Source organism: Sebastes umbrosus, chromosome 8 (assembly GCF_015220745.1).
Source record: "Sebastes umbrosus isolate fSebUmb1 chromosome 8, fSebUmb1.pri, whole genome shotgun sequence".
Taxonomy (NCBI): domain Eukaryota; kingdom Metazoa; phylum Chordata; class Actinopteri; order Perciformes; family Sebastidae; genus Sebastes; species Sebastes umbrosus.
The window spans coordinates 25858985-25931073 of record NC_051276.1 but is presented as its reverse complement, the minus strand read 5'-3'; the positions used below and the strand labels follow the sequence as shown (position 1 = coordinate 25931073).

At 39.4% G+C, this 72089-nt stretch overlaps 3 protein-coding genes and 2 long non-coding RNA genes across 13 annotated transcripts in view; 1 reads left to right on the top strand and 4 right to left on the bottom strand.

Annotated features, from left to right (window-relative positions):
- The first annotated feature begins 22777 nt into the window (after positions 1–22777).
- LOC119492433 lies at positions 22778–26499 on the top strand. The gene is made up of 5 exons (XR_005207777.1): positions 22778–23020; positions 23719–23829; positions 24547–24659; positions 25420–25611; positions 25906–26499. It is a non-coding gene; the product is annotated as an uncharacterized LOC119492433 (long non-coding RNA).
- A 2386-nt stretch (positions 26500–28885) lies between these two features.
- Positions 28886–35784, bottom strand: LOC119492432. Its single transcript, XR_005207776.1, has 5 exons — positions 35567–35784; positions 33479–33595; positions 30968–31086; positions 29986–30177; positions 28886–29690 (listed from the first exon to the last, which is right to left on the bottom strand). It is a non-coding gene; the product is annotated as an uncharacterized LOC119492432 (long non-coding RNA).
- Positions 35785–36853: 1069 nt separating this feature from the next.
- On the bottom strand, positions 36854–50146 carry ckap2l (cytoskeleton associated protein 2-like). 5 transcript variants are annotated; one of them, XM_037776864.1, is made up of 9 exons: positions 49951–50146; positions 48110–48176; positions 47951–48005; positions 46484–47721; positions 44161–44356; positions 43181–43339; positions 41784–41844; positions 40180–40342; positions 36854–37511 (listed from the first exon to the last, which is right to left on the bottom strand). In XM_037776864.1, the coding sequence occupies exons 1-9, from the start codon at positions 49988–49990 to the stop codon at positions 37202–37204; spliced, it is 2289 nt and encodes a 762-aa protein (XP_037632792.1). In that variant the 5' UTR covers positions 49991–50146; the 3' UTR covers positions 36854–37201. The 5 variants fall into 5 exon arrangements, 4 of the variants coding, with proteins under 4 accessions (XP_037632792.1, XP_037632795.1, XP_037632794.1 ...); XM_037776867.1 differs by lacking the exon at positions 36854–37511 and adding an exon at positions 39005–39904; XM_037776866.1 differs by lacking the exon at positions 36854–37511 and adding an exon at positions 39817–39956.
- A 1752-nt stretch (positions 50147–51898) lies between these two features.
- On the bottom strand, positions 51899–54649 carry LOC119492431 (interleukin-1 beta-like). Its single transcript, XM_037776882.1, has 5 exons — positions 54280–54649; positions 53723–53964; positions 53104–53268; positions 52704–52843; positions 51899–52486 (listed from the first exon to the last, which is right to left on the bottom strand). Exons 2-5 carry the CDS (start codon positions 53940–53942, stop codon positions 52253–52255), a joined length of 759 nt encoding a protein of 252 aa, XP_037632810.1. The 5' UTR covers positions 53943–53964; positions 54280–54649; the 3' UTR covers positions 51899–52252.
- Positions 54650–67524: 12875 nt separating this feature from the next.
- LOC119492420 (metal transporter CNNM4) overlaps positions 67525–72089 on the bottom strand; it is a 51192-nt gene continuing 46627 nt past the window's right edge. For all 5 annotated transcript variants that reach the window (XM_037776860.1, XM_037776862.1, XM_037776858.1 and 2 more), the window contains 2 exons: positions 70955–71133; positions 67525–68490 (listed from right to left, as the gene is read on the bottom strand). In XM_037776860.1, the coding sequence (XP_037632788.1) occupies positions 68227–68490; positions 70955–71133 (443 nt within the window). In that variant the 3' untranslated portion in view covers positions 67525–68226. The remainder of the gene's footprint in view (positions 68491–70954; positions 71134–72089) is intronic.

Here is a 72089-nt window from a genome sequence, read left to right as displayed (position 1 = left end):
TTTCCTTACTTTTTCTCGTAAAATTTCTGCTACCTATGAGGTGTAAAATCTCCGATGAGAAGCTACTTCTTGAACACCATTCGTCAACAAGCGTCAGAGTGGTAACGGTCAATCGAATTGTGATTCTACACTCTCCAGTTATTAAACTGACCATAAGATGTTGTTTCAGGTTTTAATCGGCCCGTACTACAATGCTCCTACACTTGAGGGCTCTATTTCCTATCCGATTTGCGGCTGTCATATGATCATTTCCTTTATTTCCTTATTTCCTTTATTTCCTTATTTCCTTATTTCCTTTATTTCCTTATTTCCTTTATTTCCTTTATTTCCTTTATTTCCTTATTTCCTTATTTCCTTTTCTGTCTCTTAACACTCTTTACATTTATTTATTCAAATTACCTGGATCCAGGTTTCCCAATTTTGTCTTTCTAACTTAATTCCAGACTATGTCAGAGCTTATCGTTACGCAGTGTCTAATATGCATTTATGCATGTGTCTTAGCGTTAATCTTGCACAATACTTATTTAACCCACTTTAGCGTTACCATGAAGCTATTCTAAACTATTCCTTGTATTTCTCATACTTCTTTTCTTCACTTTATATCTTTTCTCTATCCTTTTTCATTAAATTTAGCACGGAGCCTCACTTTAAACATCAAATCAACAGCACACGTCTATAACAAGAAGGTTCTTAATTTACGGTGTGGCCAAACAACTCCACATAACAGCCCCAATTAATGATCAACATTCAATTGAGTGCGCGCTCACCGTTCTGTGAAGTAGCAGTAAACTGCTGCGGCCACCTCCGATCCTGTTCGTGACGCCAAGGTTTGTAGTATCTAGCCTGCGACAGTGCTGTTGAAGTGATGAGAAAGGATGCTCCGCGGACACTGTTCTTGCTGGTATAATAGAGTTTATTACAAACAAGCAACACATGTCATAACGAACGTCTAGAGCGTCCGGAGGTCTCAAGTCAAATCTGAAAGTCCTGCACTTCGGGGCTCTTACACACCCTTATATCGGGTTCATTTCAGGCAACATCTGAGCTGAGCGTATGACTAGGTATGTGACCTTGGTCCTACATGTTTATCTTTCAGCCCCTGGACATATCGTATGACCCTATGACTCCACGTCTGCTTCTTACACATATGTTTACAATTAGGGGCCTCGCTATCTTATGTTTACAATGAGGGGCCTCGCTGTCTTGTGCAAGACTTGAAAATATACCACATACACATGGTTGGTACCAATGGATTCATTTGTTTTTTAGTTTCATATGATACCAGTAGCGTCACTCTAACTTTAAAACTGAGCCCGTTACAACCTAAAAATCGCAAGTTGTGTTAATGTGTTAAAGAAATTGTGGCGTTAAAATTCATTTGTGTTAACGCGTTATTATCAGCCCTACTTTGGAAAACCCTCCTCCCTACACCTTTCCATCATCGGATGAGGGGAGAGTCTTTCTTAAATTCTCTTTTCTTTATTCTTTAATCTATTTCACGATGAATGTCTGAAAATGTGCTCTGTTATCGCCATATTTCAACAATATCATGTTGTAAGAGTAGCGTAGGTTATTTGGAGAATAGCAGAGTCAGAGCGTAGAGTATGTGTACGTGGTAAGTGAGTGGTGAAGCAAGAGAGAGAGAGAGCGGCAGCAAATGTGTGCAGTGGAGCAGAAGACAGAGTTAGTTTAGCTTTGAGAATATCAAGTGAAACAGTAGAAGTTGCAGTTTGTGCAGAAATAAATGCTGCAGCTCCTCAAGACCAACAGAGGTTTCCTGTGTTTCCCAGCGGCTGAGTGGTGTGACAGGGGTTAACTCCAGAGTGAGTTATGTCGGCTCCGGCCCAAGCAGGAAAAGTATGTAGTGTATTATCTATATGTAGTGTATCTACCCCTTACTGTTTTCTTCTATATAAAAGTTCCTCTCTATAGAGTGGCCGGCTCCGTGAAGAGGACCCGCTTCCTATATAAAGCTGAGTTTCCACCAAAAGTTCCCAGGACTTTTAGTCCCTGGAACTACTTTTCCAGGAACTAAAAGGTTCTTTCAGCCCATCGTTCCTGTGGTGGAAACAGGGCTTAAATATGAATGGCTCATTCTAAGATAACGAAATACGATTCTTACTGTCCGGTGTTCATACACTAATGAAAAATACTTTTTAATATTATATTCCATTTCTGCCAATAGATTCCCCTAAATGATACACACTGTGCCTTTAAATAAAAGTGCACTTAAGTAAAAGTATTAGTATCAAAATATACTTAAAGTACCAAAAGTAGGAGTACTCATTATGCAGAATGTCTCATTTCAGAATAATATATATTATATTATTGGATTATAGTTATTGGTTTATGTGTTCATCACTTTAATGTTGATAAATTTGTTTCTGTTAATGCCATGTTAAAGCTTCGGCAAAAGCCTAGGAAAAAGCCTGAATGTTGCTCATCATTCCACATAAGTATGATGTATCAGCTTTCCAGTCAGTTCCCACGCAGCTCTGCCGTCATATTGGTAAAGATAGAGCTGATTCTAATCACTTTAATTAGAGATGCTGATCTTGTGTTGCAATGAAAATATTTAAATGCAATCATGCATTATGACACAGTTTCACATGGCGTCTGCTGAGGAATTCCTCTGAACTGGTTTCAAAACATCTGTATTTGTCATGAACTTATAGTGACCCAGATTGGGAGGATCATGGCCAACATGACGGCAGAGCTGCGTGGCACATCCTGGAGAAGTGATACCTACGTTAACGTTGCAATTAATCTACAATATGAATCTCTGAGCGCGTAGCTCCAGGCTAGCTGATAACATGATGACTGCCTCTGTGAAACTGTTTTTTCAAACAGCTGTATGACGTCTCATCACATCATAGCCTTCTGTGTTCCTCTATTTAGCCTTGTGATTCACCCGTACAATCGCTGTTAATTTCACATGCACACACATTTTCATTCACATAAACAAGCACCAACCCCTCCTCCCTGCGTTCCACATGGCCTCTGTGACCTCCCAGAGTGCTGAGTGATAAAGAGTGTGTGTAGGCAGGACAGCTCAAGGGCACGTAATACCATGCTGAGCCGGGTGCCAGTGAAAGAGGGGATTATTTCACATGGCCCTGGTGTCCCGATGGCCACGCTAAGCTGCCCATCCATCATTCTGAGCAGGCGAGGAGTGAGAGGTAGCGAAGGCTATGAGGTGGCGGTGGGGTGTTGAATACACCTGGTGCCCAATGCCACACACTCAGCTAAATGCATCTATGCTGCCCATTAGTAATGCACGATGATGCAAGACATTAGTGGGTACAGTAAATGGAGAAAGAAACGCAAAAAGGCTCATTGTTTTCGGTTTAAACCCATTTCACATTCCAACACATGGTGGCTTCATCCGAAATTGCATACTATGCACTGTAAGCATCTTTCGTTTTTAACTCCGATGTTTATGAGCTGCTTGGTTTTTGTAACAGTCCCTGTAAATATACAACACTTTGCAATCAAATGAACGTGTCTGCCATTTTCTAGACTAGACAAGGGTATATTTGAATGTAACCTTTAAGTTGTTAACGTCTATATGACAATATTAAATATCTTAGTTTGAGCAGTTTACGTTTGTATGGGTAGTTGCACAGAACTTACATTTGTACGGAGCGTGTTCCATGACGAACACAAAACGCCATTGCACGTGGCCAGTAAGTCGGCACTGATGCAGGCCTGCTGTTGGAGGATTTTATAACCCACTTCCACTCCCCACTAATTGGTTTGGGATGGAACTTAATAGGACGGACCCTCCACACGAACGGATTGGAAGTGGGTAGGGAGAGGTTGTAGGGGCTGGTTTGAGAAAGGCTTTGGGCCTGAAGGGAAAGGGGTTACTGCACTGCAGATGGGGGAAAGTGGAAACAGGTGAGCACGTGGATGAGGGAGTCATGTGACTACAGCAGGTGGAAAAGTCTGAGAGCAGCCGGTGGATAGGTAGAGGATGGCAATGAATGGGTTTGGGGAAGCGGGAATGTGGCTGAAAGGAGAAACAGAGAGGCAGAATGCGACAGAAAATCAGTTTCAATGATTCACTGCTTACTAAGCAAAGAAGCAACATGACACACAACCAACACCAAATGCTGATTTTGATACGACCTTTGCGATTAGTTTCATGACCAATCATGCACTGAACTGTATAAGAGCTGTGACATCTCGCACGTAGCACTCCATATCTCTCAGAAATAGCTATTGCAACAGGATGCTGCAGCTTGTTCCCAACCATAGATTGTATATAAGAAGTGGACGTAGTCACCGTGATGTCACCCATTGAATTGTGGACTGCTGTTTTGAAGCCTTGAGTTCGTCATTTTGGCTGTCACCATCTCTGTATTTGGCTGTCGCCATCTTGATTTTTTTGCAACCAGAAGTGACGCGAGAGGGTGGAGCGAAGTACAACCGAACGCTGAATAAGACAAATTAGGCGACCGAAAAGGTTATTATTAGCTGTGACAAACTGAAAACACACTGTGAAAGGGTTTAAGTTGTAAGACGAAAACACCTGTCAATCACAAGGTAGCCACGCCCTAAAGCATCCCCTGCTTTATGGTCTATTTGACTCTAAATAGGACCATAATTTATTAAATAAACATCATGCTGTATTGAAGAAGACTTGAAACTAGCAATTGAGACCATAAACTCATGTTTACGATGTTTACTGAGGTAATAAATCAGAATATTAGAAAGAATGCAAGTTTAAGGCACTTCTGTATTGGCTTCAATTTTCAGACCCCAGAGGTAACCCACTGTTCCCAACAGATTCAACTTTAGTCCCAGCAGACATTTTGACTTGTTACAGTATGGGAAAAGTGCTGTATTGTAGTATTTTTAACCCCCACACGACCGACTCTATCTTCATATGAAACTTCGTAAACGCGAAAATCGTTCCCATTTCATACATCCCATATGACACGAACGTGGCATTAATCTATTGTGATCTTTGGCATTGCAGGTTGTTGTTATAAGGTTCAGAACCCAAGATGCATTATGTGATCTAGTGCTTGATTAATGCAGAATCGCTATTCATCAGAATGTCATATAAGAGATTATCCAGTACAAAATGATGACATGCATCGGTATGTAAAGCAAAGTGAAATACTAAATAGTAGAGTGATTTCAAAATTTCGCTCAAACCAATCAGCAAAATAACCATGGGATACACTACGTAGTGAACTGAGAAAGACTCATATGTTTATGTAGAGTGTGTAAGCATAAGGAGGAGTGAGAGTGGTGACTCTGGGTTAGTGGAAGTGTTCTCTGTCCTGCTTCGCCTGCCTGGTAGAATCCACCAGCAGCTGGTTTGCAAAACCCAAAAAGGGAAGCAAAAAAGACATTGGAGATGAAAGTGAGAGGTATATACAGTACATCAAATCTGGCCATAGCCAGCCGGGGATCCCACGCCTGCCGAGCAAATATCCCATAGTGGTGAATGAGGGGCTTCTGAGCTATTTTTAGTCCGTGTTGCCATGTGTGAGGAATGCTCTCTGCTGCACGCTCAGGCAAACTACATTTTCTACGCGCATGACACAGCGCCATCCAAATCCTGTGCATGAATGGAGAAAATGATCAGCTTGATTCCACGGAACTGAAGTGCTTAGAGATGCACCACAGTGTGTGATGTGCACACAATCGCATGTTTGTCGCCTCTTTCTGTCTCTGTATCACTTCTCCCTGTATCTGAATGTTTCTTCCTCCCTCTGTTTCTTGCTCTCAATGAGAAAATGATCTTGTTATTCTGTGTTAAGACGATAATTAAGTTGTGGTCTCGAGATAACAGGATAGGGACGACTGCCTTTGGTTTCCATAGAATCAGGAAACATACGAAAAAATAAACAAATAAAAAAACTGGAATTATCGCCTTGCGGTTGTTTGCCTCAAATTGCAGTTTACATCCATGTCTGTCCAAAATGTCATCTCTTCATCATTTTATCCTGTCAGACATTTTTGTGAAATGGTCATAATTTGCATATGAATTCTTGAGTTATGGCCAAAGACCACCAAAATCGAATCAGTTCATCCCAGAGTCCAGCTGGACGTTTGTGCCAAATTTGAAGAAATTCCCTCCAGGCGTTGAGCGCTGAGATATCGTCCTCACAAGAATGGGAGGGACGTGAGATCACAGTGACCTTTGACCACCAAAATCTAATCAGTTCATCCCAGAGTCCAAGTGGACATTTTTTGCCAAATTTGAAGAAAATCCCTCCAAGCTTTCCTGAGATATCACATTCACAAGAATTGGTCAGATGGACGGACGGACAATCTGAAAATATAATGCCTCCGGCCACAGCTGTCGTCCATGTGGAGGCATAAAAACAAGGAAACAATAGCTTTCAGTTTTGAGAAACAAATAAGCCGACATACTGCACATTTACCCAACCTTGCCATAAATTTCCTGAGAAGTCCAGCAACACTCAGATCCTTCTTATGCAACATATTAGAGCCCAGTCATTTACTGTAAACTCAACAAATTCTGCCTAATTGTTCAGTATCCCCTTCACATTACGGTCCAAATTTAACTTGTATTTGCAGTATAGTATGATGGACCTGGACATCCGTTCTCCAGGAGATTTAGCCTCTCTATCAATTTAATTCAGTCCAAAGGGGCTTATTGGCACGGGAAAAGTTTACATTATCAAGCAACTGTGACCTAATAAACTAAAATCTGGTCCTCTCTCTAGGTTCCATGGTGGAGAGGAGGTTGTGTTGCTCTGGCTCTATCTGTTTGGCGTGGAGAAGAGGTCGTGTTGCTCTGGCCCTACCTCTCTGTTTGGCGACACCGGGAAGCCTTCTATTCTCATTATGTTGATACTCTGTACATACAACATCTATTGCACTTCTGTCTATCCTGGAAAGGGGATCCCTCCTCTGTTGCTCTTACTGAGGTTTCTTCCATTTTTTATATTTTCCCTGTTAAAAGAGCTTTTTTTGGGGGGGGGGGGGTTCCTCATCCGATGAGAGGGTCGCACTGTAAAGGACTGAGGGTGTCGTATCCTGTACAGGTTGTAAAGCCCCCTGAGGCAAATTTGTGATTTTGGGCTATACAAATAAAATTGACTTGACTTGACCTGACTATAGTCAGAAATAACTGGTAATTCATTACAAAACCCAAGCAGGTAGCCTCCTTTTTAGTTGCATCCACTTTACATTCTTTATCAAACATTAGCCAGAGTGGCAATGCCACAGGACTGCCACATGACAGCAGCAGAGATGAAGTGACTGCAGAGCTGCATTGTGTTTTCTCCTTTAAGGGCACCCTTATCCCGTATATCTTGCACATTGGGCCACCGTAGGGCACTTTATCCTATTTAATCTACCATAGGGACATGCCTATGAGGGCACTTTTTTTTTTTTCAAACATGGGGACATGGGGGGGGGGGGGGTGAGTATTGCATTCTTCAGTTTAATCCTCTATTGCACAAGATGCACCACAGTTTATCCTGCTTTGAAGGCAAAAGAGCTTCCCTTCCACAGAATTGCTTTTTTAGGCAAAAACACTGCTTATCATTCTGCTTTCATTATGTCTCAGAATAGTGCTTCACCAGATCTACAGTTTAGCTAAAATAATGCTTTTTCTGATTAATTTGAAGAATTATGCTGCACCCATATCCTTAGAAATGCTGCTTTCTTGCCTTCACTACTCCCTCGCTTCCCTCTCTGCACTTTGTGACCCAGAAACTAAGGTTTGCTCCATCTTCGCATAGACTCTGCCAATTATCAGCTTCTCTTTGCGCAGAAGTTTTGTCACAAGATCCACAAGAATGTTTCCCATTAAGATATCTTCCTACACAATGTAGCATTGAGTAAGAGTAATTGTTCAATTGAAAGGTCTCATCACTTGTGCTGAAGGGTTGGGTCCTGGGAACATTAATGCATGGGAGCAAATGCTTGGACCAACACATAGAACAATGTTATCCCGACCAAAATCTCTGCCAAATCTCAAGGAGAAATTTAAGTTAAAGTGAGTTAGTTGAAACCTTATTGAGGGTTATTTTATTTTATATTGATATCTACGCCCAGAAGTTTTCATGTTTTGTTGAGTTTAGCTTCTAGTTTAGTAGTTTCCCCAATACAAGCACATAGTGTGGATATTGTTACTTTGGGAAGAAGGTTCAACCCAGCTAGGATGGGTGAGAAGGGAAGGGAAATGAGGGACTTAAAGGGTTTTTTGTACTTGGGTTTATTTTTTCATTTGGCTTACATCATATGTCATATTATTTATTTATTTTTTTATTTGAGCAACGATAGGGGCATAACATGCAAATTATTATTTGTCACTACATATACTCATTATCTCTGGCCATGGTACACAATGTGACTTTAGGAATGATGGCTACGTGCCCAATTTCTTTTGTGAGCTGGAATGTTAAGGGGATGAACCATCATGTGAAACGCAAGAGAGTCCTGACACATTTGCATCAGTTAAAGGTGGATATTGCTTTCCTTCAGGAAACTCATCTGAATATATCTGACCACTCACGTTTGCATACTAGATGGGTTGGTGAAGTTTATCATTCAAAATCTCAGTGTAAGTCAAGAGGAGCAGCAGTCCTTATTAGTAAGTATGTGCCTTTTATTTCCTCTCAGATTTGTGCAGACCCATGGGCCGATATGTGATTGTTACAGGCAAATTATATAACATCCCAGTTATCTTAGCTAGTGTCTATGCCCCTAATTGGGACGACGCTGCTTTCTTCACTAATTTTTTCTCCCGATTACCTGATTTAAACGAACATCATTTGTTGATAGGTGGAGACATGAACTGCGTGATATCCCCTAGTCTAGACCGTAGCGCTGCCAAAACTACACCAACTTCTAAAGCTGCCCTTTCAATTCAGCTGTTTCTTGATACCTATGGGATGGTTGATGTTTGGCGTGCTCTCAATCCTACTGTTCGCAAGTATTCCTTCTTTTCAGCTGTTCATAAAACATTTTCACGCATTGATCATATCATAATGGATAAGAATCTTCTCCCTTTGGTGCAGGAATGTGACTACCATACGATTGTAATCTCTGATCATGCTCCCCTTAAACTGAAGCTTAATCTACCAACCTCAAAAAACGCTTACAGACCATGGCGACTCAACCCACTTTTACTTTCAGATAAAACATTTTCAGATTTTTATCTCATCACAGATTGATTTTTTTCTAGAAATTAATCAAACACCAATGATGTCATCATCAACAGTATGGGAAGCACTTAAGGCATATTTGAGGGGCCAAATTATTTCTTATAACGCACATCTACGGAAAACCAGAAATTTCCGTGTTAATGAATTGATGACTCAGATTGGTAATCTTGACTCACAATTGGCAACATCCCCATCAGCCGATGGCATTAAAGAACGTTTACTCCTCCAAAAAGAATTTGATTTATTAACCACACAAAAAGCTGAGAACCTCCTGATTAGATCTCATCATACATACTGCGAGCTTGTCATGGGTGGAGGTGGGGGGTGGGTGGGTTATATACCAGTCCAAACATGTTTGTGCAATGGATTGTAAGAGTTGTATTAGCAAAATGTATAAATAAACTCTGTTTAAAAAAAAAAAAAAAAGAATATATTTTAGATTTTAGTATCATGTCATCCCAACACTTGAATATTATCATTTATTTTTATATTAGTAACAGCAAACACATTCAGACTTCATATGACGTTTGTTTTTCTTTATTCTGCAGGTGGTACGGTTTGTGTTGTCCAAGCAGAACTGGTGTGTAATTTAACTGGGGTGAACACCTTGTTTGTTGTTATATCTTTTATCTGGAAACCGCCTCCATAGTAAAATACTTTATGGAGGGAATTTCCTTGTCAATCTCCCTTCTCCACACAGTGGTGCAACATCGAGGTGATTCACTACGCCTCCATGTTGACTATTCAAAGCAGGTGTGACAGTGTTACAGGTTTATCAGGTAGAAACAGAAAAATAATCAAACAACTCTGAAGATTATTCTAATATCTGTAAACTATATAAATATATGGTGCACAGAAATGGTAGCAATTGTTGCAAAAATCCTTCAGTATAAAAGACCGGAAATAATCAAGCGTTGGCATGTACTTTCTGAAATTATTGCTGTTCCTCTTTATGTTTTACTTTCTATGCATTTAGACACTATTCACCGCATACCTGTCTTGTAAGAACATAGGTTTAAAGTCCTTTTGTAAAATGATGTTTTCATATATAGTGCAGTTTAGGCCCATAGTATGTTGCAAAGCTCTGTCTTTGTAAGACGTCCAAATTAAACAACAAGACACGTCGTCCATAGCGTCTAGATTGACACATATAAATGTTTTCTGATCTGACGCTCTCATTGGCAGGACGACGTCATGTGTCTGTGTGGTTAAAGTTTGGTTAGGTTTAGGCACCTATGACTGTTGTTTATCTCGGGAGGACAGTTAAAGCTGCAATAATCAATATTTTTAAGCAGTGTGGTCCAAACTAAAGTATCTCAGTTTTGATTATTGAATAGATTGCAATGATTTATTTTGCAATGAACATTCATGGTCCCCAGAGGATGAATCCTACTGACTTTGGTGATCCCCTGACTTTTCCTCTAGTGCCACCAATAGGTAAAAAAGATAATTTGTCAAGTACTTTGGGTATGACCAAATACCTGCAAAACTAATGACATCCCCATCTGCCTCAGCTTGTCACGTCTGCCACAGTTGTTTTTAGTTTTCTCTGTCCGCCCCTACTGTATCATCCAACACGTTCTCATCCCAATACGTCACATATCGCTGCTTTGCGACGCCCCTTGGCATCACTTTATTTTCAGCATCAAAACCACTGTAGTTAGCCTTGGCGTTATTTAAGGATTAGGCACCAAAACCACTATAGTTACCCTTGGCGTCACTTAAAGGGACTGTTTGTAAGAATCAGAAATGCTTGTTAACAGCGACACTTGTGGCAGTTAAGTCAACGAAAGTCAGCGCCGGGCTCGCGCTTGTGCTCGCTCTACATAGACATGAACGAGCATCGCTCAAAACAGTGAGGCGACACACGTCAGCTAAAACCACAATATCACTCTGTATTTCAGCTGCTTAGCAGTAATGTTAGCTGACCAGACAAAGGTCTCTCCATGAATCACTGCTGATCCTAGTGTTGGCTTTTCCTGCCTCAGGTCAGAAGGAACAGGGGAGACACCGGAGTTTTGGTCGGGGGACGTCAACGTTTCTCTCTGCGGAGCCCCGTCACTTCACAAGACACGGGAAACCTCTGTTGGTCTGGAGGAGCTGCAGCATTCATTTCTGCACAAACGCCCATTGTACATTCACTAGATATTCTCAGAGCTACTAACTCTTCTGCAGTGTGTTGTGTGCGCACATGAACGGGAGAGTGGAGCGAAATAGCGAGAACGAGCGAGGCATGTGAGTGAAGGCAAGTAGAGGAGCAGAGTACAGCAGAGACTCCGGCCCTGGAGACCAAAGCTACGGTCTCCCCCACGTCCTCCGACCGCGACTGTTTAACAGACGGGCTTCACTAGATATAACTTTGCGGTTTTGGTGCTTCCGTGTACTTTGTGTTGGAGACTTGTCTGAACAGCATAGCCACACACAAGCGCGCATGGGAGCTTTCTCTGAGCATTCACTGTTACCACTGTGCTCTCATTTCTCAATCACCCTGTAAATACTTACGGGAAACCAGCCCCGTTCCCCCCTAACCTCCCCTGTCAATGCCAGATCATCAATGTTGCTTCATGTCTTTGCCTTCTGGCCTCGGGGACCTGAATACGGGGACAAGCAGATACAGATACAAAATCTGTATCTGCTTGTCTGTCCCATTACTGTTAACTATAGACTCAGTGACTCCCATCAGAACTTGCTACCCATGCCAATAAGCTTGTGGCAATAAATCACCGAACTGCTCATGTCAGTCTGGATTGTCTGAAGTTGGGTTCTTTCCCTGCTACCTCGTACACACCCTCTTGACACAGCTGTACTTTGTGTTTAGTGCTAATCAATTCTACAATTTCATTTAGCAGACGCTTTTGTCCAAAGCGACGTACATCTGAGAATTCGTACAACACAAGGAAGGATCTAGATAGGAGGGAACAACGTGAGTAAGTGCCAACAACAGCTTCAAGTCCGATCGGACATAGGTGCCGACAGGCAGTGCACAGAGGCAATGCACAGGGTGTAAAGAAGCAGATAATGTATTTTTTGTCATCATCATCATTAACAACATCAACAACATCATCAGTGTTGTAGGGATTCTACTTTAGTAGGTTTTGGTTATTAGCAAATTAATTAATAAATAATAATAGAATTATTAATATCAATAAAGATTATCAATAAACATCAATAATAAACGGGGCACCACCCTGGAATCAGGGACCAATGACCAAAACGTTAATATAGTCTCATTATATATGCTAAACTGTCAATTTGGAACGTTGATTAATAATTAAAATAATAACTATAACCAAAATAGATAGTAAAGGTTGAAGGATATCGGAGTTCTTGACATAGCAGAGGTTGGCATTATTCACTCTTGTGCAACATTAAACAGACCAGCATGTATATTCCACAAACATTTATTTACAAGATAATAAAGGTTCAAAACACAATATTAATCTAACTAAATAACTAAACTAAACAACCAAACACAGTGTGTAAGCATGTGTGTGTGTGTGTGTGTGTGTGAGAGAGAGAGGGGGGGGGGGGGGGGGGGGGGGGGGGAACAAGATGGGTTCTTGTCTCAAAATGTCTGTATGGCCTACAAACAAAATGGCGAGCACTGTAAAACTACAAAGATGGCGGAATCAAAGATGGCCGCCAGCATGTCATCACGTGACCTCTTTGTTCTTCTGAGAAGAAGGACAGAGAGGGGGGTGATGTGGGGTTAAGATTATCTGAAGCTGTATGTTTATGTTTAACTAATTCACAGTTTCTGTATGTGATCTTAATGTGTGTTAGATATGCAGTGGGTTAGAAAAGATGGTTAGTTGCATGCAAGACCTTGTCTATGTGAAGCATAAACTAAACACATCAGATGTGGTGAAGCCAGTTACCCAAAAATCAAATACAGATAAATCACCACCGTCAAACTCAATGAATAACATTAAACATATTAATACAGGTACATTCTAGAAATCAAAGTTTAACTGTCTTGCTCAGCCCTGTGCGATTGCTAATGCTAAGGCCCAGTACGTTACCCCATGGAAGAACAGGGTTTGTAATTCCATGTGTTGAAGTTGTGGTTCCAAATCAAAGATGTCGTCTTTGCTGTGCAGATTGGAGGAAGCTGATCGCTCCAATACTTCTTCCCAGCAGCTTGATAGCTTGGTGCTAACTTCCTTGCGGTTGTTGCTTGAAGTTAGTTGGTAAAAAGGCAGGCTTTCGCATCTTCTGCCGTTTGGTTCCTTGTGGCTATGTCTGTTTCCTAACAGGACATAGAATCAGAGAGCAGAGCTGTTTCCGGTCTGGAGCGCAGCAGCTCACCTCTCGCATGCCAGGAGAGATGAGCAGATGAGTAGGAAGAGTCGAAAGAGAAGGAATAAAGAAATTCCTCTGGTTTTGTTCTGTGTGATTTTCACACCTAGGTGCGAATGTTAGAGTGGCCAATGGAGATTGAGCTGAGCTTGGTCCACTGACCAATGGTAAGGATCCTGAGACAGTTCACTGTGTCTGCCACCCGAAATGGCAGGTCCCTACAGTGTCATCATCATCATGAATATCCTAATCAACATCAACAACATCCTCAATATCATCATCATCAATAGCATCAATGTCATTAGGTGCAGAGGTGTTCATGAAAGAGCTGGGTCTTTAAGCCTAATCAGCAAATCATGTAAGGGATAATGTACAGCGAGCCGGTCATTGTTGTGTGGACTCTCATCGCCCTGAAGTGGTTTCTTTCACAACAATGACCTGCTAGCTGTACATTATCCTGCTTATTACACGTCTACTTACTTAAGAAATCAATAATTTGACACAAAATGGTCCGCCAGAGTCCGACATCAGAACTGCGCCCACAGCAATGGTCTGCTATACATAGCAACGGTCTGCTATATAGAAATAACAGACCGTAGAACGCCGTGATTGACCAAACAGAATCGAGTATTCAACACTGACGTGTAATAAAGCATGCTAACACACTTAAATAGTATGGTAAACATTATACCTGCTTAACATCACACGTGACAATTAACTAAGGATAAAATGACAATATGTGATGTAAAAGAGGTCACCCATTGTTACAAACCTTCAAAGAGAGACAATTATCACACAACTGAGTCAAGGCTCAATGATAGAGATCTAAGCTTCCGAAACCAAATCGAAACTATTTACGGATAACCCCAGGGCTAAGGGGAAAATCATCTAGTCTCAGCTACCTGTCAGGTCATAATTAATAATAATGGGCATGTTGAGATTGATTCAGGAAAAAATGTGGCTGTCGGCAATTTAAGCAAGAGCCCATCAATCAGTCCTCTGTCTGCTGTTACATCGCTGTTGCAGACACCTCATTCAAGTTTGTGCTGTTAAAAGTTATAAAACCCAAGTGATACAACAAGGTCGATATTATTCATCATTACACTAAATTATTAGTTAGATGCATTTCTAGGGGGTTCAGTGAGCCCCCTGAACCAACGTGAACTGTGTCTGTGCCCTTAATAAATGAGATTGAGAACAGTTGACACCTTGTTTACTCCCCTAGTCTTGCATCTCCTTAAAAGGAGCAGTTTCCGGCTAAGTGGAAACTTGGCTCACTCTTTTCTGCCCCGGTACTGCTGCTGAGGGAGATGAACATCAGACCAAGGTATGCCCCTAACTGGTTTCCCTTTTTAAAGATGTTACCCGTGTTAATGTTAATTTTTTCCGTGGCATCTTTGCAGGTGCCGTTTGCAGTCTTAGCTTCCCCCCTGCGACGCAGCTTCCCCCCTCGTGCAGCTTTACATGAAGAGTATAGGGTATGGTATGTGTGCGTTTGCGTGCTGGAGGGTCACACGTGGGCCAATTGTTTGGTCACCGTAACTCGCGGTTCGAGGTATGTTGTTTGGAAAGGTCCCCAATCATACAGTATTATAAGTCAATGCTCCTACATTAGTACTGTTATGATATAACTTTCATCTATCAATGGCAGCATTACGCTCAATGCTGCTGAACACATCTCCTGTCAATGAGCAAGGAAAAAAATCCTGCACCAGCTTTGATTTAACATTGGTGTTACGTCATGTTTTTGTTTCTTACAGTATATCTGACTGAAAAAGATTTCTCACTACTTTTTAAAATCTTAATCCATGAAACCATTAAAAATGCCCAGCCCATCTGGGGCATACCATCCTTCATTAAATATCACACAATGCTAGAAATGTCTGCCTAACTGCTTTAAAAACACCCACACACCAGCCACAGGATGTAAGAACTGTGGGGCACTGTTTGCTCAGCAATCAAGATTTACTGTTTGACTCATAATTGTCGCCATAGTATTCCCCAACAAGTGCAAATTACACAAAATAAAGTACATCATTTGTCTATGCCTTCCAGAAGGACACATAAAGTGTATTCTGATCCGACACCACTATCAACGTGGCGATACCTGTCTCTTTAGCTTCTAAATGCTCCACTATGTTCACCAACTAGTCTGCACTTGTGTGTGCACACTTTCTCTCTGCAAACACGCACACTCCGTTATCGTTGACTGAGAAAATCCATGACCCCACAAGGTAATCACATCACCCATGCCATAGAACAAAGTCATCGGTTACCTTGTGTTGTAACTATGGTCACTACAAGGGGCCCTGGACTACCTAACAAATACTCCTTAAACTCTGCCAGTCAAGCTATTTGTTTTCAGTCTAATTTCATCCCAGTTAACATTGACAACAGGCAACATGTGAGATCCACTAACGAAAAAGCAATGTGTAGACTGATACAAAAATAATCCCTCTCAATCATCACTTATGCCTCAATAGAAGTGTGTGGTGGTGTCTGTTTCTGCAGAGACCCTGCAGCCCTCCGTCTGGATTTTCTCTTTCCTTATTATTTTGCTGTGTTTGGGACATTTCTGGGCGTCTGCAAACAGCCTTTGTGCCCCACGTGGGGGTGTAACCCCCAGCCAATAACAGCGCGCAGGGTGTGCGTCACCATTTTTCTCAATAAATATATTTCCAAAGGTGCTACTGACATGACATTTTCACCAGATGTTGGTACCAACCCAAGTAATCTATACATACAAAGAAACCAAAACAAATAAGTTCTGTGTAATAATGTGAAGTGACACAGGGGAAAAGTATTGAACACATGAAGAAAGGGAGGTGCAAAAAGGCATGGAAAGCCAAGACAACAGCTGAAATCTATCAGTAATTAGAAAGCAATCCGACCCCTTGTCAGTGCAAATTAATATCAGCTGGTTCAGTCCCAACTGATGGCCTATAAAAAGGTGTCTCAATACCAAGGTGTCACACAAGAAACATCTCATGATGGGTAAAAGCAAAGAGCTCTCTCAAGACCTTTGCAACCTTATTGTTGCAAAACATACTGATGACATTGGATACAGGCACATTTCTAAACTTCTGAATGTTCCAGTAAGCACTGTTGGAGTCATAATCCAGATGTGGAAAGAACATCATTTCACCATAAACTGGCCACGACCAGGTGCTCCTCGCAAGATTTCAGACAGAGGAGTGAAAATAATTATCAGAAGAGTTGTCCAAGAGCCAAGGACCACTTGTGGAGAGCTTCAGAAAGACCTGGAATTAGCAGGTACAATTGTTTCAAAGAAATCAATAAGTAATGCACTCAACCGCCATGGCCTGTATGCACGCTCACCACGCAAGACTCCATTGCTGAAGAAAAAGCATGTTGAAGCTCGTTTAAAGTTTGCTGCACAACATTTGGACAAGCCTGTGAAATGCTGGGAGAATATAGTCTGGTCAGATGAGAGCAAAGTTTAACTCTTTGGATGCCATAATACACACCATGTTTGGAGGACAAATGGCACTGCACATCACCCTAAAAACACCATACCAACAGTGAAGTTTGGAGGTGGGAACATCATGGTGTGGGGCTGCTTTTCAGCATACGGTACTGGCAAACTTCACATAATTGAAGGAAGAATGAATGGAAAAATGTACCGAGACATTCTTGATAAAAATCTGCTGCCATCTACCAGGATGATGAAGATGAAACGAGGGTGGACATTTCAGCAAGACAATGATCCCAAACACACAGCCAAGGAAACTCTCAATTGGTTTCAGAGAAAGGAAATAAAGCTGCTAGAATGGCCCAGCCAATCACCTGACTTGAATCCAATTGAAAATCTATGGAAAGAACTGAAGATCAGAGTTCATAGAAGAGGCCCACGGAACCTTCAAGATTTAAAGACTGTTTGTGTGGAAGAATGGGCCAAAATCAGCCCTGAGCAATGCATACGACTAGTTTCTCCATACAGGAGGCGTCTTGAAGCTGTCATTACCAACAAAGGCTTTTGTACAAAGTATTAAATAAATATCAGTAAGCGTGTTCAATACTTTTTCCCTTTGTCATTTCACATTATTACACGTAACTTAATTTCTGAACTTATTTGTTTTGGTTTCTTTGTATGTATGGATTACTTGGGTTGTTACCAACATCTGGTGAAAATGTCATGTCAGTAGCACCTTTGGAAATATATTTACTGACGTGTTCAATACTTATTTTACCCGCTGTATATATATATATACATATATATATACGTATATATATATATATATATATACGTATATATATATATAAAACGCAAACTACTAACTAACAGCAGGGCAAGAATACTCAAAATTCAACCAAACTGCTGAAACTCTGAATGCCGGTCAAAATAACACTGCTAGCTTATAATCTTCACATATGGCGTCGGCCTATATTGTGATTACTGTGCCACTAACTGGAGGCTGTGCGGTCCGTGTACGCTTTGATAGTTATTAAATTGGATTTAAAACCACTCTGACAGCACTGGGCAGCTCCTTCAGTGACAGGCTGCTTCACCCGCAGTGTGTGAAGGAGAGATACCGTAGGTCCTTCCTTCTTGTTGCTGTCAGACTGTATAATCAACACTGCTTCCAGCAGACAGCACATACCAAAAAACTGACAATAGAGTACTACAGGAATGAGATCTAAAACACGGAAATGAGTTAGCATTTTAGCACTTCCACTTCCCTCATCTCGAAGTCAATGGGTTTTAACATAGGGGGTTTAATTTCATTGTGTCTTCACTGTATTGTTAAGCACCTTGTATTGCAATTTTGCATGAAAGGCGCAATATAAATAGATAAAGCCTGCTGTTTGGTGCTGAGCAGGTAGTGTACAGTGGATATTTTAAAGCTTTTAAGCTGAAATAGCTTAAGAGCCATGAGACTGAACCAAAACAATAAAATTGTTGGCCAGACAGCTGAACTATGAGCTGAAACTATAAAGCTCTGTAAAGCCGAGGAGAGCTGCAGATTCATGTGCACTGTTTACACTTCACAGCAGTGTATTGTGCCAGCCCTTACATTATGTGGCATGTGGAAGTGACAAGAAAAAAAATATGAAACATGCACAAGAAAGATAACGTGGAAAAAACTTCTGTGTATGTCCTCACAGCATGAACTTTGCATGACTTCCAATGGTTATATAACATGTCTACTGGTTTCCTGTGTCTGTTAAATTTCCATTTAAGGAGGGTTATCTGGTTTGATATTAACAAAATGAAGGTGAGGCGAGGGGAGGTGTAGGTTGAGGTAGGGTTGAGGTGGGGAGCTCTGGCATTTCCGACAGCTGTCAACTCGGACTGATATTTAAGCAATATTACTGTAATCTAATGAGTAAAAGCAACGATGTACTAAACTAGTGATTCATTAAGCTGTTAACTGGGAGGATCTGAGCACAAAAGAATTTATTGTGTTTGGATTTTTATTGTTGTAAGGGTGGAATTTGGACACTAAAACTTCAGGTCTGCAGATAGATCCACCACACCTATTCATTTCACATTACAACCACCAAATAACAAATAAAGCTGGGCCTGAGTTTTATATGCGATTAGCAGTGTCGGGAAGTAGTGAAATGCATGTAATTAACATTTTGTGGCATTTTTTGCTGGCATGTGACTTTTTTTGTATCATACCTTGTTTAGGGCTGTCAAAGTTAAAGCGATAACGCATTAATGCAACTTGCGATTTTTAATGAATCTCTTAAAAATCGCTTAGAAGCCGCCGTAAGGCCCAGCCGCTATTCAAAATTTCGGAGGTTGTAGCGGGCTCAGTTTTAAAGCTAGAGTGAATATACTGGCATCAAAACTAGAAAACCGAAAGAATTTATTGGTACCAACCACGTCATACGATCTTGTCGGGAAGGAGGCTAATTAACGCTCCAAACTTAAGCTACCTGTTGGCGAGGAAAACTTAGTGTTAACGTGTTATTATCACTTTGACAGCCCTAATCATCAGTGACAGATAGATCGACCAATCCATCCACTCTGACCTCCTCCCTACATGGACTTACGTGACTTTGATTACACATATTTGTGATACATCAAAAACAAATGTAATCCAGGGGAAAACATGAGACATAATGTGTTAATTAATGAGCTCTAGAGGTGAAGGTGGATTTCTGCTCTCAGTCTTTGTGCTAAGCTAAGCTAAGTGCCAGCTGCAGCCTCATATTTAACAGACAAATTCCAGATTGCACGGCCGTTTGATTCTGCGGCGAAGTGCGGCCAAATAAAAGTTGGGAAAAGTTTAACTTTTAGTGCCGAAGTGCAGCCAGAGAGGACCCGCAACCAATCAGTAAACACATCCTGTGACTCCTGTGACGTGTTGACCTGTGTTACAAAGTAATTCTTCCCACCTGAAACACATGAACACGTCTCCTGACCTCAGAAAAACGTACTTATTACGGGCAATTTAGAGTCAACAATTAACCTGCATGTCTTTGGACTGTGGGAGGAAGCCGGAGAACCCGGAGAAAGTCAACGCTAACACGAGGAGAACATGCAAACTCCACTCAGAAGAGCCGGATTTGAACCTCTGAACCTCTTGCTGAGAGGCAACAGTGCAAACCACTACACCATCGTTTTGCGGTTCTTTTGATGTAAAAAAAAACCCACGAGTCTCCCCTTTACAGAAGAGCACACTTTATGATAATCACATGCAGTTTGGGGTAAGACATAGTCAAGTCAGCACACTGACACGCTGACAGCTGTTGTTGCCTGTTGGGCTTGAGTTTGCCATGTTATGATTTGAGCATATGTTTTATGCTAAATGCAGTACCTGTGAGGGTTTCTGGACAATATTTGTCATTGTTTTGTGTTGTTAATTGATTTCCAATAATAAATATATACATACATTTGCATAAAGCAGCATATTTGCCCACTCCCAAGTTGATAAGAGTATTAAATACTTCTCCCTTTAAGGTACATTTTGAACAGATACAAAATTGTGTGATGAATTTCGTATCACATGTACTAGGGTAGCTTTGCTTAGTTCAGCTTTTACCAGTGTAAAGTAATTGGTAGCTTCCAAAGCTATGCCTTTAAAGTAGCTTCCCCAACACTGGTGTTGGGGAAGCTACTTTTAAAGGCTGACTGATTTTCCTGCAGCTGTTATCAGGGAGGAACCAGCGCTGATAAAGAGTTGGAGAACACCCCCAGCTGATATTTCATCACTAAATATACTTACTGTAATGTATGAGTCCGGTTGGTAAAGCCTCAGTTGATAACGTTTTAGAAATAAAAAAACTCATCTGCATTAGTCTGTCCTCCCACCATGTTTATGAAAGCACTCCCTGTTCCTCCCTCCTACAGTACAGTATGTGTTTAACCTTCAAGTTTAATCATTTACCATACCACACTGCAGCCTGATACTGATACGTTTGTTTAAAACAATGGCTGAAGAAATGAATGATATAATGTGCAATGTGTTACAGTGCCAAACAGTGTATGTATTTATGCAGCACAACATACTTTTTTTTTGCAGAATTATAAATAAGGTGTTAATACTGGACTGGACAAAATGACAGAGATAACTGACAATACAACACAGTGGCCCTACACTATAAATACATGTTCGGTGACATTCTTAAGGTCTCAGTATGATTCAAAAGAAGCGTGTCAGCATTGAAGGATGGGGGGGATATAAAAATATGTTATCCCTGGAGCACTCTATAGGGTAGAGTAGGTGAGAGATACAGTATGAAGTGTGTTATATGACGTCATTCACTCGAGGCAACTCCGAGCTCCCTTCTTGCCTGTGCTCCTCACACGTCTGTGTGTATGGTTGTGCTCAAAAAGTAGTTTTTGTACTAGTAGTCATGGAAGTAGTCATGTGAATGATGAAACATAACTAAGACTGTACAGCCATGCTAGCAAGTCATTACGATATTGTTTGGAAGCCATGAATCTCTTTAGGGACGTTGAGTATCTTTAATAAATTTCACAGCAATCCACTATTGTCAATATATTTCACTGTGTTCATGGTGGTGCTAGAGGAAAAGTTACCTAAAGCCCTGTTGCCATCGCAGGAACTTTAACTAAGAACTTTTGAGGAACTCATTGTATTTCGACTGCAGAGACCAGGGTCTAAATTAAGTTCTGGGGACATTTTACGTGGCCTTTTTACCTCCAAAAAGGCCCTGGTCGTGGGGTAGTACTTTCTAAAAGTACTGGAACTTTCGTGGGGGGGAGTTAGCAGGGATGACCGTCGCTGATTGGTGAAACACACACACAGCGCCGCTTCACTCATAAAACAAGGAAGTACTCTAGTGTCAATTTAGAACCATTTTAGGTCGAGGGGAGAACATTTCTCTTGTTTGAGAACATTAAAAGTAAAGTTAGGCTCTGCTGTCGGCCAGAAAGATCGTGAGGGCGAGCGGTAACGTTAGAAGAGGGAGACAGCGGTGCTGTGAACGAGAGAAAGAAAAGTTATTTTCTGATTGTTTGATGGCTTAACGTTCTAAAGCACAATTACATAACCATCAAACGCAGATGATTTACTGTGGAGGCAGACGCTCTTAGTTTCATTTTACTCCGCTGTATTTTATTCATTACATCCAACATGCATCAGTAAATATATGCAGCAGTAAATATCATCGCAGTGAGACAAAACCTAATGTTTTTTTACACCATGTTTTTTAGATGAAATAGGCAGACGCACTGAACTGCAGGCTGCAGAGTGTGTTTACTGCTGTGACCACCACACTTTTGCAGATCTTGAGACCGCGGAGGAAACGCAGACAACAGTGGGCTGAAGGAACCTTTTAGTTCCTTGAAAAGTAGTTCCAGGGACTAAAGTCCTACGAACTTTTGTCACAAATGAAACATGTAATTTAACATCGCAAAAGCCCAAATTTACATTAACTCGCAGAAGTTTTGCAAAAACAAAATCTGTATTTTTACAAGAAATATTTTTAGAATTCCATGAAATCCTTTTCTTCTAACATAAATTAATTGTTAAAATAGAGTCATAAACATCTAAAAAAACAGAATAATTATATTTAAAATTGATCAAGAAAAGCTTAAATACAGAAAATTACGATTGTGATTACAAAAAATACTGTAAATCTAAGACCATTTACATATGAATAAAAAATTAAACATGTCATTTTTAACATTTTTTTTCTCTCATTTTGAAATACAGACAAAAAAAAAAAATTTCTTGAAAAAAAATGTTTTAAAAAATGTTTTTTTTACAGTGTGGGACATAACTAGTTTGTGGATCCTAGTTTCTGAACAATATCACATGTAGTTTAACATTTGTAAGTCATTTAATTCGTTGAACAGAATATATGTTGGCTCCTGAACAGTGTCTCTAGCTCAGGAATTGTGAGTTTTCTTTCCATCCTATCATCTCATCGTCTCGTGGTGCTGGCACTGGCTCAAAATACGCCCGGAATGCTTTGCCTTAGTCAACATGAGTCCGACTATTTAAAAGGATCCTCGGAGTCAACCACACCACTGCACACAGCTGCATCCTGTCAACCACAGACTCCAGACTCCACAAGACTCCACAAACTTCTTTCTCAACACTTTATCATCTCTCAAGGTAAGTTGCATTATTTCAAACATGCACATTATGTTTGCATTCCTCTTCCCTGTAGTAGTCGAATATATCCAGGCTTTAACATTGCTTGGTCCTATAATGTCTGGACTGTAATAAAGTGCACGACTTCCTGCCAAGTTGCATCCACCTCACATTTGATTCTGCAGCATAATTATATTTCTGCAGGAGGTGTTTTTAATGTCCTCATTAAAACGCCTCCTGCAGAAATATAACTATGCTTTGTTAATGCAAAAATAGAAAGAACCTGTTGATCTAGTTTCTCCATGTTCCTATAAGGCTGTTCTTACACTGAAATATAAACTAAAAGTTCAACTAAATGTAGTGTTACGCAATCCAGGTACTGTAATAGGAGGGTTGTAATTAAGACAGTAGATATGCTCATATTGTTCCTGCTGCTATGTGATGAATGCAATTATTTAAATCAACTGACAGAGAAGGAATTTATAATCCTACAAACTGCTACAGATGGTATTATTGGCAAGCAATTTCCCATTATTCTAACCCAGTCAAGACTGATGAGAGTCAGACTGAGCAGGTGGAAGCAGAAGCACATTCTCATGCCAAAATTAGTATCAAAACTTCACTGAGCCACCTGATCTGCTTAAACAAAGCTCTCACCTTTCAGATGCAAGCAGATTGGCACTTTATTAAAGTTTTTTCTATCTTTCCCCTCAACGAAGAACACCACTGAAGAGACAGCATGGTCGGATTACAGATTAAAGACGGACAATTTGTGACAGTCCAGAAGAAAAGGGGTGGACTGAAGCTGTGTGCTGTTGAGAGTCAAAGAGGTACTAAAGTATTCTAATGACCATGATTATTTCAAAATAACAAATGAACTGTTTTACAAAGGTACCAATTTGATGCCCCCATTGATGTATGTATCACACTCCAGCCTGATTGTGGAATAAAATGTTGCATAAATCAGGCTAAACCTTGAGAATATAGATAGGAATGAAACTGGGAAGTTTGGTGAATGTAAGTGTTGCTTAAGTGGACATTTCTTGCTCAGAGTCTGAGAAACAACTCATTTTGAGAAAATGGCCTTTAAAAAATATGGATTGTAAAATTCCATACATTTTGTAAGACACTACAAGTGAATAGGGTCATATTTTTAACTAATAGATATCAGCATGAAACCTCCCCAGTTGATTACTTACATTAACACATTTATTTGTTGTATTACAAGTTTTCAGAAATGTTATGTTTAAATATGTAAATGAGTCATTAACTAATTATAACTTTTGGTGAATTTAGGAGAAATCTACAGACGCAAATAGACAAAGTAGTAAAATAAACACCTAAATGTGTACTTTTGGATGTTTTCTTTCCACTAGTCTGAAAGAAGACATGTTATTGAAGCAAAACCGCCCAAAATCTCACAATTGACCAGTGCATGAAAAATACGTGCCTAGGGGTGTCTCCCCTTAATTTAATATGATTTTGAATGATTATGGATTATTATACTCAGATACAAAGTTAATATGTTGTCTTGCTTCTGTCCTTAGCACCTTCGGTTGACATAGTGGAACGGACAAAACAAGACACAAAACAGGTGGCTTTCCGTTTCCAGTGTGGAAGTGTTAACTATTACCCAATGGTGGATGGAAAAAGCCTGAAGGTAAATATAAATCTTTAACTATATAAATGTATATATATATATATATATATATATATGTACTGTATATATATATTAGGGCTGTCAATTGATTAAAATAGTTAATCGTGATTAATTGCAAATTAATCACACATTTTTTATCTGTTCAAAATGTACCTTAAAGGAAGATTTGTCAAGTATTTAATACTCTAATCAACATGGGAGTGGACAAATATACTGCTTTATGCAAATGTATGTATATATTTATTATTGGAAATCAATAAACAACAAAACAATGAAAAATATTGTCCAGAAACCCTCACAGGTACTGCATTTAGCATAAAAAAATATGCTCAAATCATAACATGGCAAACTGCAGCCCAACAGGCAACAACAGCTGTCAGTGTGTCAGTGTGCTGATTTGACTATGACTTGCCCCTAACTGCATGTGATTATCATAATGTGGGCATGTCTGTAAAGGGGAGACTCGTGGGTACCTATAGAACCCATTTTCATTCACATATCTTGAGGTCAGAGGTCAAGGGACCCCTTTAAAAAAATGGACATGCCAGGTTTTCCTTGTCAAAATTTAGTGTCAATTTGGAGCGTTCAAAATAATTTGCATTTTGACAGCCCTAATATGTGTGGATATATATATAAATTTATATATACATATAATAATAATAATAATGATAATAATACCAGTGTAATACCAGTAAAATCCATGTGACACTAGTGGTGAATCAAAGCATATGCTTATACATTGTGTTTTGTGTGTTCACAGATGGACAGACCTGAGAATTTGACTGACAGGCATTGGTTTGAGAAGATTAACATACAAGACGGTTCACATTACGGCCTGCAATCTGTGTGCGAACCCAGGAAATACCTCTGTATGTCATCAGCCACCTCTTTCTGCCTCAGCGAAACCATTGAGGACTGTACTGAGCTCACAGATGTTAAATAGAGAGTATAGGTATGTTTTCATTATTCTGACTAAAATTATTTTATATGGCACCTATTTTTTATTTTGTACATTACATCTACTTTTACATGTACTGAACATTTTTCCCGTATCACTTCTCTTCTTTTTAACTTTTGGCAGTCTGTAAGAACATCTGCCTGATTTATTTCTGAACACATTATCTGTGAATCTTTATCTTAGCAGTATATAGTACTATCTGAATTTCTGATTCACTGTCACTGTCATGCCTCTATTTATTCATAAAACTGTCCCTTACCCTCCTTCTCTGTTTTGTTTGTTCCGCAGGCATCCACCGCCAGCTCAGCTTCACCTTCTACCACATAACTCAAAATGTCCCTGCTGGGGTCGATGTCTTCCTCTGGACCAAGCAGACAGTGGAGTTACTTAGATAATTTGTCATTCTTGGGTGGCTTCTTCTCACACTCCTCCTGCGCTTTAGAAGACATTATATAACTGTTGTCAAAGGCCGACTAGTTCTCCGCATGACTCGAAAACAGATCTATATGTGTAAAATTGGTAGCGTTTCCCTTTAATGTGAAAATGTTTCTCAAATGCTTTTGATGTGTTGGTATTTAAATGGGTAAGGAGGTATTGACTACTGTATGTAGGCTATGTGAAGCAGATTGATGATTCTTTTTGTTTTTTCCACCAAAAGTTTTTGGGTTAACTGGAGCTCCACACCAAATCTCTACTGAAACTTACACAACAATATTCTTGATCCAGTACACTGATTGACTTTTTAGTTTACAAGCCTGATTTGGACCATTATTTAGTAGTTAAAAGGGGGAATAGGTAGCAGTTATGGAGTTTCATCACATCAAAAAGTTAAATAGTTGAAACATTCATGCTTTACCAGCATTTATATAACACCTGCAACTGCTAAATCCATCCTAATGTATGATAATTGTTGATTATTAATGTTGAATGCATGTCAACGGTCGTCAAATGCCTTTTCATGTCTTGTCTTGCTGGTGTTGGAAAAGAAAAGTTTATATTTATATATGTTATTTTGTTTTGTAAGTTTTTATACTAACTAATGTAAACACATATTTTAATAAACAATTGTATATCTTGAATGGTGTCCTGATGTCTTTGAAAGAGTAGTCATGTAAGAAACGTTTAGAGAAGTGGTTAGTGCGTAAGGCAGTGGTGGAAGAAATATTTAGAAACTTTACTCAAGTACAGTTCCGAGCTCATCCAGAAGAAATTCTTGAGGTCAGTTAGTACTGGGCTGTTAAGTGACCATATCAAGTTTCAGTTTAAGCCTTATCTCGATGATCAGAGGGTGACAGATGAAATACTCATCGACAGCATGAATGAAGCTGCTAGTGTTGAATCAGAAATACAATCCAAGCAAAGGAAGAACACAAGCAGCAAAGTCCCAAAAGTAAATGAACTACAGACAGAACGGATCGACGAACCGTGCCCGTGTACGGTACGGAGCGTTCACACTAATCAATCGAACTGGATTTTGGGGACAAGTGGACTCGGATCAGGGTCCAGTTCCCTGGATCCATGTTGGATGTAATGAATAAAATACAGCGGAGGAAAATGAAACTAAGAGCGTCTGCCTCCACAGTAAATCATCTGCGTTTGATGGTTATGTAATTGTGCTTTAGAACGTTAAGCCATCAAACAATCAGAAAATAACTTTTCTTTCTGTCGTTCACAGCACCGCTGTCTCCCTCTTCTAACGTTACCGCTCGCCCTCACGATCTTTCTGGCCGACAGCAGAGCCCAACTTTACTTTTGATGTTCTCAAACAAGAGAAATGTTCTCCCCTAGACCTAAAATGGTTCTAAATTGACACTAGAGTACTTCCTTGTTTTATGAGTGAAGCGGTACAGTAGAAGCAGCCGGGCTGTCTGTGTTTCACCAATCAGCGACGGTCATCCCTGCTAACTCCCCCCCAAAAGTTCTGGTACTTTTAGAAAGTACTACCCCTCGACCAGGGCCTTTTTGGGGGTAAAAAGGCCACGTAAAATGTCCCCAGAACTTAATTTAGACCCTGGTCTCTGCAGTCGAAATACAATGAGTTCCTCAAAAAGTTCTTAGTTCTGGGGGAAAGTTCCTGCGATGGCAACGGGGCTTTAGGTAACTTTTCCTCTAGCACCACCATGAACACAGTGAAATATATTGACAATAGTGGATTGCTGTGAAATTTATTAAAGATACTCAACGTCCCTAAAGAGATTCATGGCTTCCAAACAATATCGTAATGACTTGCTAGCATGGCTGTAGAATCTTAGTCATGTTTCATCATTCACATGACTACTTCCATGACTACTAGTACAAAAACTACTTTTTGAGCACAACCATACACACAGACGTGTGAGGAGCACAGGCAAGAAGGGAGCTCAGAGTTGCCTCGAGTCACCTACTCTACCCTATAGAGTGCTCCAGGGATAACATATTTTTATAGGCCAACCAGGAAGTTAGCATCGCCCTGGATCCTTTGACAAAAAAACGATGGGATTTTTCCATTGGATTTTGGATTATTGCATAAAATAAGCGCTGTGGCAAACAAGCGTTTATGATACTTTTGTTCAGCAAGATAATCTCCACAAATGAACACCACTTTTATGAATTTTGAAGTGTGAATGCAATTGCCAGAAGTAAAACTAGCTCACGTTAGGCTATAAACAAACTACACCACGGTCACATGAGCGCGAGTATACACAACGAGGTTGTAAAGGCGAACAAGTTGCCGTGATGACGTTTAGTAGTCTGATTTAGCTATTTGTTAGCAACCTCCTTTTTTAAGACCAGAAAAGTTTAAAACGTCATGAGTGGGATATTTCAAAAGTTTACTTTTTAGAGATACGTGGTTCTCACAAGACAACAACGCTACAAACACCTGATGATCTGATAGACCATGATGCATTTCTGTAGATTAAACTAGCCAACAGTATATAAAGGAGGTCAAAACATCTACAGCAGTAAAATGCAGCATACACATTAATGCAGCTGTAATATTAATCCAGAAACATCAGATATAATAGTAAAACACTGACAGGGAACATTTTACTGCACAATGAGTACTTTTAATTTTGATACTTTAAGGTACATTTAGCTGATACATACTTTTACTGAGTACGGTTTTAAATCCAGAGCTTTTACTTTGTGGCTTTTACTTTCACTTTGTGGTAATAGTACTTTTACTTGAGTAAAGTTTCTAAATATTTCTTCCACCGCTGCCTTACTCACTAACCACTTCTCTAAACGTTTCTTACATGACTACTCTTTCAAAGACATCAGGACACCATTCAAGATATACAATTGTTTATTAAAATATGTGTTTACATTAGTTAGTATAGTTAGTATAAAAACTTACAAAACAAAATAACATATATACAGTAAATATAAACTTTTCTTTTCCAACACCAGCAAGACAAGACATGAAAAGGCATTTGACGACCGTTGACATGCATTCAACATTAATAATCAACAATTATCATACATTAGGATGGATTTAGCAGTTGCAGGTGTTATATAAATGCTGGTAAAGCATGAATGTTTCAACTATTTAACTTTTTGATGTGATGAAACTCCATAACTGCTACCTATTCCCCCTTTTAACTATTAAATAATGGTCCAAATCAGGCTTGTAAACTAAAAAGTCAATCAGTGTACTGGATCAAGAATATTGTTGTGTAAGTTTCAGTAGAGATTTGGTGTGGAGCTCCAGTTAACCCAAAAACTTTTGGTGGAAAAAACAAAAAGAATCATCAATCTGCTTCACATAGCCTACATACAGTAGTCAATACCTCCTTACCCATTTAAATACCAACACATCAAAAGCATTTGAGAAACATTTTCACATTAAAGGGAAACGCTACCAATTTTACACATATAGATCTGTTTTCGAGTCATGCGGAGAACTAGTCGGCCTTTGACAACAGTTATATAATGTCTTCTAAAGCGCAGGAGGAGTGTGAGAAGAAGCCACCCAAGAATGACAAATTATCTAAGTAACTCCACTGTCTGCTTGGTCCAGAGGAAGACATCGACCCCAGCAGGGACATTTTGAGTTATGTGGTAGAAGGTGAAGCTGAGCTGGCGGTGGATGCCTGCGGAACAAACAAAACAGAGAAGGAGGGTAAGGGACAGTTTTATGAATAAATAGAGGCATGACAGTGACAGTGAATCAGAAATTCAGATAGTACTATATACTGCTAAGATAAAGATTCACAGATAATGTGTTCAGAAATAAATCAGGCAGATGTTCTTACAGACTGCCAAAAATTAAAAAGAAGAGAAGTGATACGGGAAAAATGTTCAGTACATGTAAAAGTAGATGTAATGTACAAAATAAAAAATAGGTGCCATATAAAATAACTTTAGTCAGAATAATTAAAAACATACCTATACTCTCTTTTCAACATCTGTGAGAACAGCACAGTCCTCAATGGTTTCGCTGAGGCAGAAAGAGGTGGCTGATGACATACAGAGGTATTTCCTGGGTTCGCACACAGATTGCAGGCCGTAATGTGAACCGTCTTGTATGTTAATCTTCTCAAACCAATGCCTGTCAGTTAAATTATCAGTTCTGTCAATCTGTGAACACACAAAACACAATGTATAAGCATATACTTTGATTCACCACTAGTGTCACATGGATTTTACTGGTATTACACTGGTATTATTATTATTATTATTATTATATGTATATATAAATATATACATATATATATATATATGTATATATCCACACATATTAGGGCTGTCAAAATGCAAATTATTTTGAACGCTCCAAATTGACACAAAATTTTGACAAGGAAAACCTGGCATGTCCATTTTTTTAAAGGTGTCCCTTGACCACTGACCTCAAGATATGTGAATGAAAATGGGTTCTATAGGTACCCACGAGTCTCCCCTTTACAGACATGCCCACATTATGATAATCACATGCAGTTAGGGGCAAGTCATAGTCAAATCAGCACACTGACACACTGACAGCTGTTGTTGCCTGTTGGGCTGCAGTTTGCCATGTTATGATTTGAGCATATTTTTTTATGCTAAATGCAGTACCTGTGAGGGTTTCTGGACAATATTTTTCATTGTTTTGTTGTTTATTGATTTCCAATAATAAATATATACATCCATTTGCATAAAGCAGTATATTTGTCCACTCCCATGTTGATTAGAGTATTAAATACTTGACAAATCTTCCTTTAAGGTACATTTTGAACAGATACAAAATGTGTGATTTATTTGCAGTTAATCACGATTAACTATTTTAATCAATTGACAGCCCTAATATATATATATATATATACGTATATATATGTATATACACTGTATATACTGTATATATACATTTATATAGTTAAAAGTTTATATTTACCTTCAGGTTTTGTCCATCCTTTCCCACCATTGGGTAATATTTACCACTTCCACGCTGGAAACAGAAAGCCACCTGTTTTGTGTCTTGTTTTGTCCGTTTCTTTATGTGAACCAAAGGTGCTAAGGACAGAAGCAAGACAAAATATTAACTTTGTATCTGAGTATAATAATACAACATCTAAAATCCTCCTCATGCTGCCTTAACATTCTGCCAACAGGCCTTTTCAAAATCAGATTGTATGGTCTCAGAGCTTTTACAGATTGTTAATGCATCTCTTGTTTCAGGAGTCTTCCCACAGGCCCTGAAAACTGCCGTCATCAAACCACTCCTCAAAAAGAACAATCTGGACTCATCAATAGTAAATAATTACAGACCGATATCAAATCTTCCATTCTTGTCTAAAATAATTGAAAAAACAGTTTTTCAACAATTAAATAGCTTTCTGGCACTAAACAACTCTTTTGATGTCTTCCAGTCAGGTTTTCGACCTCACCACAGCACTGGACTGCTCTTGTTAAGGTCTTCAATGACATCCGATTGAACACAGACAGTGGTAGAACTACGGTTTTAGTTTTACTGGATCTCAGTGCCGCATTCTACACAGTTGACCATAATATATTACTAGACCGACTGGAAAACTGGGTGGGTATTTCTGGCATAGCACTCAGCTGGTTTAAATCCTACCTAAAAGACAGAGACTTCTTTGTGTCAATAGGTAATTGCAAATCTGAGCTGAACAAAATCACATGCGGAGTTCCCCAAGGCTCCATCTTGGGGCCTCTTTTGTTTAACATCTACATGCTCCCACTGGGTCAGATTTTTGAGAACAACAAAATAAATTACCATAACTATGCAGACGACACACAAATTTACATAATTCTATCACCAGGAGACTACAGTCCAATACAAGCACTGAGTGCATTGAACAAGTCAATAATTGGATGTGCCAGAATTTTCTTCAGCTGAACAAAGACAAAACTGAGGTCATAGTTTTTGGAGCCAAAAAGGAAAGATTAAAGGTTAGTGCTCACCTACAATCTGTAATGTTAAAAAGCTCGGACCAAGCCAGAAACCTTGGTGTAGTCATGGAGTCTGACCTGAGCTTTAACAGCCATATTAAGACAATTACAAAGACAGCCTTCTATCACCTGAAGAATATAGCAAGAATTAGAGGACTGATGTCTCAGCAGGATTTGGAAAAACTAGTCCACGCATTTATCTTCAGCCGACTTGACTACTGTAACGGCGTCTTTACTGGTCTTCCTAAAAAATCGATCAGACAGCTGCAGCTGATTCAGAACGCTGCTGCTAGAGTCCTCACTAAGACCAAGAAGGTGGATCATATCAGTCCAGTTCTGATGTCTCTACACTGGCTCCCTGTCTCTCAGAGAATTGATTTCAAAATACTGCTGCTGGTTTACAAAGCACTAAATGGTTTAGGGCCAAAATATATTTCTGATCTTCTGCTATGTTATGAACCATCCAGACCTCTCAGGTCATCTGGATCAGGTCTGCTTAGTGTCCCTAGAGTCAGAACTAAACATGCAGAAGCAGCGTTCTGTTTTTATGCACCAAATATTTGGAACAAGCTCCCAGAAAACTGCAGGACCGCTACAACTCTGAGTTCTTTTAAAACCATGCTTAAAACTTTCCTGTTTGCTGCTGCCTTTAATTAAACCAGATAATGATCTGATACTGCGCTAGAGCTTTTATTCTTTTGTGTTTTATTCTATTTTAGCTTCTATCCTAGATTTTACTTTGTCACAATGTTCTTGAATGTTTATGTGAAGCACTTTGAATTGCCCTGTTGTTGAAATGTGCTATACAAATAAAGCTGCCTTGCCTTGCCTTGCCTATAATAATCCATAATCATTCAAAATCATATTAAATTAAGGGGAGACACCAATAGGCACGTATTTTTCACGCACTGGTCAATTGTGAGATTTTGGGCTGTTTTGCTTCAATAACATGTCTTCTTTCAGACTAGTGGAAAGAAAACATCCAAAAGTACACATTTAGGTGTTTATTTTACTACTTTGTCTATTTGCGTCTGTAGATTTCTCCTAAATTCACCAAAAGTTATAATTAGTTAATGACTCATTTACATATTTAAACATAACATTTCTGAAAACTTGTAATACAACAAATAAATGTGTTAATGTAAGTAATCAACTGGGGAGGTTTCATGCTGATATCTATTAGTTAAAAATATTACCCTATTCACTTGTAGTGTCTTGAATTTTACAATCCATATTTTTTAAAGGCCATTTTCTCAAAATGAGTTGTTTCTCAGACTCTGAGCCAGAAATCTCCACTTAAGCAACACTCACCAAAACTTCCCAGTTTCATTCCTATCTATATTCTCAAGGTTTAGCCTGATTTATGCAACATTTTATTCCACAATCAGGCTGGAGTGTGATACATACATCAATGGGGCATCAAATTGGTACCTTTGTAAAACAGTTCATTTGTTATTTTGAAATAATCATGGTCATTAGAAAACTTTAGTACCTCTTAGACTCTCAACAGCACACAGCTTCAGTCCACCCTTTTTGCCCGTGACTGTCACAAATTGCCCGTCTTTAATCTGTAATCCAGAGCGGTACATGCTGTCTCTTCAGTGGTGTTCTTCGTTGAGGGGAAAGATAGAAAAAACTTTAATAAGTCAGAAACACAATCTGCATAAACTCCAGTTTTCCAAGAGAACATTGCACAGAACCTAATGATCCCATTTGAATACTGGAAAACTGTCCATTACGTTTCAACTATGGAAACTTGGGTGAAACATTAATATTCGCTGTGGATCACTGGTTGCCAATCTGCTTGCATCTGAAAGGTGGAGAGCTTTGTTTAAGCAGATCAGGTGGCTCAGTGAAGTTTTGATACTAATTTTGGCATGAAAATGTGCTTCTGCTTCCACCTGCTCAGTCCGACTCTCATCAGTCTTGACTGGGTTAGAATAATGGGAAATTGCTTGCCAATAATACCATCTGTAGCAGTTTGTAGGATTATAAATTCCTTCTCTGTCAATCGATCAAAACATTCCTCCTATGATAGTACCTGGATTGCGTAACACTATACAGTTGTTGCTTTTATTGTATCCACTGTAAAATTAAAACTATATGGATTTGTGCCAATGAATCCAGGTGTAAATAAAATTCCTTCATAAAGGCCAGACTGTTACGGAGCCAATTCAGTTGTGAAATTAAATTAAGTATATTTGCCTAATATTCTATACTGTTTTATACTTTTAATCTAGTATATTTTAGGCTAATACTGGACTTTTTACTCTATTACATTTAGTAGACAGCTGTAGTTGCTATAAATATTCTGTAAATTAACATGTTACATACAAAACACATTATTAGGGACTTCCTGTCGGTTACTATGCATACTATGAAGACACAATATCTCCAGTTCAAGGGACCTTTGTTTTGTGTAAGGGCAGACACTTACAATGATTAATCAATTAATCTTATAGTCTATAAAATGTCATAAAATCGTGGGAAATGTCCGTCACAATTTTCCGGAACCCATAGCAACATCTTTAAATGTCTTTTTTTGTTCGACCAACTGTTCAAAACCTGAAGATATTACATTTTCAATAACAGATAAAAGCAGTGAATCCTATATTTGAGAAGATGGAAACAGACAATTATTGTCAATTTTGCTTTAAAAAACTTGCAGAAATCTATTTTCTAAATAGTTGCTGATTCATTTTCAGACTGTTGTCAAATGTCTTCTTTTTTTTTTAATCTTTTTTTCCAACTAACAGTTCAAACCTCAAATGTTTTCAGTACTCATTTAAGAAAAGGATTAATCGACTAATCGTTTATACAAAGCATCATATCTTAAAGGTTTTTCCATATTTGTTGTGTGTAAAATTTGTAAAATAACTATAAATGTAAGTAAATGTAGTAGAGTAAAAAAAAGTGCAATATTTCCCTCTGAAATGTAGTGGGGAACAAGAATAAAATGTCATAAAATGGAAAGTAAAGTAGTAGTCAAATTTGCACTTAGGTAGACTACAGTACTCGAGTAAATGTATTTAGTCACATTCCACTACTGCAATAATAATATAATAACCAACAGGGGCATTTTTTCTGCATGATGATTACTTTATGATTACTTTTTGCTAATAACCTGTACTTTTACTTAAGTAAGATTTTGAATGGATGACCTAACTGTATTTTTTACATCGTGCTTCTTTTTACTAAAGCAACGGATCTGACTATTTCTCCCAACACTGGCTACATTTAGTTGAACTTTTAGTTTATATTTCAGTGTAAGGACAGCCTTATAGGAACACCGAGACGCATGGAGAAACTAGGTCAACAGGTTCTTTCTATTTTTGCATTAACAAAGCATAGTTATATTTCTGCAGGAGGCGTTTTAATGAGGACATTAAAAACACCTCCTGCAGAAATATAATTATGCTGCAGAATCAAATGTGAGGTGGATGCAACTTGGCAGGAAGTCGTGCACTTTATTACAGTCCAGCCATTATAGGACCAAGCAATGTTAAAGCCTGGATATATTCGACTACTACAGGGAAGAGGAATGAAACATAATGTGCATGTTTGAAATAATGCAACTTACCTGGAGAGATGATAAAGTGTTGAGAAAGAAGTTTGTGGAGTCTTGTGGAGTCTGGAGTCTGTGGTTGACAGGATGCAGCTGTGTGCAGTGGTGTGGTTGACTCCGAGGATCCTTTTAAATAGTCGGACTCATGTTGACTAAGGCAAAGCATTCCGGGCGTATTTTGAGCCAGTGCCAGCACCACGAGACGATGAGATGATAGGATGGAAAGAAAACTCACAATTCCTGAGCTAGAGACACTGTTCAGGAGCCAACATATATTCTGTTCAACGAATTAAATGACTTACAAATGTTAAACTACATGTAATTACTGTTTTGTTTTTTACAGTTTATTTATGTTAATTAACGGACAGTATTTTTCCGTTTTTTAACAGACATTTTCTGGCGCCCCTGCTGCTTGAAAATGTTTACACTTTTTATTTTTTACAGTGCATGAAGATGCAGAAAGAAAACAATCTGATGTTTTTGTGAGAACAACTATTTTACTGTCCCTTTTCTTGTATTTTATTTTTTTACTTTATGAGTCTAGCTACCTCCTTATCTCTCCTTGTTGTAGCCATAAATGAACCCAAGATTACAAACACCAGATATGAACAATAAAGTGGCTGCAAACTGATAAGGAGTCAGCAGTTTTCTCAGGATATTCAACAGACAGGGCCGGATTAAGATACAAGGGGGGCTCCGGGACAAAATAAATGAATAGTGGGCCCCTATTGATCCCCACGCTCTGTACACTGTGCATGGATCTTGTTGTCATTTTAGCACCCATCCAGATCGGTGCACACGGCATCATTTTTTTTCCCTCTCACCTAGAAATTACATTTATATTCTGCTGATTTATTTACCTTTTAAGGGAAACTTTATAGAGCGATACAGGAATGAGTCTTATTGCTGACAGTATTATGTGGATCCTAACATGTGGATGGGGTTGTTTTTTTTTCCACGGAACAAAATGTTCTTACTGTGTGTTCAGAAGGAATGCAAGACACATTTTATAGCCTCAGAGCGAGGCGAACAGCGTTACTATGGTTTTTCACTCGGTGGCTCACGTTACCAGAGTGAACGGAGGGGTTCTGAGTTGGTTGCAGTCTGCAACCACACCACTAGATGCCACTAAATCCTACACACTCTCCCTTTAAAAGGCATAAGGCAAGCCTGACAACTTAAAAACAAAAAACAATTGATTCTGGCTCTGGTTTTCAAAGAGTTTGGTTGTCTGTGATACTAGCTGTTGTGTAGGGGAATCCACAGGTCAGATAAGGATTAATAAAGCACAAGGTATATAGGTTTTAAAAAAAAAACAACCAACCATTTATTTTACATTACTATGTACACCACATTATTTGAAGGAATAAAATACTACAGGGACCAAATGAAAAACCCAATAACTTCTTCATAAGCAAGTGTGAGGAATGCCTTACTTTATAAAAAACAGTTCATTGCCTAAAATGTCAGGTTCTATCTTTACAAGGATAAAATTCACCTTCTTTTCAGTGAAAGGGTGAGATCTGACAACAACGAAGTATGCACATACATTTAGCTTTTTTTCTCGCTGCCATGTAAACAGTGACAAATGCTGAATATCTGAATTTTGTCTCAACTACAAACTGGTGGAGATGAAGTAAGCACCTCAGGCTAAACGCCTTCATCGTAGACTAGCTGGACGAACACTTTGTCATTAAGTGCTTCATTCTGTCTGTAGATGTACATCGGCGTGTTGTTAGCAGACGGGCTGGTTTCCACGCCCTTCTGCTTTTCACTTCTCTCGTCATCTTCCTCGGAGATCAGGTCATTGTAGGAGGCCACGCAGAGATCGTGGTCCTGGAGGGACGTGGGGTATCGGAGTGAGGATCTCTCGATTCGCACTGAGCGTCGAACTGGAGTGAAGAAGCGCACCTCCTGGCCGTTGACCCGCACGGGTTCCTTCTGTTGGCTTGGAGGGCCACTGAGAAAGGGAAAGAATAAAATCCGAATTTTCAACTTTATCCAGCCTGCAAGAAACAATAGTGACTTTATTGTGAGTACAGCCAGCTCAGTATCATCTTTTCTCGTTCCCAGAGTCTGCAGATCACTCACTCACTCTTGTGACTGTGCCTATTGTTTCTTTCCTCTTGTTAAACAAAAAATATCTGTTTTAATTAAGTAGACAAATTTCTGTGAGAGAGACAGAAGCAAGATGAAACATGTCTGGCTCTCCCTTTCAGGAAAGGAATGTTTCATGTGTCATGTTTGGAAGGAAGTGAAAATTACATGTTTACTCGACTCTCACCAATCTACCACAGACTGTCAGGATTAGGGAGCTCACTGAACATATGCATTGGTACTACCAGACAGAAGCATCTGATTACTGCACTCATAAAATGCTGTAGACATGTGACTACCTATTTTCTAATAACACAACAACCTGCAGCATATGTCCAATTTGTAGACAGACAATTACAGAATTACAGGACTTAAAGGAACAATGTGCAACATTTCGGGGAATCTATTGGCAGAACTGGATTATCATGCTCATTTCATTCGTGTTCATATCTACATAGGGAGCGGGTCCTTTTCACGGAGACCACCATGTTGCTCTGCCATGTTTCTACAGTAGCCCAGAACAGACAAACCAAACACTGGCTCTAGAGAGAGCCTTTCACAGTTTTTACGTTACCTGAAGGCCACCGTAGTTCTCCGACACGCTTCTCAAACTGTGGTAACGTGAGCCGCTGAGTGCAAAACCGTGGTACCACCAGCCGCCATCTGATACACGTTGTTCTTAAAGTAGTGTTATTATGGTACGAGTGGTCTCTGAGTGAATCGAACAGTGTTGCCACTGTTTTGCACTCTGCAGCTCGCGTTACCACAGTCTTGGAAAGGGAGGAGTGAGGGGAGGTGTACACAGCTGGTTGTAATCTGCAACCACACCACAAGATGCCAAATCCTACACACCACCTTTTTTTGTGAGTTTATTTGGCATTTTTTTGTTGTCAGTCAAGGCAACATGTCTTCGCAGACCACACTAACAACTTTATCCAAACACGCTATATACTGTATCTGCAAACAAACATCAGAAGCAACTAGTGCAGTGCTCGTTAAAACGTGCCTGTTCAGAACATTTGCTGCTTTCAGCTTTCTTGAGAACCGCTCATCCAAACAACTTCACACTCGACACTGCGCTTCCTTAGCCAGCTGTACCCAGCATGTCATTCGGCGATGTAATAGGGGTCCCCTCTCAATACACTACACAGTTTGTAAATAACGCACTAATAATAAATAGATCTCAAGAGCTCGCACTCGACACTGCACTTCCTTGCGTCCTCGCCAAGTGTGAAGTTGTTGAGAAAATCAAAAGGACATACAGATAAACAGAGACTCCTTCGATTTTAACACAAGATAATGGTATTTCATCTTGACAGATTTTATAGATTAATAGATTATGAACTAGTACATTACCTTTCCAAAAGGAGCATCGCAAACTCTCATGCTTGAATCTCTTTTCTTCTTCCAGATGTGTGAAGACATCAGGCAAAATATTCAACCTCGACTTTGAACGACTTCTCTTTCTGTCCCTCGCTGCCTGCCGTTTATCTGATCCAGCCATTGCAAAAGTTGAAATTCGTGCCAGCTACTACTCTGTATTATTTTAGCTAATTACATCATGCTGATGATTTTGTGGGATATATTTTCTGTCATAATGCATAACCATAATACTATAAGTATTAAGTAGTTCCAGCATGAAATAATATCCTCATTTCCACTTGGTTTTTGTTTTCACTGCTTGTATTCTATAATATCTATATACGGTGTTAGAGCACTGACCTGTGCTATTACTCTGTGTATGTGAATGTCAACCAACAGGACGGGGTGATTTCTGTGGCTGTGATACACTCTTGTTTTGCCGGTATGAATTATTAGAACTTGTCTCTCTGTGGCAGAGAAGTTTATATCTTCTTGGTCCCACAAGAGATAAGAAAGGACAGGTGCGTGCAGCTAACAAAGGAGGCTTCAGAAATTAGAAGGGTGTTGGTAGACATGGGTATTGTTTTTAATAAGCGAAAGCTATGGGAAAATGCATGGGAGGATTGACCAAGAAACAAAACTTAGAGATACCGAGAAGGGCCTAGAAGGGAGGCAACATCCTGCTCTCTGCACATTATTCTACTCCATAAGTCACCGCTTCCAAAGATCCAGGTTATGAATGTCTCCACGGCCCTCTGCGCTCGAAACCGCTCAACTTCCTATTGGGTTTTTGTGCCAAGCTCTGGGTTGGTTTGGTCACGGCTTTCCTGTTTTTCCTGCTCGTGACATTAAACTGTCTCTGCAGATGGTTCCGTTTAGTTTTTAATACTGCTTCTGTCATTGGAGATGTTAAAAAACATCTCCAAATATGGTTAAGGGAAACAGTCTGGTGAAGCAATAGTTTATGGAACGGAGACAAAATGGGAAGGTATTCGTTTGTGTCTTTTTAATCTGGGGACAGTCTGCATTATTATTTAAAGAGTAAAATTCGTCACCTCAACCATGCAAATGATCTTTAATAAAAAAAAAATACATGTAACTAATGTTACCAGCATGAAAAAACGTTAAACATGTAGTTGCTGGAAGTTGTTATAATGACTCAAACATACCCAGGAGTTGCTGTAATCTTGTACTTGACTACAGAAGAGTTTCCTTTCTCTCCCCAGATGAGAGCTCTGACAGGGTTAGGAGTCATCATTGGGTTGTTGATACTCTCGGGAGTGCTTTCAGCTGTTGAAATTTGGTCCTCCTTTTTCTCATATTCTGCGGATGCTGACGAAAACAGGAAAATCTGAGTTAAAGTATTTAAAAACCTTCATCATTTGTACATGTTAGAATTTTATTTAGATTTCACTGTTGGAATTACAAAATCAAGTCAACCTTAAAGCTACATTAATTGACTTTGTTTGGCCAACAAGCTGTAAACATTGACAAATTATGATCTAATAAGGTGATAATTGTGTTAGCAAACAGTGGCTTATTTATACATCGAGCAGATACGGAGCAACATTAGCATTAATTTGTGTGTATCGTGTTTGTGTCCACCTGACAAATATTCACTCGTTTTAACTTTGTTTTGGTCTCCAACTCCTGCGAAAAATATCTGGCCCTTTAGCTGATAAACGGTCCACTATGTTCACCAGCTAGTCTCTAACTGTGTCGGTCTGCGGTTTGGTGTTAGGCAAGTAGCGTACACCGTTTTTTTAGAGCTTTTCACTGAAAACTACACTGACGAGAGCAGTGAGAGTGAACCAAAACAGTAAAACTGCAGGCCATAAAACCAAAACAAGTTAAAACCCTCCATTGAGAATTTAAAAACAGCACACACACAGCAAGTCAAGTCTACAGTACATTAAATGTTATATATACACTCAGTTGCCAGTTGATTTTATTTATTTATTTATTTAAACTAATGACTAAACAACAGGGGCTGCACGGTGGTGCAGTGGTTAGCACTGGCGCCTCACAGCTAGAGGGCTGCGATGGACTGGCGACCTGTCCAGGGTGTACCCTGCCTTCGCCCAATGTCGGCTGGGATCGGCTCCAGCCCCCCCGCGACCCCTAACGGGATAAGCGGTTGCAGATGGATGGATGGATGGACTAAACAACAGTCCTGCTATAAATCCTACATTCAGGAAGGTTATAATGATTTTTGTTAAATCTGTTGAGGTGCTGATTCAATTTTATGGTCTGATTTTTAAGATGTAGTTTGTGGTGCTTAATTATATTGTTTATAATATCTACGTCTACACTAATTGATATCAATTGGGCAACTGTAAGGGGAGTGCATTATCCCTAATCCTCAGACAGAGATGTTTCCTGCTCCAGCCACTTGGAATAGTCTGCAGAAGGAAATTAAATTGAGGAAGCTTTGGCTGAATTCCACACTATTGTAAATTCTGTGGTAATTGTTTGCGTGTTTGACTGTGCGCTTAAAATTCATGCACCTGGGCTGTACTGTTAAACTACAGCTACCATGCCTACGTAGGGGACTTTAAAGTGAAAACATTCAAGACAAAAGTAGCATAATTTATGACATGTACAGGACAATGACAATCAGCTGCATACAGCATAAGGAAAAAACAATGAGGCCATGTTAACTACTGGTTGAAATGTGTGCGATGTAAGCACTGCAACAGTTAGTTCATGCTATGAGTAATCTTAATGGTGTTAAACCACAGTGGTTACAAACAAGGCATGCAGGCTAAACTACCTTGGATCTCGTCTTTTTTCTTCAGAATCTCAAACACCACAGTCCGCAGCTCGTCCACTGGCTACAATAAAATGGAAGCACAGAAACTTAACAGGATCACAGAGAAAGAATTCTTAATTTTAGACTACAAAACAAGATAAACCGTTGATTCTGATCACATACCAACAAATCAAGCTGTCAGGAATAAGTAAATGGTGAGTGCAAACGTAATGGTTAAACAGCTCTCTTATTGCTAGACACAACAGGAGGACTATCAGGAGACCACCCGCACTGAGAGAAGTCACCTGAGATCATGAGATAAAATCTCCCCTGAAAAAAGATTTCACATATATTACATCAAAAAATTTTTTTTGTACTTTTACTTTATTCATCCATCCAGCCATTATCTGTAACTGTTTATCCTGTCCAGGGTCGCGGGGGGTCTGTAGCCGATCCCAGCTGACATTGGGCGACGGCGGGATACTTTTACTTTATTTCCATACATTACTCATACATGTTGTGACAGCATGTCTATAACACTATTACTTTCCGATGTATGATTCTGTATTACTGTTGTCAGCTGTAGTAGCCATGTTTACCTGGAAGCTCTAACATTAATAGACAGCAAAAGGTCAGCTGAGATAAGTTTTGTTTTTTCTCTCTGGCTGAAACCGAAACCTAGTCAGCTATCAGAGCTGAATGGCAGTTTGCACAACCAAATTTCCTGCTGCCCTGGCCTGTGACTGATTATGAGGACTGAGCTGTCGGGCACTGAGAGGTCAAAATGCTAATATTGGTGCTTAAGCTGCTCAATAATTATAGGGTCACTACACTGGATGTTTTGTTGGATTCTGTCACGTATGATTACAAAGCAAATGCTTCAATAACAAAGGTCAGAATTTGTGTATTACCAGCGGTTTAATTAAGTGCTGATATGAAAATTTTGTACTTGATAATACTGGCCAAAATAATATTTTTAAATATTACAATCTTCATATACTGACTAGAGGCTGGCGATATGAATAAAGTCCTCTAATGTAATATACATAGTATGTACTGAGCGGGACATTTTCCAGTTGAAAGATAAACTTGTCAGTACTCTCCAGAGGGCAAACTGTGTAATGGCGTCACCGTTTCTAAATTACATTACATAAAATTATATAAGTATATCTTTGGCATTTCTGTACTGAAATTTCTTTTTTACTTATCAACTGGCAAACACACACAAAAAAAATACTGCATCTGTGATAAGTTGATATCAGCTGATATATCAGCTGTGGTGATTTACCAGTGGTTGACAAATGTCCATCAGTCTGTTGGTATATACGGTCATATTGCCAAACCTTACAGAACAAAGTACATTTTCTTCAAATTATTTTCTTTGTACTTCTAAAGTTTGAATATCATGGATGGCTTACCTCCAACACAACACCAACAGCCTCTTCAAACATGGGCAGGACATCCCGGTTGCCCTCTTGTTCCATCAGGCGGGCCTGGCAGATCCAGTATTTGGCAAACTTCTTGGACACTGCTGGCAGCCGTGAGAGAACCTCCTTCACCTGGTCTGGAGGGCAACCCTGTGGGTGCGAGGCAGGCTCACATCAAACTCATACAGTGAAAGAAAGGCCATCAGTATGGCCCAACTAAGTGCTTGCTGTGTGGTCAAACAGTGTTTGACACCCCATCCCACTCCCATCCCTCCAACATCGTAATTGAAGGGGGCGGCAAAACTGACAATCTGACAATTACGCTCACTTCAAGCACACTTCATCAGCCAGGTGTACAGAAAAAATTAAGTAAACAGGGTCTGAACTTTTCCCAGAAGATATCTTTTCTTTCATTATTTACACAAACAAGCGCAACACTGTGAATGCCTTCCAGGAGAGACTGTGTGCATATTATTTAAACAATTAGCACATCTCAGCCCCTCAGGTCTAAACACTACAGGCCCTTTTCACAGCAGGGTAAACACAGGTGTAATTAATAACATTAATTGTGTCCCTGTTCCGTTTAGGCGGGCTAAGGCCCTGGTATTGTACACGCTGGCTCACTGGACGCAACACTAAATATAACAGGACCATAATTAATATGATCAATTACACCTGTGTTTACCCTGCAATTACATGTAAAAATGGCTGCTGTGAAAAGGGCCTATAGCCTTCCAACGTGGTCGGACAAACTAGTTCTTTTAGAGTACACCCCTGCCTGAAATGATTTCATTTCTTTTCATTTACTTTCCAATTATTCAGAGTCCATCAAACAACGGCCACGCATGCTCCAACCACCACATAACTTCCAGTGAGATGTAATATCCTGTGGGAGATCACAATAACTTTTCTAAAGAATAAAAAGGCAATAAAAAAAAACAAAGACTAAGAAATTCCTCACTCCACACTACCTCGCCAAGCAATTTGATGCAGTCTGCCAGGGATCGGTCCACAGCACTGATCAGGGAGTGGGCCTCGTCTTCCTCATTCATGGTGTCCCAGAAAGGTTGGGGCACGGCCATAGTGCGCCTGACGTGAGCTTTTACCGGCATTGGGGGACGCTTGTAGGAAATGCCCTTGGCTTCCCGCCATTCCTGTAGTTTTCTCCTAAACACCAAACAATAAGAGCAGAGGGTACAGTTAAAAGTCAATATTTTATTTTACTTTCTTTATTTTTGACTTTATTGGACAGCACAGCAGAGACACTGGAAACAAGGGTGGAGGAAGTGGAATGAGGTCCTAGGACAAACTGAGGTTGACAAACCTTTTAGGAAAATCATCTCCTTGTTTACTCAAAGAGCGCACATTTTGATGGCACTTCAGACCTCTGAGTATGCATTTATCTTGTATCTAACTGTTTATTTAAATGGACTTTTTGTAACTTTTTAAGCGTATAAATTTACCGGGTCGCGCTCGCATATGCACGCTCGCGTGTGGCCGAGTCTTTGCTCCGCTGCCTGCTTGCCTTCACTCAGACAGCGCGCGCGTTCTCGCTGTCTCGCTCCACCTCTAGACGAGCATGCGCGCACACTACACACTGCAGGAGAGTTAGTTTAGCTCTGAGAATATCTAGTGAATGTACAGTGGACGTTTGTGCAGAAATAAATGCTGCAGCTCCTCCAGACCAACAGAGGTTTCCCGTGTCTTGTGAAGTGACGGGGCTCCGCAGCGAGAAACGTTATCGTCTCCGACTGGGTGCCGGTGTCTCCCTCCGGGCGCTGTCGGGAGGCGATAACGTTTCTCTTCCTGCTTCAGCCCCGCTGCGGAGCCCCGGAGGGTGAGGCAGGAAAAGTCAGCAGTGATTCATGGAGACCTTCGTCTGGTCAGCTAACATTACTGCCAAGCAGGTGAAATATAGAGTGATATTGTGGTTTTAGCTGACGTGTGTCGCCTCATTGTTTTGAGCGATGCTCGTTCATGTCTTTTTAGAGCGAGCAAGCGCGAGCCCGACGCTGACTTTCATTGACTTAACGGCCACAGGTGTCACTGTTGACAAGCATTTCTGAAAGTTACAAATAGTCCCTTTAACAAACAAAATAACATATAGAGGTGTGAAACGGGATTTGAGTATTTTAAACACACTGAGTATTTTGCATACTGATGTGGATCATTCATATTTTTGAGTGCCCTGTTCATGCTGATCCACAGGATCCGTAGAACAGGGTAATGTGTGTGTATCTTTATCACCATCAATAAAATCTGAATCATCATTAGCTCAGATTGGGTGGGGACACAAATTGATTGGCACGTCTCTAATATAAGTATTTTCCCATACCGTTTCACAATCTGAAATTTCGATTTTCCCAGGGCTGCATAGCGATTTTCAGCGATGCTAAAAAACAGTTCCTGTCCACCCACACGGATGCGATTACTATGAACCAGACGGGTTTTGAACCAAGTAAGCCTAGTCTGTACATGCCCAGAGATGTAATCAGACACAGTATCCTGTTTATTTAAACCGTTGAACTCGTTTGAGAATGTTGTCGGCAACTATTTTACTGTCAGCCTTCACCCTTTGTCTTATCAAAAACGGTCAACCACCGAAACTTGGCATTAAATGCTTGGCCAGATTCCTTATCTTATTCTTTGATTCGATATTTCTTGCTCCAAATCATACACATCTATTTTAATTCATTCTTGTGTGGTCACGTGTTATTTTGCTTGGTTTATTTTTTTAAATGACAAAAAAAACTTCCTCAAATTTTATATCCCTCAAACTCAAGAAAAAAAACAACTGTTTTGGTATCATTACCAAAACGCAGGTATCATATTGGAAGCGAAAAGTCAAACAATACCCAGTCTTATATATTGTATAAGCAAAATGCATCAATAAAAGAATACCCTATCAAAGTGGCTGAGATCCTCACCAGTTACCAAACACAACCCAAATACAATGTGACAAGTATATGCGCAAATTCTAATTATCGCTTGCTCAGAATCATTAATTTTGATAACAGAAATTTGTACAGCATGATAACATCATATCATTGACATATGATTGAGTTGAAATCAAATTGAATTATCGCCCAGCCCTAAAGGAAACTTTCCTTTTGAGTCACATACAGAAAGATCGGAGGTACTGCAGCTATTCTTCATCAAGCAAGTGCTAAAGCCGCAAGCCAAACAAACTCGAACCAACAGCCAACTACAGTGGATGCTTGACATGTAATGATTCAGTGGTGTCATATCGGTTTCATGCTATACATTTACCGATAGTTACACTCTTCTACTTACATTCTTTCCTCTTGGGCAGCAGTCAGCTTCTTCCCCTCAGTCTGAGGAACGACCTTGACTGGGACCTTTGGTGTCTTTGTGTGTGTGGCCTGACCGGTATAGCTGATGGTCCTGCCAGGCCGTGGCACCGTCTGGGACATCACTGGAGCGCTTATTCTTTTTACACCCGTTTGTGGTGGAGGGGCATTTGCTGAACTGTGTCCCTTTTTGCCATCTGTCTTAGTTTTCCCTCCCAGCTCAGCAGCTTGCATAACCCCGCTGACCGCTCTGGAATTGCACCTGCTCGCCGGCCCCGAGGATGTTCGGGAGGCCACTTTGTATGTTTGGCCATTTTTCTGCCCTTTCCCCACAGATCTCTGCTTTGTGGACCTGTTTGTGGGCTGACCAGCTGTCCCTACTCTACCCTCTGGCTTAATAGGTGCTGCTGTGCACTTGGAGGAGGTGGACGTCGATTTCAGTCCACTTGATAGTTGAGTCTTACAAGATGGCTGTGAATGTTTACCCAAAAGTGGTTTAGAGTTGGACTTGTTCTGATTTTGAACTTTAATCCCAGCTCTTGTTCTCTCATGGTTGTTTAGAGCGGTGGTAGGTAAAGTTTTCCTCGGAGCCATGGCAGACCTCTGGGAAACAGAAACGGATGACGATGTGCTGGATCGCACCTTGTTAGCTACAGAAGTAGTGGTGGTGGTGGAATCAGCTGCGGCGGCAGAGGTGTGTGTTAAGTTTTGACTTTGACTGTTTCTTGGCTGGATCAAAGCAGGAATGAGTCCTGTTTTTGTTTTGACCATGGGGCCGAGACTCATCCTGACACTGACTGTCTTCATTGGACATGTCCGGGTAACATTGGAGCTACTGCTGAATCTGCTGTTTGACTTTGTTACAGCTGTACGAGCTGCATTTGAAGAGGCTCTGCCAGAAGATGGTATTCTTGTGTTTGGCTGCCTTTTGAGATGGCTGGCTGCATCCGGGTTGGATTTGGAGGGCAAAACAGTGTACGTTCCTGCCAGCACAGGGTTGTGATTAAGTTTTGGCTTTGCCGGGCCACTAGTTGCAGATGAACAATTGGTACTATTCGGCCGTCCAGTCAGGATGCTGGCTTTTACATTCACTTTGTTTGTGACACCAAATGCTCCTCTGGCAGCAGGGTGTTTTGTGGATTGAGCAGCCAGAGTTGGAATTTTTGTGTGTTCATATCTGAATCTGTCAGCTGGCGCCTTGTTCTCTTTCCCCATAACAACCTATAAAAACATAAACAGGAAAAATATGAGTGAGACAAAAATGAAAACATGCTGATATCATTCTTTTAAAATTCTCTTGTTTTTTTACTCCCTTAACTGTGTAAATAAGGGTCTGGATTTTGGAATTCTGATTCTTTGGCGTGATAAATCTAACTGTTGTGAGTTCTGGTATTAATATACAGTCTCATTCAAACACATAAACACACAACTGTTTAAAAGACACACCCACCTTCTGTGTAGAAGCCACAGGTTTCTTAATCTGACAGCCTTCACGGAGGTATGCCCTGAGGAGTCAAATTGAGTTAATTAATTTATCCTAGATATCGTAATATACACATTTTTGATTGAACACATTGTTTGTGAGTTTTCATGCACTTGTTTTTCTTACTTAGGGTTGGGCTGTTTCAGCTTTCCTTTTCCTGCCAAGTATTCCATCAACTTCTGCTTACGCAACTCTGCAACAGTAACAAGACAGGAATTCAGCACTGGTCACTCTCCATTGTACTCAATTCCATATTAATGATTTATGATTAGTGTTTGAAATAAAATAACTTAGGCCTAATATCCAGCCACATACTGTAGGACTTGATAAATGTGTCTGCATACATATTCAGTGTAGATGCAGAACTCTACTACATTAAAATGTTTGGAACCTCTCTTTAGGTTAACTTACTAACTAAACAAACATTCACATCGTTTACAGATACAGTATGTTTATTACAGCCAACACTTGAACTGCAGTTCAGCAGTCCCTTATTGGACGCAGCAGACAGGAAAAGCAAATAAAGCTTCTCTAAATCAATTGTCTGCTGAACTGTGATGAACCGAACAGAGAAGATGATTTTTGTTTTCATCCAACTGTAACAGCTGCACTTAACTTTCACCAACCATCCTGAATAAGATCTCTAGCTGATGCCTTGCTGCCATCTGGCTGCAGGTTGGTGATACATGTATACTCCTTCATTTGGAAAAGGGGCTGCGTACTAGAGCTTTGATGATTAGTTAATTAATTGATTAGTTGATCAGCAGACAATTAGTCTGCAACAATTCTTTAAATTGATTAATCGTTTAAACAATTATTCAACTAAAAATTTCACTGGTGTCAGCTTCTGAAATGTGAACCTTTGCTGCTTTTCTGTCTAATATGATACAAATAATAATAATAATAATGTATATCTCTGACTTTTAGACATGTTTTTCAATGTTTGACAGTTTTTAGGCCAAACGATTAATAAAGAAATTAATGGGCAGATTAATCTATGATAAGAAAATAACTTATTTGCAGTCATATTGCATACAGCTAATTTAACATTCTCTGATAACTAACCACTAAATCTAACATTCACCGTTGTTCTTTATTTGTATGAGAAGCCTACTAACCTTTTTTTTTTCCATTATGTTAAATGTTCCTTTTTTTTTTGCCATAGATTTGTGTCTGTTTCGTTGTTTATATGTTTTCTATCAACGTATAATGAACCACGATCCAACATACGAAACACCCAACTACTACAAGCATTTATTTAACTTATTCAAGATTCAAGAGTTTTATTTGCCATTTGCACCTATATATAAGTACATTGGAATTCTGAGCAGTTTACACAGTCAGCTTTAAGAAAAGAAAAAAGGTAGAAAAGGCACAAGGTAATTACAGTACAAAATAAGTAGCACATTCAACTCAACACAATAAATAAATAAATTATTAAAATATAAAACGCCCTCAGTGTAGTCAATAAATAAACTAAACTACCCTCTGCATAGGAACGATACCCCCAGAATACAAATATACAGTATATATGCTCCATGGCCATGTTAAAGAACTTGTAACTCTCATAAAAATATTTTTAAAAAATAAATAATTAATATATTTCATACAATTACACAGTGGAAGGCAGCATATTGCACAGCATGTCAGTCCATTCAGCTCAGGTGTACTGTGTGTCACATCCATCCATCCATCCATCCAACTATCTATCTATTGTTTATCCTTGTTGGTCACACATTTAACGTTACAACGTTACTGCTAACTTATGTTAACGTTAAACACAATGAGCTTCTTTTAGACACTAATATAATGCTACCAAACCAGTGCCACAGTGTTTAGCTTTAGTGTTTAACATTAACATGTTTCCTCGCTGTTGCTAACATGTAGTTAGCGCTCTGCTAACTGCTATCTAACCCACGTTTAACCCATTTAATTATCTTTTCATGCAATATAACAAGCTCGCTAACCTTTTCTGGAAAGTATCGATACGGTCTCTTCTTCCTCCATATCTAGCGGACTTCAGTATTCTTCTCTTGACCAGTTTAGTTATTAAAATAAAGGTCTTTTTGTTGTTGTGTTTGTGTACTAGACGTTAAATGAACGTTAGCTCCACAACAACTGAACTCGCTCGCGCATCCGGGTTTGAAATTGCCTCCTCTTCTCTGATTGGACGGCTTGAAATTTTGAAAGAGAAAAAAAAATACGCATGCGTAAAACTCATGCGCTGATTGGAGAAGAGAATGTAAACAAAAATACTAGTGATGGGAATTTAGGCTCTTTTTAGTGAGCCAGATCATTTGGCTCAGCTCACCAAGAAGAGCCGGCTCTTTCGGCTCCCAAACGGCTCTTCGTTTTACTCCTTCTGCCTTTTAATAATTCAGCCACATTTAGCGCAGTTTTAATTTTTGATTAGATAGATAGATAGATAGATAGATGGATAGATAGATAGATAGATAGATAGATAGATAGATAGATATTTAGATAGATAGTTTGATAGTGCAAAGTACAAAGTACAAACAAATATACCAGGTATAAAAACACAAGGAGATGAAGAAAACTGTTAAAACTGAATATTGTGCAGGGTAACAGCTGTGATACACTCCTTGCTTGATGGTATGATCCTTGTCTGTCTTCACCTGATAGGTCGCACGGACGTCATTAACACAACATTCAGTCACAGTCAGTGCATGGAGTGCCCGTGGCACAGAGAAAATTGTCCTATCATTCTGCCTTGTATTGATAAAAACAAAAAAAAAAAAAAAAAACGCTTTTGGACGGGAGCCGGCTCCCATCGTTCACTTAAAAGAGCCGGCTTAAAGAGCCAAATCGTTCGTGACCGACACATCACTAGTCCTGACTGTCCATTGCAATACCCTGTTTCAAGTAAAAGTCCTGCAAATTGTTACTTAAGTAAAAGTACAAAAGTATTGACTTAAAAATACATTTAAAGTACTGTAATATTTTTTCAATAAGCAGATGAAGACACCGTTTTCTTGAGGTCATTGTTTGTTTATTCGAGAGATGAGGCACCCAGTCTGCAGAGTGGGATAATCCTAACCCTGCATCCTACATGCTCTTTTTATACACTTTTTGACAGGGCCTTTTTCAATCCTTAACCTTGAACCATCAGAGACCCATGCAGGTGTCTACACATAAAAAACAGGAGAGACAGAGGTCCATTGTAGTTCACACAGGACATAGAGAACATGTTCTCACATGTTTTTGCAGAGGCCTTTGCCTTCTACACAGTGGTAAATAAAATATATACTATAACAGTAAAAAGGCTGATTATACACTACAGTACCAAAAATAAAAGTCATGCAGAATGAATTTCAGATTAATATATATTATATTGTTGGATTATATGTTTAATGTTGCATGGTAAAGATGGATCATTTTAATTACTTTATATAGCCTACTGTTGTATATAAATATAATGTGGTATGTAAAATCTCATTCTGCCTAGTGAGTACAGCTGTCAAATGAATGTAGTGGAGTCATAAGGACAATCTTTCCCTCTGAAATGTAGTGGAGTAGAAGTATAAAGTAGCCTTAAATGAAAATTGTACTAATAGTATACATACTTATTAATTGCAATAATATACATAATATATTGCACATTCCTAACTATTGTTTTGTTTAATTAAATACACTATCACTGAAATGCAGAAAACTGCATGAGGCCAGTTAGGATCATATAGGAAGGAATACTGGTTTCTGGTCTATGGGCAAATACCAACGCTGCTTTTAGTGATCTTCTGTGTGCTATGGAAATAGTAGTTGGAGGAGAGTACTACAGCTCAAAATCTCCTAAACTGTCTTTAGAACTGGGCTACAGCTAATGTCTATTATGAAGTCCTTTATCATTCACCAAACCCTGAGTGAACAAATATAAAACACAAATCCAAATACGTTCCACAAGGCTTTATTAAATATTTCACTGCACATGATTTAAATAATTATTAGTAAGCAGATTTAAAAATAAATACATATGTTAAAATAGTGCATAAATAGATAAATAAATTAATAGATAAAAGCAATAACAGTGTGTCATGTCATTCAGCACAATAAATACACAGGTTGCTCACCTGATAGCACAATGGTACCACCTTCTGGTGAAGCTTGACTTATGTCAATACACGAATAATTTTACTTTCTGTACTTGGTACATACAGTAAATAGACACTCTGCAATACTTGCAGAAGGCTTTTTAGCAGACATTGGTAGTGCAGTGTTCACTAATCAAATTTTCTTCTTAAAGGTTAGGGCTTAAGCCTCCTCTCGGATGTTGAAGGTCCGGTAGAGGTTGGCGGACTCCATGCACATTTCCAACGGCTTGTTGTCCTGCTCTGCTGTGCAGATGAACCAGTCAGGGTGGGCGACAGACATGAGGGTGGTGATGTTCACCCCGGTGTCCTGTCTGTAGAAGAGAAATCGCACCATGTCGCTGTCCGGGCTGATGCTCGCACCCAATCCACTCAACAGACTTTTGTTCTCCACCGCCTGAAAAGATAAAGGTCAGAAGGTTAGACTATCACAAAATGACTCGCTCATATCAAAAGTAAATCCATCTATGAAAGTGCAGCGTCTCTTTCAGATGATGACAATTGAAATGACCAGACGGTTCTAATATGTTTTCCTTGGTCACTGTTACCCTTTAATAGTACTGCAAAGTGTGTAATATTTATGTGAGATTCATGTAATGAGTCATGAGTTTTACCTCCAGATGCAAGGTTGGATTGGCACCATTCTTGCGGCAACACAGGTAGAGATTTGGATTTGTGCCCCGGATGCCCAGAGCCACAGTTCTGCCCAGAACTCTGGGTGTAGGGTGCAAGTAGGTCGACATGTTCAGGTGAACTGAGGAGAGAACAGAGGATACAGGTTGAGTTCAATGAAAGAACTACGAAAGACTGTGTCACCCTCTGTCATGGTGCTACTTTAAGTGCATCTGTAAAAAAATATCATCTGTTACACCAGTGCAGTGATGCTGCTACTTTATACTTCTATTCCACTACATTTAAAAGGGAAACATTGTACTTTATATTCCACTACCTTTTGACAGCTATAGTTACTAGTTCAGATTTTACATAAAAAAATCATATAATAAGTTAAATTACCTTTTGTGGTGCCACCGCCTCCCTGCAGCATCACTGCGTGGAGCTCCATGCTGTTTTGGACCTGAACTAAGCTCCTCTTCTCGCCGTCGGTGATGCTGCACTGTTCCTCGCCCGTCCAGGTGATCTGAGCTGGTGGAGCTGATTCACACCCGAACACAATTTCCTCTGAGGGAAAAAGAGGCACATCTCATTAGTTATGTTGTGATTTGTATCTACTTTCATTATAGGAAGTAGCAGACTTTGTCTCTTCCTGCACAAGAAGTGTGTTGAAAGCCAGAAATTTGAGCAACTTCCTGAGTAATTTACTACTATTTATCAATAACTTCATCTCCCCATTGCAGATATACTATGTTGATTTTAGTTTATGAAGCAGTGAAAGGCAAAAGGCCTTTAAACAAGCTGTAAATACAGTTACATTAAATAAACTCAGCGTATGATGTCCCTCTTTATTAGGTGCAACAAAACTAACAGGAAAGTGTGAGAGATGTCAGTCAAACAAGCAAATAAGTGAAAATAGTGTGGGTAGATCTGTTGGATTGGTTTACAGTTACAGAAAATGCTAAACTTTGTATCTGAAGGCCAACAAGATCATGAAGTAAAGTCTTGTCTGTGTGCTTACCTTCCACCAGGTTCTCCAGCATGATGTTGAGCAGGTCTTCATCTCTGAATCCAGTGCCCTGCACGGTTTCTGAGCGGCCGCCCTTAAACCTCTCCATGGCGAAGATGAGGTTGACCACGCGCTTCATTGTCAGTGGATGATGGGAAATCTCAAAGTCCAGTCCCTCGGGCATCTTGGGGCTCCACATCTCGCTCACGTTGCATGTCATCTCGGATTCCATTTTTTTCTGAATGAAGAAAAATCTGCAGGAAGATAGAAATAAATGTTCCATTTATTGTTTTGTTCTATACCCTTTAATATAATTATTTACCATCTGACTCACTACTCTATGAACACCTGACTAAGGCCGTCATATTGACAGAGATGGAGATTAAAAAAACATAATTATTTAGAAAAGATGAAGTTTTGTAGATGCAGTACACAGATTTTCATCTGACAGGCAGCAGTGTGTCAAAGAAACCACACTGAGTTCTATCAAAGTAGGCAAAGCAAAGATTCTATTTAAAATCTGCTCCAGATTAAGACTCAAAAAACAATGACAAGAAAAGTCAATTTACCTGTTAAGGTCAGTAGATTAGATGTTGTATTTAGTTGTCCTGTTGTTGTTCTGCCTGCCAGTGTTGACTTGCAGGGTTTTTATACACCACAGTCGCAGAGGGATTTTCCCTCGCAGACAGGAAGTGGGATGGTCTTGTCTGCTGCGCTCACTGTGATGCACTGTGATGAAATACTGTACTTACACACTGCTGCCGTACACACACTCAGGTGAAATATGTAATTATGACACACACATTGAGATATACGTTGATTACAGTGTTGCACACACTGTTTAGGAATCAGAGATCAGATTTGGCATGTACTGCATTTTATGCAGTGATTATACATTTTAAGAATATTTTTATGTTGGAATCCTGAAAAACACATAACAATACATGTGAGATGTTCTTCATTAAAGACAATATGAACATTATTAGGGCTGTCAATCAATTAAAATATTTAATCGCGATTAATGGCATGATTGTCCATAGTTAATTGCGATTAATCACAAATTAATCACAAATTAATCACACATTTTTTAATCTGTTCAAAATATACTTTAAACGGAGATTTGTCAAGTATTTAATACTCTTATCGACATGGGAGTGGACAAATATGCTTGCTTTATGAAAATATATGTATATTTTTATTATTGACAACACAAAACAAAGACAAATATTGACCAGAAACCCTCACAGGTACTGCATTTAACATAAAAAATATGCTCAAATCATAACATGGCAAACTGAAGCCCAACAGGCAACAACATCTGTCAGTGTGTCGGTGTACTGACTTGACTATGTCTTACCCCAAACTGCATGTGATTATCATAAAGTGGGCATGTCTGTAAAGGGGAGACTCGTGGGTACCCATAGAACCCATTTTCATTCACATATCTTGAGGTCAGAGGTCAAGGGACCCCTTTGAAAATGGCCATGACAGTTTTTCCTCGCCAAAATTTTAAGTTTGGAGCATTATTTAGCCTCCTTCGCGACAAGATCGATTGCGTTAATGCGTTAAATTAATTAGTGGCGTAAACCAAATTTGCGTTAATGGTTATTATCACTTTGACAGCCATAATCATCAGTAATAGATAGATTGACCAATCCATCCACTCTGACCTCCTCCCTACATGGACTTACGTGACTTTGATTACAACATATTTGTGATACGTCAAAAACAAATGTAATCCAGGGGAAAATATGTTTCCCTCAAAACGTAAGTGACACCAAAAAAAAAAGCTTGTGAATTAGGCATACTTTTGTGCTGGTGGACTACTTCTTCGTTCTAACCCCTCATAAGACGGTAAATTGGCGTTTTTACCCTTTAGTATTGTACATACAGTATAAAATAAAGGAGACATAATGTGTTAATTAATGAGCTCTAGAGGTGAAGGTGGATTTCTGCTCTCAGTCTTTGTGCTAAGCTAAGCTAAGTGCCAGCTGCAGCCTCATATTTAACAGACAAATTCCAGATTGCATGGCCGTTTGATTCTGCGGCGAAGTGCGGCCAAATAAAAGTTGGGAAAAGTTTAACTTTTAGTGCCGAAGTGCAACCAGAGAGGACCCGCAACCAATCAGTAAACGCATCCTGTGACTCCTGTGACGTGTTGACCTGTGTTGCAAAGTAATTCTTCCCGCTTGAAACACATGAACACGCCTCTTGGCCTCAGAAAAATGTAGTTATTGCGGCAAGCCGCTCCCTAGTGTGAATTCAGCATTAGCCAAATGTTTGAACAATATAATGGGAGCATCCTCCACCACTCTACTGACCCTGTATTCAAACTGTAAAGGGTCTATTAACAATAATCCATTATCTATAACCGCTTATCCTGTTCAGGGTCGCGGGAGGGCTGGAGCCGATGACAGCTGACATTGGGCGAAGGCGGGGTACACCCTAGACAGGTCGCCATAGGAAAGACATATAGAGACAGACAACCTTTCAAGCTCACATTCACACCTACGGGCAATTTAGAGTCGACAATTAACCTGCATGTCTTTGGACTGTGGGAGGAAGCCGGAGAACCCGGAGAAAGTCAACGCTAACACAGGGAGAACATGCAAACTCGACACAGAAGGGCTGAGAGGCAACAGTGCTAACCACGGCACCATCGTTCAGCCCTAATAATACTAATATCTTGAAAAATGATTGATGATACATTTTGATCAGTCACAACTGGGTAAAAGTTGTTTGATCCCTGAGAAATACCAAAAAATACACATATCCTTATGTAACAGTTAATCATATGAAATGCTACATTTTCTCACGATGATTTAATCTTCTCATGCCTTTGAGTAGGTCTTTGGGGTTTTGCGGTTCTTTTGATGTAAAAAAAAATTCCACCAGCCGTAGTAGACTCGCTCATTGTTTAGAGTTACATCACAGCGGCTGAATCTGAAATTTCTTCACTTCCCTAATGAGCTGTGATGCAGGAGGAGGCTACTGTACGTCATCCACAGCTCCTAGACGTCTGGAGGGGGAAGGGAAGCCTTAATATGATATCTAGCTATATCATACAGTGTGCTTTATATAAATACAAAAAAAAACACACAATTACTAAACAAACAACTAAGTATATATTTGCAAAGTATCTTTCTTTTATGTTTAAAACATTAAACTGCCTTGTTCCCTAAAAGTGCTAAAACTGCCAACAGAGATGCATGTAGTCCAGAGCTTACTTCTGCTCTTCATAGTGAAACAGTTAATGCCAAAAACAGTCTTTCAAGTAGGGCTGTCAAAGTTAACATTTCAATAACACAAGTAAAGATACTGGCATCATATGAAACTAGAAAACCTAAGGAATCCATTGGTACCAACCATGTCATACTAGCTTGTCGCTAAATTACGCTTCAAAGTTATGCTAAATTTTGGCGAGGAAAAACTGGCATGGCCATTTTCAAAGGGGTCCCTTGACCTCTGACCTCAAGATATGTGAATGAAAATGGGTTCTATGGGTACCCACGAGTCTCCCCTTTACAGACATGTCCACTTTATGATAATCACATGCAGTTTGGGGTAAGACATAGTCAAGTCAGCACACTGACACACTGACAGCTGTTGTTGCCTGTTGGGCTTGAGTTTGCCATGTTATGATTTGAGCATATTTGTTATGCTAAATGCAGTACCTGTGAGGGTTTCTGGACAATATATGTCATTGTTTTGTGTTGTTAATTGATTTCCAATAATAAATATATACATACATTTGGATAAAGCAGCATATTTGCCCACAACCATGTTGATAAGAGTATTAAATACTTGACAAAACTCCCTTTAAGGTACATTTTGAACAGATAAAAAATGTGCGATTAATTTGCGATTAATCGCAATTAACTATGTACAATCGTGTGATTAAACACAATTGAATATCTTAAGCGATTGACAGAACTATTTTCAAGTCTTTATCTATTTTTTAAAATGTCCCAAGGAAGCGTAGTGTTGTATGCGAGCTCTTGAGATGTACAGGACATATTTGTAGTGCGTTATGTGCACACACGTGAGGTGTATTGAGAGGGGATCCTTATTAACTGTTACACCGTTGAATGGCATTCTGTTTACAACTCGGCTGCAGGCTGAAGCCAAGCAATTGGCACTAGTAGTCGACTAGTCTTGTTTTTGACATCCGATCCGATCATCCGGTCTGACAGAAATAGTGGAAAGATTTTATTTGTCTGGAGATTAAGAGTGTGTGTGTGTGTGTGTGTGTGTGTGTATATGTGTAATAGGTAGGGTGTGTTGTAAGTTCTGTTTCTCTTCCTCTGTGATTCACTCTCCTTTAATTGCCGCTGACTAATATTTTGTCATCAGGAAATTGAGTTTCTTTCAGTGTTAGGGCAGCACTTTCACATCCCATTAAAAGTTCATATCTTTTTTAAACTGGAGGAAGTGGGCAAAAGTAGAAATGACACGATGGAGTTACTGAAATTTTAAAATTTGTTATATTTGCTGAAATGGTGAACTAGAAAGAAGTGGGTCACAATTTTGTACTTTTACTGCTGTGGAAAAAGTCAGAATCCATTGGACATAGTTAAAAGTGATCACTTTACTTGTGTTTAATATCATCTTGCACTTTCCTCGTGTTATTCATCTTTCTCTGTTCATCTTTATTTCTGTCCTTCTGTCCTTGTGTCCTTGTGTGCCTGAAACAACCGTGTCCCTTCTGGCGATCGTTCAAGGCTTATCGTATTGTATCGTATCGTATCGTATCGTATCGTATCGTATCTTAACGCATCTTAACACATCTCATCGCATCGCATCGCATCGTATCTTATCGTATCGTATCGTATCTTAACGCATCTTAACGCATCGCATCGCATCGTATTATCGTATCTTAACACATCTCATCGCATCGCATCGCATCGTATCGTATCTTATCGTATCGTATCGTATCTTAACGCATCGCATCGCATCACATCGCATCGTATCGTATTATCGTATCTTATCGTATCGTATCGTATCTTAACACATCTTAACGCATCTCATCGCATCACATCGCATCGCATCGTATCTTATCGTATCGTATCGTATCGTATCGTATCTTAACGCATCTTAACGCATCGCATCGCATCGTATTATCGTATCTTATCGCATCGCATCGTATTATCGTATCTTAACGCATCGCATCACATCGCATCGTATCGTATTATCGTATCTTATCGTATCTTATCGCATCGCATCGTATTATCGTATCTTAACGCATCACATCACATCGCATCGTATCGTATCGTATCTTATCGTATCGTATCTTAACGCATCTTAACGCATCGCATCGCATCGTATCGTATTATCGTATCGTATTATCGTATCTTATCGCATCGCATCGTATTATCGTATCGTATCGTATTATCGTATCTTATCGTATCGTATCGTATCTTAACGCATCGCAATGTATCGTATCGTATCGTATCTTAACGCATCTTATCGCATCGTATCGTATTATAGTATCTTATCTTATCGTATCGTATCGTATCTTATAACACTTTCACAGAGGCCATTCTAATGTCTAATGATATACTTATTTGGTACTTTATGTACATTTTCCTGGTAAAACTGAAGTAAAATTATGAATGCAGGAGTATTATTGCAACTTTTACTTGAGTAAAATATCTCAATATCTCTTCCATGATCTGTGAATATGTTTCATCAGATCCGGTGTAATTAAATACTGCATTGTTTATCTTCCTGTGGTGTACCACTCGGTAACATCTTGCAGAACCAGTTAGACAAACAAAATTCCCAGTGATGTAAGAGGACAGGAGCAGCAGCTTTGGGATTGCTCAAGATGAAAATGCAACCCACTTCTCGAAAGAGTGAAATCTCACTTCCTCGTCCACACCCAGCCCGCATATGTGTCTGACAACCTGCCACACTGGCAGCAATGAACAATGAGTGGACGTTTTATCACCATGTGTCATTAACCTTACTGTAAGCTATATGAAGTAAAAACAATTAATGTTATCTGGTTTTACTTGCTCTCGGGTGAGTAAATACTGCTTGGAAGGAAAAATACTGGTGAATTCCTTCTGATATTTAGCAGGAAAAACTTTCAAAAATGTTTATATATATCCCAAAATAAAGTGTTTAAATATTACATTATGCCCAGAAAAAAGGCAGTAAGATGAGTCAAACATAGACATTAAAGGGATAGTTTGGGTGTTTTGAAGTGGAGGTACTTATCCATAGTCAGTGTATTACCTACAGTAGATGAGGATCACACCCCCAGTTTGGAGATACAGACAGGAGTTACTGCATGGGAGCAAAGCGATGTTCTGCTGTGGACGGGGACGGCAGCAAAACATATTTTAGCCACCTAAAAGAAAGACTCACCTAAAAAGAATCAATATCAGTTTAAGTATACGCTATATTTAGAATATTTCCGGTGGTTTACCTTGCCGCGAGACAGCTATACAATCTATGTTTCCGATGGGGAACTGAATCTGTGATCTAGGAAATCACCAAAATAACCAGACTCCACTGAAAAAAACTGTAATTTTACCTCGCAGAAAAAAATTACAGGTTTTTTTCCAATGGAGTCTGGTTCCTAGATCACGGATTCAGTTCCCCATCGTAAAGGGCTGTCTGATGGCAAAGTAAAGCTGCGAAAATATTCTAAATATAGCGTACACTTATACTGATATTGATTTTATTTAGGTTAGCCTTTCTTTTAGGTTTCTAAAATACATTTTGCTGCTGCCCCAGTCCACAGCATTAAATTACTCCTATTATAACTCCTGTTTCTTTATCCAAACTGATTGCGTGCCGACTGTCATCTACTGTAGGTAATACACTGACTATGGATAAGTACCTCATACAACCCCACTTCAAAACACCCAAACTGTCCCTTTAAGTTAAATTAAAATGGATTTAAAATGTATAAAGATTTATACTTTTCTTCCAACCTCAAATCAGTTGGACAGTGACAACAATAACCTTGGAATAAAGAAAAGTCTAAATATTGTAAAAGTGCTCAATCAACCACAATAGGTACATAGAGAAATATATCTCAGGTTTATTAATAACTTTCTTCATCTTCAAAACTCATTAAGACAGAAATTATAAAACAGTATTTACACCTTGCTTCTCTGTTTGTTTTTAAGTTACAGCATGCCAGAGAGAATGAAGGACAATCAGTTTATTTTTCCTCGCAAAACGCCTGTCGCTCCATTCGCTCTGATCCCAAATTAAATTCCTGACAAATAAAAAAAAAAAAGATTATTGTTTACCACAATTACTGACAGTGTTCTGAGGTAAAAAAAAAAAAAAAAAGATTCACAGGCATTCATACACATAATGAACCCAAAGCTAGTACAATTTAAAACAGGTGAAGGAGGGGGCGCACATATACAAAAACAAAACATTTTTTCAACAATCTCAGCCATAAAAATCAACAAAATGAACAAAAACAGTCCTGCGAAATGGGAGTGAGTGTGTGTGTGTGTTTTAAAAAAATAACAGGAATGAACATAAAAATCCAGTACAGTCATTAAAATAGAGTGAAGGCAACAGAACGGTGAATCAGTGTTAAGCTTTTCATTCTGTGCAGACATGACAGCGAAATTAAAAAAAATAAACGAAAAAGCAGTGTCATGTTAAGGAGTCAGCGACGATGATGATTACAAAATCCTGGTCAGTAACAGTATTGCGACAGAAGCTACTGAGCCGGCAACTTTGGCAAATTTGTGGCTTTTTGGGAAAAATACTGTTTTCCTCGCTAAAGTGCTTTTATTTTTAAATCACAGAAAAGTCCGGGCTGTTTCAACTTCCAACAATAAATGTGGAGTTCTTGTTTAAAAAATATAAACAGAAACATTTCTCAGAAGCAGAGCTGAAGTAACACCACAGAAACTCCACTGGTTGAGTTCAACATCAGGGCCTTTCAAAATAAAATCACTAGCTGGGTTTTTCTAAAATAGGTTTCTCTTTCGACAAAGATTAATGTTGCTGGTGTTTTCTAGGATAAATGTGTGTCTACTACTGAACATGATAGTACAGATAACAATTTTGTCAGTAATTAAAGAAGAATATATGCCATTATTGTTATCCAGTGTAAGCCCCAATGTGACCTCAGCAAAGCATTCATTCCTCAATAGTTGAGTCCCAGAGGAAAACTTTTCCAGCAGGTTGTATCTTCAAAGGTGTTTTCATGAGCTCACAGACAGTCTGCCCGAAATTATGAAATACTTCCCCTTCGAGGAGATACCAATCTTTAAATCCAAATATTTCCACTGCCCCGCATCAGCTTCCCATAGCTAATGGAAATGTTGGATTTAAACTTTGATTTGGTCCCCAGCAAACATTTAATTACTCTAAAGAGAAACCATGAACATGTACGAGATCACAAAAATACATTTTAAGATGACATTTTACAGATTTAATCTGGATAACAGATTAAAACATATTTTCCCCATAAAATCTGATGGGATAATGTACAGATAGTGCTGAAGTTACCAATGGGGCTAACAGCCGTTAGCATGCTATCAAAGTCTCACAGGAGCTGCAGTTTTAGAATGCTGACAACAGTCCAGTACAGTAGATACCCATTTATCTTTAGAACATATGAATATGGACGTTAAACCGTAGAAAAATGTTGCTGCTTTTCAAAATGAAAGAAATCCTCTAAAAAAAAAAAAAAAAAAAAAACTAGTTCCTGACCTTCAAAAATAAAACAGTCATCAATTATGAAAAATCACAACGCAGTGGGCAATAGTTGACTGTGAAGAATCTGATTATTTTAAATTTTCCACTGGTTTTGTTTTTATTCTGTCGATAAAAGGACCTACACATAACACACTTTGTCCAAATATTCACCAAAAAAAATAAAAAATTTGGCCACAAAATAGTAAAACAGTATAACTATAATGAATACCATCACCAGTGCATAAAAAAAGAAGTATTTTAGTTGTTATTCTTATTTATATTTAGAGCAGATTTACATTATTTGCCCTCTAAGTCAGCTGGCAGTATTTTTGGCTTCGCCCACTGAGGTTTAACTCAACCAATAATGTTACTAAAAATCCAGTCTGCTGTGATTTTAGTGTTGTAATTGTGAACATTTTCCAGTTAAATGAACATAAACTGGACACCACCTCAGTGTGTTAGAGTGAAACTGGACACCAGACTCAAAGTGAAGTGTTTCTAAGGCAGTGCGAGGTGTGAAACGAGCTCAGAAAGTCACATAAAGCCTCCAACCGGGACTTTAATGAACTAATCTCCGTGTTAACTGACAAAGCATCAGCTCAAATAAACAAATCAACTTGTATATAAATCGTTGGCATACTGTTTAAAAGAAAAAAAAACACCAGGACAGCTCAGACCCACAATGCATCAGCCCATAAAACAACCTGTCTAACTATTCTTTAGATTATCACCGCTCGTGTCTTTGGCAGAAAGTCGTCTCACACTCAAACACATAAAAGGGACACAAATGAAAGGACTACTTCAGGACACTGGCTGCTTCAAATGCTATTCATGTGTTCATTTGAAAGGCAAAATCTTAAGCTAAAATTGACGTATATGTTCATGTGCTGCACCAGCAGAGAAGTCTGAAATTAACTGACTCAATAGTGGTACTTTCTGAAACACTTGTGACATTTAAGCTTTCCCAGGTATGAAAACCTCAAAAGAACAAGTCATTCCAATTCATCTGAAAACTGAAATGAAATCATCCGTTAGTGACGAGCTTGAGGTTTCAGATTCATGCTGAAAATGGAAATAAAAGTGCTTCATAATTCCTCTTTTATGCCAAGATGACCACATATTTCAGTGCTTTAGTGGTTTAACTTTACTCTTTCATTCATTGACTGAAGTTGAATTTGGAGAATTGAAAGCTGTTCATTGAGCATCTGATGCTGTTGATTTTAGAAAAGCAGCAATATTAAAGAAAAAAAAAGTCTTCAGTTTGTGATGATCTGTGTTTAAAATTAAAGTGTTTCAATTACATTGTTTTTTTGTACCCATTTCCCATCAGCGTGCATCGTGTACTCTTACTCCTGATTTACTACATTTCCCAGAATCTCTTTTCACAACATTTAGGAGAGCAGATGGGAACTCGTTGGATTCACCTGTGATTTATATGTATACAAAGTGGAAGAAAAAAAAAAAACATGATACCGACATCATAGCAGCAAAGATGTGAGAAAAAAATGAGAGCGCTGATTATTAAAAACGTTGTCTGGCTGCAGCTGCACCCGATTCGACTGTTATCAGCTCATTAAATGTACGTTAAAAGTTGTTAAAAGCCTCATAGATGTGGGTCAGTAGGGGCCTGCTACACCTACTACTTTGTAAAAGTGAAAGCGAAACTTAAAAGCATCACGTTCTAACATGTAAAAAAGAATAAAACGTTACGTTTTGAACATAAACAAAACAGCTTCTTCTCTACAACTTCTATAGGTTTAGGCAATAAAACCACTTAGTTAAGTTTAGGCAAAATGATTGTGTTTTGGCTAGGGTTGTTAGAGTTAACACAATAATAATGCAAATTATTTTTAACGCCACTAATTTCTTTAATGCATGAAGGCAACTTGTGATTTTTAGGTTGTAGCGGGCTCATTGTTAAAGCTAGAGTGAAGATACTGGCATCATATTAAACTAGAAAACCTAAGGAATCCATTTGTACTAACTATATCAAACTAGCTTGTCCTAAAGGAGGTTAAATAACGCTCCTAATATACACAAAATTTGGGCGAGGAAAAACTGGCATGGACATTTTCAGTCATAGTCAAGTCAGCACACTGACACACTGACTGGTTTCTGGACAATATTTGTCATTGTTTTGTGTTGTTAATTAATTTCCAATAATAAATATATATGTACATTTGCATAAAGCAAGCATATTTGTCCACTCCCATGTTGATAAGAGTATTAAGTACATGAGAAATCTCCCTTTAAGGTGCTTTTTGAACAGAAACAAATTTGATTCATTTGCGATTAATCCCAATTAACTGTGAACAATCATGCAATTAATTGCGATTAAATATTTTAATTGATAGACAGCCTAGTTTGGGCTTGAAATAACGTTTCAAAAGTGAAACTTACGGTTGTGAACACAAACACGACTAGACGTTGTTGGTTTCACATGGGATGCGAATCCCAGTCTCCTGGGTGAAAGTACCGGGTTTTATGTCCTACACATTACCCCCGACTTCCACCCCATATAGTCTTTCACGCTGTCTATATTACAGCACCTGACTTCCACTTTTGCTCCTGTCATAACTACTACTGTCGCTAGATGTCGCTGTCGTTTTCTTTTATTTCTTTTTTCAGTGATCGCCCACGCGAATCAATAATAAAACCTACTAGTGGGTGTAGCAGGACCCTATTGACCCACTTCTATGAGGCGTATAACCACTGATACCGCCCATTTAATGACCTGATAACAGTCTAACCAGCTATGCTTTCTGGTATAGTCAGTTGGAAATCAATCTCTACGCCGAACATCTTCGCAGGAATAACAAGACCAGAAAGCAGCCCTTTCTCTTTGGTTTTAAATCCAAAATACGGAGGTATGATTCACTTTTCACGTTGTATATCACAAAAAAAAAAATGTACGAAACACCACTGTGGTTCTGCTAGAAATCAGTCAAAGAAAAATCCGTCACAAGACACAAAACTTACGAGTATAGGAACGATTTTGTCCTCGGAAGGTACAGTAGAATATAACTGGAGTGTGTGCAGTTCTGTGAAAAACATGCATTGTGATAATCGTAAAATATATTGTTTCCTATAAAGCTGACGAAATCTGGCTGATGTCGGGGCTGAGCGGTGCGACTGGCTATAGAAATACAAACAATAAATGTTAAGGATTTGCTGTCCCCCCCCCACCCCCCCAAAAAGTCTGATTTACAAAAAAGGAAACCCAACCACTGAATGAACATTTAACATGTAAAATCTCACAATGAGGCAAAATAAAAATCACATTTCTCCCCCTCATTGACAATAATATGTGTACACACACACACACACACACACACACACACACACACACACACACACACACATACGCACGCACGCACACATCGAACTCAATAAATAAAGTCTCCGATTTCTTAAAGTATTTTCTAGTCAGAATGTGATCAAGCTTCCCTCTTTTGGTTTCTGTTCCCACCAAATCTGGTGATGGCCATTTTGGTCTCACACACACACACACACACACGCACACACACACCTCTCTATCATAACGTAGGAAAGTCAAAATGCTCTCAAACGACGACCACCTCTGTGAAAACTGATTCCTACGCGACCTGCCTCTCCAGATCTGTCACCGGTGAAACTAAAGACTGAAACATTTCACAGAGAGGGGGCCGTTTGAGAGCGTGGGGAGGCAACAGTTAACGTACCCTACACATTTAATTCAACACATTCATAATAATCATATTGATTGTCTTAATCACGATACAGACTGGCTGCTAAATCTCTCAACAACTCTGGGATAAAGGCTACTTATTGTCTCTATCCAGGAAACAAGAAGGAAAAAAAAAATATAGAAATACAACCCAAACCCTCCCCCGCCAAAAAAAAAAAAAAAGTTGTGTGTTTGTCCGTCTCACACGTCAATAAATATCTCGCTATGAATTTCTACGGAACATATATTACTTTGTTTGAACTCCGCTGACATGCTCGGGTCGTCTTTGGCTGTTTTCGAAACCGCATACTATACTAGTAGTACGTACTGATTTGGCCAAAATGTAGTATGTAGTATGCGAACAAAAGCAAAATCTCCAGTATGCCAAAAATACCCGGATGACGTACTGATTTGGAAAAATTCTCCAGTATGCATCAGACCAGTCTATCTCGCCTACTGTATCCCACAATGCAATGCGCTGCGACGGTCACTTTTTGGAAATTTTTGTAATGGCGGAAATGACGGACGTCAACATCCCGGTGACAGCGGTGGACAGGGAGGAATATAAATGTAAAAATAGCATATTATTTTTAATATAATATAAATGTAAAAATAACATTATTTTTCTAATTTAATGTAAGGACAGCAATTCATAAGTGCTACTGTCTATCTGTAACGAACGTAATCTGTCCTACTAACGTTAACTTTACCCTTTTAAGTTTTTTTTAAGCTTTCCAAAACCGGAAGCCCGCGAAACTCAGCCTTGCGTACTACAAAATAAACCGATTTACGTTCCATACTGTTTTCGAAACCGCATACTGCATACTACTGAGGAGCGCAGTATGCAGTATGCAGTACATACTGCATACTGCGCATCCTCAGTAGTATGCAGTATGGAACGTAAATCGGTTTATTTTGTAGTACGCGAGGCCGAGTTTCGCGGGCTTCCGGTTTTGGAAAGCTTAAAAAAAACTTAAAAGTTACGGCTTTGCTATGGGTAAAGTTAACGTTAGTAGGACAGATTACGTTCGTTACAGATAGACAGTAGCACTTATGAATTGCTGTCCTTACATTAAATTAGAAAAATAATATGCTATTTTTACATTTATATTATATTAAAAATAATATGCTATTTTTACATTTATATTCCTCCCTGTCCACCGCTGTCACCGGGATGTTGACGTCCGTCATTTCCGCCATTACAAAAATTTCCAAAAAGTGACCGTCACAGCGCATTGCATTGTGGGATACAGTAGGCGAGATAGACTGGTCTGATGCATACTGGAGAATTTTTCCAAATCAGTACGTCATCCGGGTATTTTTGGCATACTGGAGATTTTGCTTTTGTTCGCATACTACATACTACATTTTGGCCAAATCAGTACGTACTACTAGTATAGTATGCGGTTTCGAAAACAGCCTTTGTCTTCTAGCTGTATGGATGGTGAGGAGGGGATGCAGGCTGCTACACATGCGGCGGTGGGTTTGGTTTGCGGCTTGCGGTCGGCAAGGAGGGTGGGGGTGGGGGGTGGGGGTGGTGGCGAGGAGGAGGGCGGAGTCTCCCTGAGTCTCTGATTAGGGACAGTGAATTGGAAGCAACACGTATTTAAAAACACACACAGAGGAAGAAACTCGCAAATCGGCGAGGTCTCTGAATGACGTCGATGGGCGAGAGAGGGAGGAGCTTTCTGGTCCAGACAAGCAAGTCCTTCAGATCTTTGTCGTCAGTTAATACATTAAGGAGCATGTGCAAACACACACACCCACACACACACATACAGATACTCCCTTCTGTCGATGAACTACCATAGATGAGTGTTGCGTTTGAGTCTTTGTGATGGAAATGTGTCAAGTTCCCACGATAAAATATGTCACATCTGTGTGTGTGTTGAATCCTTGCATATTTACAAAATATGCGTGCACATGGCTTGTGTCTTTATGTCAGTGTGTCTGCATTCCTCACACACACACACACACACACACACACACACACACACACTCACTCACTCACTCACTCACTCACTCACTCACTCACTCACTCACACACAAACACTCCTCCCCTCCTCAGCATACATTCGAGCGTAGTAGTGCATGCGTGCAAACGTAGGAGTGTGGAGGGGGGTCGGGGTCATATGCTGTTTTCCAGCTGGCTGTGGTGGTTGGCTGTGTGCGGTGAGTTCTGCTCGTTGAGGAGGAGAAGCGTCGTCTCGTCCGGCCCGTTCTCCGTAGGGGTGGAGTCCGCTCCAAGGTCCGTGATGGTGGTGTTGGCGTCAGCGGTGGCGGGGAGAGTGGTTTGATCCAGGCAAATCGTGTTGTGGCCGCTCTCAGGGGACTGGGGCGTACTGTCCAGACGGGACGCCATCAGGCCGTTCTGGTACTGGGACCGCGTGATCTGAAGGAAAGAGGAGGGGGTGGGGGGGTCATCACTGAAGGTTGTTGTCTTTGCTCAACCTGGGTAAAGCTTAAAGGACCAGTGTGTAGCATTTAGGCGGGTCTATTGGCAGAAATTGAATATAATATTAATAAGTATGTTTTCTTTAGTGTATAATCACTTGAACATAACAATCGTGTTTTCGTTAGCTTAGAATGAGCCGTTTATATCTACATACCCGCTTTTGGTGTGAGCGCAGCATTAAACTGAATAGACGAATATAACATGTCGATCTATCTTCTCACCTTGGTGATTGAAAGAAGGAAGCAAATTCCCCACAATGTCAACCTGTTTCTTTTTAAGTGGTGAATGAATATTGACATAAAACTACATCTCTAAAAAATACTATATTACATACTATAACAAATTTCATACCAGTAAGCAGTGATTTGGTGATTTGCAGGTCAATACACATCTAGGTTTAAATTTGTCTTTGTTTTTTAGGTGTTTAAGCTACATGTACCTTCTTTCAAAAGCGTTTAAATGTTCAGTGTAAAGCAGGTCCTAATTTCTAGGGCTGTCCTCGACCAAAGAAATTCTTAGTCGACTAATACTCGATTTTGTCGACTAATCGATTAGTTGATTTAATCGACAGATCTGTAAAACTGAGTTTCTCCACAAAGAATCACACAAAAGCACCACTTTAGATCTTGTGTTTACCAGAGATGTACTCATAAATTTCTTAGAAACAAGTCAGTCAGCATGAAAAAGCATAAAAAAATGACTAATCTACCAAAGAAAATTCAAAACTAAAACCACCTATCAGTTGACTAAGAAGAGGCAGTGATACTACTTTCATGTTGACATGAACACTGTGTGCATGCTGGTGAGCATTTTCTTCCTAGAAAGGTAGTGGAAAAGGGGAACTATGTCTTCTCTTGTTTGCAGTGTTTACAGTCTTGGCTCACATGTCTCCACCTGCCTTGAATTTGCTGCTGGTAAATTCCGATTTTATCATGACAGTTGCCGGAGGAACGTTGGTACAGACAGCACTGAATATTTTCTGTTCTAGTATTTTCTATGCCTGTGGTATCTTTGCTCATACAATACTATATAATCAGTGCTCAAAGTGGGCTGGTACTCACTGGTACGCAGTACCGGCACTTCTTCGTTTTACTCCGTGGTGTACCGTGACATTTTCTTGCGCACCGGCACTTCTCACAAGCTGCCGGTACTCTTTTCTGCCCTCTCCATATCAGGTTCTCTGGGAGATGCATAACGGCGCAGCGTCAGCGTATTTGCATCGCGCCTCATAAGCCGTATAAACATAAAAATTATGTGAAGAGCATCTGGACGGGCCGATGCACGGGGGAGGGGGGGGTGAGAAAGAGGGTGCTGTAATTTATCAATACAATGTTCATGTCATTTTTGTAAAATAATTAGTGAACTGTTCGTCAATTAGGACTGTCAAGGTTAACGCGATAACAACGTGTTAACACAAATTTGTTTTAACGTCACTAATTTCTTTAACGCAATCAATCTTACGGAGGTTGTAGCGGACTCAGTTTTAATTTTAGAGTGAAGATACTGGCATCATATGAAACTGGTTGATAAGAGTATTAAATACTTGACTTATCTACCTTTAAGGTACATTTTGGAAGATAAAAATTGTGTGATTAATCGCGATTAACTATGGACAATCATGCGATTAATCGTGATTAAATATTTTAAATCAATTGACAGCCCTAGAGCAAATATAATTTATGAAACATTATTCAAAAGTTTGGATTTATAGAATATGATTTTACAGGGTAAACATTTGCAGAAGAATTAAATGTTCAGACGAATGCTGTGATATGTGTACATAATAAAATAATCATTTAACTATAGTCATAATAATGGTCCAAAATTATCTAAAATTGTATAATAATAAGTCAAAAACCTTCAAATTTTCTTGAGGGAGGACCCCCAAACCCAATATCTCCTAGTAGTGTTTATTCACTGTAGAAATTCAGAATGTGTCTCTGTATAATATGTAGGAGCATTCTGACTGGGACTTGAATGATACCTACTATAGGCTACAAATAACACAGGAAAGCACTTTAACTATTTCACTTTAACTATTATTGAATAATATACAAACACACCGCCATAACCCTATAATGTTCCAGCTGGAACATAATTGGAGTATTATAGGCCGACTATAGACGATGCATAGCCCGAGTATAATAATATAACAGTAAAATCACAACTGATTTTGACTTACACAGTATAACATGCTTAAAGAAATAATGAATAAATAGGAATAAGCTGCAAGAGATTGCTGATACCAGCTGATACACACGCCAACATGTGATTAAGGGGAGTACTTGCACTGTATACAATAGAGTCCGTTTTGTGTCCCTTCTATGAGAATGTTTGGTTACCTCTGTTACACCATATCTGGTTTCTAATTCTATCAAAAAGATTGAAATTTAAAACCAACCTTGACAAACTGCAGGTCAGTGAGAGCTCGGACGTAGAAGTCGGGCGTGTACTGCTGCAAGGGGATGCTGTTGTTGAGCTGGCTGTTGCTGCCGCTGACGGAGAGCGACTCTGTCCGGTCGGCTCCGCTCAAAGACGACGTGCGATTCAACCCGCTGATGTGGGACGGCGAGCGAAACTCTGCATACACACACACACACACACAGAGAAAAAAAAGGTTATCAACAGCTTCTGAAAGACAGATGTGTGATACAGATCTATCAGACCGTCCTGCATACATACATAAGAATAGGAAACACTGATTATCACTACAGAAAGCTGCGGCGTGGGCTTGACACTACTGTTTCAAAGCCATTCATGAATTAATGGCTCTATGATGCAGATCAATGGAGGACCGCGAGAGAACAAGATGCAGTGGAGGTTCAAATGCAGGTTAATATGAATGACATGAATGACTAATTAGTGACACAAAAAGTGGAATGAATGCATAAAATAAAGAGACATTAATTCTGTGAGAGCAATAGAGACAGAAGAGGCTATAAAAAAGGAGGTTAATGTTCAGTTATTTCAAACAACCATCTGTACTGTACATACCCTTTTGTTTGTTTCACTATCACAGCAGAAAACTGGTGCCTCTCTCTCAAACAAAGGCGGTGACACACAACATTTTCCAATAGCATAACAAGCAAGTTTGTGTTTCTAAGGATGTCTTACACCAACCAAACTTGTCAACTACTCACATATTTACAACGTAGAAAGTATTTCCATTGAATGTTGGGCAGTGCAGGATGCAAGCTAACAGCTGGCTTACTAACAGAGGTGGAAATTAAATGGATTAGTTACTGTAATCCCTCTAAAGTAACTTCACTTTATTCAGTTAGGACAAGATCGGCAAGTGACAACATGTACAAAGAGGAGATTAAACTGTCAAAAACTGTAATCATTTAATACCCACAGTTCAGCCCTGCAACAACTGTACTACAAAAACATTAATTCAATTAAATGTTATTTATGTAGCGCTAAATCATGACAGAAGTTATCTCAGTGCTCTTTTCATTTAGACTACTCTTTATATTATTATTTACAGAGAACAAACAAATTCCCATTAATGTACATTAGGGCTGGGAAATATATCG

Coding starts and splice junctions, on each gene's coding strand:
- LOC119492431 (XM_037776882.1), bottom strand. CDS start 53,942: ATGGAATCCGAGATGACATGCAACGTGAGCGAGATGTGGAGCCCCAAG. Junction 53,269..53,722: donor GCTGGAGAACCTGGTGGAAG/GTAAGCACACAG, acceptor TTTTTCCCTCAG/AGGAAATTGTGTTCGGGTGT. Junction 52,844..53,103: donor AGGCGGTGGCACCACAAAAG/GTAATTTAACTT, acceptor TTCTCTCCTCAG/TTCACCTGAACATGTCGACC.
- ckap2l (XM_037776864.1), bottom strand. CDS start 49,990: ATGGAGGAAGAAGAGACCGTATCGATACTTTCCAGAAAAG. Junction 43,340..44,160: donor GCATCAAATTGCTTGGCGAG/GTAGTGTGGAGT, acceptor TCGCACCCACAG/GGTTGCCCTCCAGACCAGGT. Junction 41,845..43,180: donor CTGTTGGTGTTGTGTTGGAG/GTAAGCCATCCA, acceptor ATTTTATTGTAG/CCAGTGGACGAGCTGCGGAC.